The sequence below is a fragment of the Nicotiana tabacum genome, chromosome 19 (genome assembly GCF_000715075.1).
Source record: "Nicotiana tabacum cultivar K326 chromosome 19, ASM71507v2, whole genome shotgun sequence".
NCBI classification, from domain to species: Eukaryota; Viridiplantae; Streptophyta; class Magnoliopsida; order Solanales; family Solanaceae; genus Nicotiana; species Nicotiana tabacum.
Genome location: NC_134098.1, coordinates 116041546 through 116113634, shown reverse-complemented (window position 1 = coordinate 116113634; position 72089 = coordinate 116041546). Strand labels below are relative to the sequence as shown.

The window sequence follows — 72089 nt, the reverse complement described above, 5'->3', positions numbered from 1 at the left end:
AACACATCGCATATACCATGCCATCATATGAAAAATACGAGAACTTCATAGTCCACTCCGAGTCACAAGCAACTACATACTCATTTAGCCAAGGACCTTCCATTTGATTTCATCCAGGAGAAGATCACTATACACCACATGGTCCTCATGCCAGTAGGAAATATACTCCTCGAATCGTGGTAGAAATCATTGAGAACTCTTCGAAGTCCATTTGCACATAACCAAGCTATCAGAACCGAATCTCTCTAACTCAACCCAGCCACGCAGGTCGCGAAAACCCAAGAGCATTGCCACGAAACACCTGTGGAGACTAGCCACATCATAAGTACCCAAAGAACCGATTATATCCATTACTGTGTTAATCCAACCTATCCATTACTGTGCTGATCCAACAACTGCTGCAATTTCCTTCTGTTGGAAATTTCTTCTGCCAGATTCGAGCCCAGAAATCTCTCAGAATCGAGCCCAGAGTCTAGGGCCACGATCGAAGCCATGATCGAGCCTAGAGTCGAGGGCCACGATCGAAGCCATGATCGAGCCCAGGATCGAGGGTCACGGTCGAAGGCCGGGTCGAAGACATGATCGAAGGCCAGGATCGAGAGCCAGGATCGAGGACCTCGATCGAAGGCCAAGATCGAGGCAGAACCGAGGTTGTCTAGGCAGAATTATAAAAACAGGGACTTCGTCCCATTTGCTATTTTTGACAAATTGGAGCTTGAGGAAAGGCAATTTTTGATATATTTTCAAGGAAAACTTGAGGTAAGTCCCTTGTGATCATTTCTACACCATAATATTGAATTATCATCGAATAATCCGACTAGATTACATTATTTTGAGGTGTAAGTCGGAGATTGGAACATAGAAATTTGGAAATAAGATTTGTAGATTTGAGGGTCGAGTTGAGGTCGGATTTTGGTAAAATTGGTATGGGTAGACTCGTGGTTGAATGGGCTTTTGGATTTTGTAACTTTTGTCTATTCCGAGCCGTGGGCCCCATGGGCAATTTTTGAGCTAATTTTTGGATTTTTATGGAAAAATCATTATTATCTTGTGGAATTAATTCCAATGAATTTTATTGACTGAAACGAATTATTTGTGACTAGATTCGAGGCATTCAGAGGCCGATTTGCGAGGCAAAGGCATAGCAGAGTAAAAAGTTTCACGTTTTGAGGTAAGTAACGATTGTAAATCTAGTCCTGAGGGTATGTAACCCCGGATTTTGTATCATTGTACTATTTTTAGTGATGCACATGCTAGGTGAAGGGAGTGTGGGCATGCACTATTGGGGATTTGTGACTTGGTCCGCCCCGTAGCAATTGTAAAGTTGCATACTTTGTTGAAACCATTGATACTTATATGTTTTAGAAAGATTTTCTGTAAATTGGGCTGAATGCCATGTTTGGGCCTTGCTCCAATGCTGTTTGGACCCTTAGGGGATATTTCTTACCATCCTCTCACTGTTTTCAATTGAAAATCTATACTCAGTTATGTTTATACTTGTTTACCGCATAACTCAGTTTTATGACTCTATTTTGATGCATATAAATGTTTTGGGCCGAATGCCCTGTTTTACTGAAATGCCCGAGTGGCCTGATTTGTGAGGATGAGTGTGGATCGGGGCTGCCCGCCTGCAGCATACTCTATGACTGAGTGAGGCCGATGGCCTGATTTGTGAGGATGAGTGTGGATCGGGGCTACCCGCCTGCAACATACTTTATTATTATTGCACGTGAGTTGTCCGTGTAGATTATAGTGCTTGGGCTGAAGGAGTCCCTCCGGAGTCTGTACACATCCCCAGTGAGCGCAGGTACTACTGAGTGCGAGTGTCGAGTGCCGAGTGCCGAGTGCTGAGTGACTGGGAGGCAAGAGTGATTGTGAGGTATGCCCGGGTGGCAAGAGTGATTGTGACGTATGCTTGAGTGGCACAAGTGACTGTGAGGTTTGCCCGATGGGCTATTTATGAGTGATGTTTTGCCCGAGGGGCTGTTTATGATTTTATCATTTTTGCTCACCTTTGCATTGAGCCTTTATTTGAAAAACTGTTGGAAAAAAATGTCTTTAAATGATTTTTACTGGATATGGGTTTAAACGAGATGTTTGATTCAAATCCTGATTTTTTTAAGAGCATGTGGTATTTTACTGAGATTTCTTGATATAAACGTTATATGCTTTATTGCTCGTCACTACTGCTCTGTCTTTATTTATTGTTGTTACTTACTGAGTTGGCGTACTCACATTACTCCCTGCACCTTGTGTGCAGATCCAGGTGTAGCTGGACACGGTAGCGGTTATTGAGTGTTCTGGTTGCAGATTTGCTTGGAGATAGCAAGGTAGCTGTTTGGCGATCGCAGCCCCTGCTCTTCTCCCTCTTATCTTCCTCTAGTTGTATTTAGCTATTTTTCGGGCTAAGTTAGCCTTGATATTGTTAGGCAGATTGTAGTATATGCTCATGACTAGTGACACCCCGATGTCGAAATTTTCTTTTCCGCACTTCTATTTTTTTTTGATTTGAACCATTTAAATGGAGGTTTTATGTTAAATAACCTTGGAATTATCTTTAAAATGAAAATATCGATTTGTTTTGGAAATGAGTCGGCTTGCCTAGTTCCACGATAGGCGCCATCACGACAGAGGTTAGTTTGGGTCGTGACAGTTTGGTATCAGAGCCTAGGTTACATAGGTCTCACGAGTCATGAGCGGGTTTAGTAGAGTCTTGCGGATCAGTATGGAGACGTCTGTACTTATCTTCAGGAGGCTGCATAACCCTTAGGAAAATTTCACTTTCTTGTATTCTATCGTGCGAAAATGATTCAGCTTGAGACATAACTCTTTGAATTCCTTTCACGCATCTCGTATGCGCACATGAGCGCTCGGTATCTATTGTGCATCGCCAGTTTGTGATTTTATGAACGAGGTTCGAGATGTGTATTATGTGTTTTGGTGATGGGCTAGTCTGGAGGACTTGAGGCCAGGTTTAAATCGTAGTTTTGGCTCGGTAGCTTCAGTCGTAACCTATACATTTGGACTCATATGCCCGATAATGTCCCTTCGAGTATAATTGTGGATCGATGAGTAGTGGAATGGCTTTGTGGTGAGTATGGCGTAACTGCGAGAAGTGTTAAGACTATGTGAATGTGACGAGAAGTGTTTTCTTGAAATGTAAAGGAAGGCCATTGGGTGCTTGATTTTCGTTTTGATGCGACGTACCGTCTCGAGTGTGAATGTTTTGAAGGATCTTTCACGTTGTTAAATTTTGGGGCAAATTAAATTCTCATGTCTGTCAATGAGTTTGAACTCAAGAAGAGTAAGTGGTTGTGTAGTAGTGGTGGTTGCGAATGGGTATTTTGATGTTGATGGCTCGGGAAAGATAATCTTTGAAGAGACTTAGAGTCGGTAATATTTTATTGGTTCAGGTGCGACAGAAATACATTTCGATTTGATGCAGCAGTTGGGTAGCAAAGTATGAGGGAAGACATGGCGGGAAGTGTTTCGCGGTGGTTGAAGTACTAGCAGGTCAAGTAGGAGAAGTAGAGGTTTAGAAGTTTCTTAAAGGAGATGATTTAACCGAAGTAAGAGTGGCAGATTAGCATATGAATTCACTAGTAGGGTAGTCGTGTGCCTTGAGAAAGTGTAGAATGGTTTGGAATCGTGTTAATATGTGAATCAACCTGCATACTCTATTTGGAGTGATGGTTAGTGTACAATATGACTTGAGTTCGGAAGGTATTGTTGGTGTATAGTCGATGTCAATAGGGAAAGTGCAGACTTATATAAATGGTGGGCGAGCATGATCTCAGGAGAATTTACGAATTTCGTGGTCGTTGCACTCAGTGCAATGCCATTGGGAGATGTCGGTAAGGAATTCCACAGGTAGGTTATCTCATGTGTGCAGCTAGCGGTGGCGTGATGTTGATGAAGCTTTTGCGAGGAATATTACTAGCTACCCGTTAGGAGGTCGCATGTGTAATTTTTACTGGAGATTCAGAATGTTCATGAAAGGCTTAATAACAGACTTCGAGAAGTTTGGCAGGTTAACGGTGCTAGACCTTGGTAATTGAGAAGGAGAAATCCTTAGGGGTTCTAATTTTATATAATTACAGCTTAAGGCTAAGTGGGGGAGTCTGCTATCGACGAGTTGATTGTACGGTTATGGGTCGTATTAGTTTCAGTTAGGGGTATGCCGGTGAATCAGTTATGACTTGCAGAGGTCGAGATCGAGGATGACTCGGGTAAAGGAATTTCTGGATACAACTTGTATTACACTCTATGGTTATAGGAGGACCATAAAAATAATTGATTGTTTATTCACAGAGAATGTAGTGTACATGGAGCGGGAATTTGCTTGGTTGCGTAGGAGTGAGGGTTACTCTTTATTCCCTTGGGTGTTGATGTGCTAATGAGGCACATGTCGTTTCGGTACGTTTGGTCGGTTAATTCGAGAATGGTTACAATGGATTCAAGATTTATAAATATGGCTAGAAAATTGGGAGTTGCATTGAACGGTATTGAGACTCGTTGCATATCATATCATTGTGAATTATGCATTTCAGTATTAAGAAGGTGAAGGAAACAGTTTTAGGTTCCTATAAAGTCTCTTCGGAGTAAGCATGTTTGGTTGTGGAATCTTTGGAATACATAAAAAGGGTATTCGACGGCTTATAAGCCTTAGGGCGGTGTGATTCTATGCTAGAGTTTGTGGGGCAAGTTTTAGTTAAGGATAGTAGTGTTCTAATAAGGAAATAAAATAGCAATTTGAAGGCAATTTGGAAAGTACTTGGGGAAATAGGACGGTTTGGAAGTAGGTTGGGGTAGCACAGTAATGGGTATGATCGGTTATTTATGTACTTATGACGTGGCTAGTATCTACAGGTGTTTTGTGGCAATGCTCCCGGATTTGGCAACCTGTGTGGCTTGGTAAAGTTAGAGAAATTCGGTTCAGATAGCTTGATTATGTGCAAATGGATTTCAAAGTGTTCATGATGGGTTCTACCATGATTTAAACTGGATAATTTCCACCGATATATGGAGCGTGTTGTGTGTTATGATTTTCTCCTAGAAAGAAGCAAGAAAGAGGTTTCTGACTAATAAGGTATGTAATTGCTAGTGACTCAGAGTTGATAATGGAATTCTTATGCTTGTCACATGATGGCATAATAGATGTGGTGTGTTGTGCGGGAATAGGATTTACATGTACCAGGTCACAGTTTAGTTTTGAAGGGAAGGACATAAATTCTTAGGCAGCATGAACGGTTTCCGATGACTAGGTAAATGATATTAATATCTGGTATAGCTTGATGAGAGTGTACATTTCAGAAGGGGCAGTGTATTTTGATTTATAGGGTACTTCGCTGGTATTGCGGCACTCTCCTGGTTGATCGACTGTTGTTATTCAAATATTTGCCAGGTGGCACGGAAGAAGTTTCAAAGTATTTCTCGTGGGAGGATTGTGTATGAGAGAGGTGTTAGGTATTCGGGCGGTGGAGGTGGAATCAAATAGGGTGATTCATGTGTTCTATGGAATTGAAGATTGGGAGTTCTCATGAGTAGATTATTTCATGGTGGTGGACTGTGAAGTTGTGGCCGGAGCTAGCCAGATGATAGAAGGTGTTATGATTCCATCATTGTGGACTTTCGGAGGTTGTTTATCTATTGGTGGCTGACCATAGTTGATTCGGGGCCCATTGGTAGGCCCAATTAGGATGTGTATTCTACACCGAGCCGGATTGATTGGCTCCATACTGCTATTGTTGAAGGATGTTCCATTCGGTTGATATGAAGCTTATTCGTGCTCTGAAATGACCGGTGAGTTACTCTTCTATGCTACGAGGAGTTATGATTCATGGTTATATGCACATATGGTGCGGTTCTATTGTGGCCTTATAGCGGAATTTGAGCGAGAATAGTATTGGATATTGCTTGGTTGATGACGTATTGGTCGTGTTCTTTCGGGTTTTATGTGGCATGGTGTCGTTTGCTTCTCTGTGGTTATGGTAATGCTCTTTAGGTACTTGATGTTGAATTGCGCATGGTTATTGATTTTAGCAGGGTGACTTGAGGTGTTTCATATGGACCAGTATTTGGATAGGGTCGCGTATTGCAACAGAGTTATGTGGAAATATGATCCCTTGTGTAAGATTCGTATGTTATGGTTCTGTGGTGTGTGATGGGTTCTTAGCATTGCGTCGGGGTGGTACTCGTCGAGCTTGCATAATGGTTCTCTTGTTTGGGTCATTATTACGATTGGGTACATTTGGAATGTTGCTATCTGGTGCACGAATTGCACGAGATGTGGCTTTAAATTGTATTGATGTGTCATGTCACTAGAGTGGTCGTGTTGGAGGAGATGAGGTCATTGGGCCTAGAATGGATGCTATCAGATTTGATTGTGGTATAATTAGGAGGATAATATCGGAAGTTGGCTTTGAAATTGGCTATAGTTCTTATAGAAGGAACGAGAGCTCCATGGCTTGATGGTCTGATGAATGGTTATGAATTCGGTATGTTTCTTTCATCATCGACATTGTACGAAGGTTTTAGAATGAGGGTTTGTTTGATATGAGGTTTATTACTAGCACTGGATTAATTTGAGTCCATACTGTGATTTGAAATCATTGCTTCGAGCATTCGAGCTATGCGGTATTTGAATTTGAGTATTTGAGTTATGGTTACAGCTTTTGGTACAGATTGTTCAGACTTATACGGTATGTAGATGCAAACTTCTCATCTTATAGGAAATTTCGGATATTGGAAATTTGATTCGAAGGCTTGTGGGCTAGGTTGAATTGAGAAATTTCAGTTATGCTGTGCTATCAGACCTGAATGGGATAGGGTGACGTGGGATCACCCCCGAGTATGTGCATGTGAAAGCTACACAGCGATTTGATGGTTTGTGGAACAACTCTGGGCACGTTCGAGGACGAACGTATGTTTAAGTGGGGGAGGATGTAACGACCCGACCGGTCGTTTTGAACATTTGCACTTTGCTCGATTGTTGAAGGCATGAGTAGCACCATATGATGTACTTTGACTTGTGTGAATCGTTGGTTTCGGGTCGCAGGTATTTCGGAATCGAATTGGAAGAAGGAATTTCATTGTTGAAGCTTTAAATTGGGAGAGTTGACCCAAATTTGACTCTTTAGCATTCGATCTCGGATTCGAATTTTGATAATTCCAATAGCTTCGTATGGTGATTTTGGGCTTAGGAGCGTGTCCAGAATTTATTTGGAGGTCCGTAGAGGAATTAGGCTTGAAATGCCGAAAGCTTAATTTTTGAGAAGTTTGACCGGGGGGTTGACTTTTTGAGATCAGGGTCGGAATTCGATTCTGAAAATTGGAATACCTCTGTTATGTCATTTATGACTTGTGTGCAAAATTTGAGGTCAATCGGACGTGATTTGATAGGTTCCGGAGGCGTTTGTAGAAATTAGAAATTTCAAAGTATCAATAGGCTTGAATTGGGGCATAATTCATGGTTTTAGCGTTGTTTGAGGTGATTTGAGGATTCTACTAAGTTCGTATGATGTTTTAGGACTTGTAGGTATATTTGGTTGACGTCCCGAGGGCCTCGGGTGAGTTTCGGATGGTTAACAGATCAAAAATTGAACTACAACAGATGCTGCAATTTCCTTTTGTTGGAAATTTCTTCTGCCAGATTCGAGCCCAGAAATCTCTCAGAATCGAGCCCAGAGTCGAGGGCCACGATCGAAGCCATGATCGAGCCCAAGGTCGAGGGTCACGGTCGAAGGCCGGGTCAAAGACATGATCGAAGGCCAGGATCGAGAGCCAGGATCGAGGACCTCGATCGAAGGCCAAGATCGAGGCAGAACCGAGGTTGTATGGGCAGAATTATAAAAATAGGGACTTCATCCCATTTTCCATTTTTGACAAATTGGAGCTTGAGAAGAGGCAATTTTTGATATATTTTCAAGGAAAACTTGAGGTAAGTCCCTTGTGATCATTTCTACTCCATAATATTGAATTATCATCGAATAATCCGACTAGATTACATGATTTCGAGGTGTAAATCGGAGATTGGAACTTAGAAATTTGGAAATAAGATTTGTAGATTTGAGGGTCGAGTTGAAGTCAGATTTTGGTAAAATTGGTATGGGTAGACTCGTGGTTGAATGTGCTTTCGGATTTTGTAACTTTTGTCTGGTTCCGAGACGTGGGCCCCACGGGCGATATTTGAGCTAATTTTCAAACTTTTATGAAAAAATCATTATTATCATGTGGAATTAATTTCAATGAATTTTATTGACTGAAATGAATTATTTGTGACTAGATTCGAGGCATTCGGAGGCCGATTTGCGAGGCAAAGGCATAGCACAGTAAAAAGTTTCACGTTTTGAGGTAAGTAACGATTGTAAATCTAGTCCTGAGGGTATGAAACCCTGGATTTTGTATCATTCTACTATTTTTAGTGACGCACATGCTAGGTGACGGGCGTGTGGGCGAGCACTGTTGGAGATTTGTGACTTGGTCTGCCCCGTAGCAATTGTAAAGTTGCATACTTTGTTGAAACCATTGATACTTATATGTTTTAGAAAGCTTTTCTGTAAATTGGGCTGAATGCCATGTTTGGGCCTTGCGCTAATGCTGTTTAGACCCTTAGGAGATGTTTCTTACCATCATCTCACTGTTTTCGATTGGAAATCTATACTCAGTCATGTTTATACTTGTTTACCGCATAAGTCAGTTTTATGACTCTATTTTGATGTATATAAATATTTTGGGCCGAATGCCCTGTTTTACTGAAATGCCCGAGTGGCCTGATTTGTGAGGATGAGTGTGGATCGGGGCTGCCCGCCTGCAGCATACTTTATGAATGAGTGAGGCCAAGGGCCTGATTTGTGAGGATGAGTGTGGATCGGGGCTGCCCGCCTGTAGCATACTTTATTATTATCGCACGTGAGTTGTCCGTGTAGATTATAGTGCTTGGGCTGAAGGAGCCCCTTCGGAGTCTGTACATACCCTAGTGAGTGCAGGTACCTACTGAGTGCGAGTGTCGAGTGCCGAGTGCTGAGTGACTGGGAGGCAAGAGTGATTGTGAGGTATGCTCGAGTGGCAAGAGTGATTGTGAGGTATGACCGAGTGGCAAGAGTGATTGTGAGGTATGCCCGAGTGGCACGAGTGGCTGTGAGGTTTGCCCGAGGGGCTGTATATGAGTGGTGTTTTGCCCGAGGGGCTGTTTATGATTTCATCATTTTTGCTCACCTTTGCATTGAGCCTTTGTTTGAAAAACTGTTGGAAAAAAATGTCTTTAAATGATTTTTACTGGAACTGGGTTTAAATGCAATGTTTGATTCAAATCCTGATTTTTTTAAGAGCATGTGGTATTTTACTGAGATTTCCTAATATGAACGTTATATGCTTTATTGCTCGTCACTACTACTCAGTCTTTATTTATTGTTGTTACTTACTGAGTTGGCGTACTCATATTACTCCCTGCACCTTGTGTGCAGATCCAGGTGTAGGTGGACACGGTAGCGGTTATTGAGTGTTCTGGTTGCAGATTTTCTTGGAGATAGCAAGGTTGCTATTTGGCGATCGCAACCCCTATTCTTCTCCCTCTTATCTTCCTCTAGTTGTATTTAGCTATTTTTCGGGCTGAGTTAGCCTTGATATTGTTAGACAGATTGTAGTATATGCTCATGACTAGTGATACCCCGATGTCGGGCTTTTCTTTTCTGCACTTCTATTTTTCTTTGATTTGAACCTTTTAAATGGAGGTTTTATGTTAAATAACCTTGGGATTATCTTTGAAATGAAAATATCGGTTTGTTTTTGAAATGAGTCGGCTTGCCTAGTTCCATGATAGGCGCCATCACGATAGAGGTTAGTTTGGGTCGTGACAATTAATGGCCTCACTTATCAGCTACAGTTGCTCATGACCAGGGAGCGGGTTTCGGGTGCTACCTTTGATGAGGTTATTGACATTGCTCGACAGATTGAGATGGTTCGCGGTTAGGAGAGGGTTGAGCGGGAGGCCAAGAGGCCTCGTGGTCAGGGTGGATTCAGCGGTGCTCCTTTTGGGGGTCCGTTCCAGCACGGTAGAGGTCGTAATTGCAGACATGCTCAGTCAGCTCGGCCAATTCATTGGGGTGCATCATCTGGCCATGGTTCTCACAGTTCTCATCAGGGCCACTCATCACTTAATGCCCTTCCAGTTCAGAGTTCGTCCTGTGCTCCACCGGTTCAGGGCTCTTCCATGCCAGGTTCTTCTACCAGTCATCCCGGTGCTAGGGGTTCCCTTCAATTTCCGCCGCCAGTACCAGGGTGTTATTTTGAGTGTGGGGAGATTGGGCATATGTGGAGGCAGTGTCCTCGTCATCATAGAGTTCTATCTCAGCAGAGGAGTCAGCCTCCGACTACAGCACCAGCTACCTCACCATTCGCCCAGTCAGCTCGGGGTGGAGGTCAGTCAGCCAGGGGTTGCCCTAGAAGGGGAGGCAGATCAGGGGGTGGTCAGACCCGTTTCTATGCTTTCCCTGCCAGACCAGATGCTATTGCTTCAGATGCTGTGATTATAGATATTGTCTCAGTTTGTCATAGAGATGCCTCGGTATTATTTGACCCTGGTTCCACGTATTCATATGTTTCCTCGTATTTCGCTTATTTTTTGGATATGCCCCGTGAGTCCTTAGTTTCATCTGTACATGTATCTACTCCTGTGGGCGATACTATTATTGTGGATCGTGTATATCGGTCATGTGCAGTGATAATTGGGGGTCTGGAGACCCGAGTAGATCTATTGTTGCTCAGTATGGTTGACTTTGATGTGATATTGGGTATGGATTGGTTATCTCCATGTCATGCTGTTCTAGATTATCATGCTAAGACGGTGACGTTGGCAATGTCGGGAATTCCTAGGGTTGAGTGGAGCGGTTTTGTAAATTATGTACCAAGTAGGGTGATTTCATATTTGAAGGCTCAGCGCATAGTTGAGAAGGGTTGCCTATCTTATTTGGCTTTTGTGAGGGATGTTAGTGCAGAGACTCCTGTCATTTATACTGTTCCGGTGGTACGTAATTTTCCGGATGTGTTTCCTGCAGACCTACTAGTCATGTTACCTGACAGGGATATTGACTTTGGTATTGATTTGTTGCCGGGCACTCAGCCCATTTCTATTCCACCGTATCGTATGGCACCGACGGAGTTGAAGGAATTGAAATAATAGCTTCAGGAACTCCTTGATAAGGGGTTTATTCAGCCTAGTGTGTCACCTTGGGGTGCACCAGTTCTATTTGTGAAAAAGAACGATGGTTCCATGAGAATGTGTATTGATTACAGTCAGTTGAACAAGGTCACAGTAAAGAACAAGTATCCTTTGCCTCGTATTGATGATTTATTCGACCAGCTTCAGGGAGCGAGGGTGTTCTCCAAGATTGATTTGAGGTCCGGTTATCACCAGCTGAAGATTCGGGATTCAGATATTCTCAAGACAGCTTTCAGAACCCGATATGGCCATTATGAGTTCTTGGTGATGTCTTTTGGGCTGACCAATGCCCCAACAACGTTCATGCATCTGATGAACAGTGTATTCCAACCCTATTTGGACTTATTCGTCGTTGTATTCATTGACGACATCCTGGTGTACTCTCGTAGCCAGGAAGAGCACGCTCAGCATTTGAGGGTTGTATTGCAGAGATTGAGGGAGGAGAAGCTTTATGCAAAGTTCTCTAAATGTGAGTTTTGGCTCAGTTCAGTAGCATTCTTGGGACATATGGTGTCCAGTGAGGGTATTCAGGTAGATCCGAAGAAGATAGAGGCGGTGCAGAGTTGGCCCAGACCGTCCTCAGCCACGGAGATTAGGAGTTTTCTTGGTTTGGCAGGTTACTACTGTCGCTTTGTGGAGGGATTTTCATATTTTGCATTGCCCTTGACCAAATTGACCAAAAAGGGTGCTCCATTCAGGTGGTCGGATGAATGTGAGGAGAGCTTTCAGAAGCTCAATACTGCTTTGACCACAACTCCAGTGTTAGTTTTGCTATCAGCTTCAGGTTCTTACACCATGTATTGTGATGCCTCGAGGATAGGCATTGGTTGTGTTTTGATGTAGGAGGGTAGGGTGATTGCCTATGCCTTGTGCCAGTTGAAGACCCATGAGAAGAACTATCCTATCCATGATCTTGAGTTAGCAGCCATTGTTCATGCCTTGAAGATTTGGCGTCATTATTTGTATGGGGTTCATTGTGAGATCTATACTGATCACCGGAGTTTGTAGTATTTAGCTATTTTCCGGGCTGAGTTAGCCTTGATATTGTTAGACAGATTGTAGTATATGCTCATGACTAGTGACACCCCGATGTCGGACTTTTCTTTTCCGCACTTCTGGTTTTTTTTGATTTGAACCATTTAAATGGAGGTTTTATGTTAAATAACCTTGGAATTATCTTTAAAATGAAAATATCGATTTGTTTTGAAAATGAGTCGGCTTGCCTAGTTCCACGATAGGCGCCATCACGACAGAGGTTAGTTTGGGTCGTGACAGTTTGGTATCAGAGCCTAGGTTACATAGGTCTCACGAGTCATGAGTGGGTTTAGTAGAGTCTTGCGGATCGGTATGGAGACGTCTGTACTTGTCTTCAGGAGGCTGCAGAACCCTTAGGAAAATTTCACTTTCTTGTATTCTATCGTGCGAAAATGATTCAGCTTGAGACATAACTCTTTGAATTCCTTCCACGCATCTCGTATGCGCACATGAGCGCTCGATATCTGTTGTGCATCGCCGGTTTGTGATTTTATGAACGAGGTTCGAGATGTGTATTATGTGTTTTGGTGATGGGCTAGTCTGGAGGACTTGAGGCCAGGTTTAAATCGTAGTTTTGGCTCGGTAGCTTTAGTCGTAACCTATACATTTGGACTCATATGCCTGATAATGTCCCTTCGAGTATAATTGTGGATCGATGAGCAGTGGAATGGCTTTGTGGTGAGTATGGCGTAACTACGAGAAGTGTTAAGACTATGTGAATGTGACGAGAAGTGTTTTCTTGAAATGTAAAGGAAGGCCATTGGGTGCTTGATTTTCGTTTTGATGCGACGTACCGTCTCGAGTGTGAATGTTTTGAAGGATCTTTCACGTTGTTAAATTTTGGGGCAAATTAAATTCTCATGTCTGTCAATGAGTTTGAACTCAAGAAGAGTAAGTGGTTGTGTAGTAGTGGTGGTTGCGAATGGGTATTTCGATGTTGATGGCTCGGGAAAGATAATCTTTGAAGAGACTTAGAGTCGGTAACATTTTATTGGTTCAGGTGCGACATAAATACATTTCGATTTGATGCAGCAGTTGGGTAGCAAAGTATGAGGGAAGACATGGCGGGAAGTGTTTCGCGGTGGTTGAAGTACTAGCAGGTCAAGTAGGAGAAGTAGAGGTTGAGAAGTTTCTTAAAGGAGATGATTTAACCGAAGTAAGAGTGGCAGATTAGCATATGAATTCACTAGTAGGGTAGTCGTGTGCCTTGAGAAAGTGTAGAATGGTTTGGAATCGTGTTAATATGTGAATCAGCCTTCATACTCTATTTGGAGTGATGGCTAGTGTACAATATGACTTGAGCTCGAAAGGTATTGTTGGCGTATAGTCGATGTCAATAGGGAAAGTGCAGACTTATATAAATGGTGGGCGAGCATGATCTCAGGAGAATTTACGAATTTCGTGGTCATTGCACTCAGTGCAATGCCATTGCGAGATGTCGGTAAGGAATGTAGGTTATCTCATGTGTGCAGCTAGCGGTGGCATGATGTTGATGAAGCTTTTGCGAGGAATATTACTAGCTACCCGGTAGGAGGTCGCATGTGTAATTTTGACTGGAGATTCAGAATGTTCATGAAAGGCTTAATAACAGACTTCGAGAAGTTTGGCAGGTTAACGGTGCAAGACCTTGGTAATTGAGATGGAGAAATCCTTACGGGTTCTAATTTTATATAATTACAGCTTAAGGCTAAGTGGGGGAGTCTGCTATCGACGAGTTGATTATACGGTTATGGGTCGTATTAGGTTCAGTTAGGGGTATGCCGGTGAATCAGTTATGACTTGCAGAGGTCGAGATCGAGGATGACTCGGGTAAAGGAATTTCTGGACACAACTTGTATTACACTCTATGGTTATAGGAGGACCATAAAAATAATTGATTATTTATTCACAGAGAATGTACTGTACATGGAGCGGGAATTTGCTCGGTTGCGTAGGAGTGAGGGTTACTCTTTATTCCCTTGGGTGTTGATGTGCTAATGGGGCACATGTCGTTTCGGTCCGTTTGGTCGGTTAATTCGAGAATGGTTACAATGGATTCAAGATTTATAAATATGGCTAGAAAACTGGGAGTTGCATTGAACGGTGTTGAGACTCGTTGCATCTCATATCATTGTGAATTATGCATTTCAGTATCAAGAAGGTGAAGGAAACGGTTTTAGGTTCCTATAAAGTCTCTTCGGAGTAAGCATGTTTGGTTGTGGAATCTTTGGAATACATAAAAAGGGTATTCGACGGCTTATAAGCCTTAGGGCGGTGTGATTCTATGCTAGAGTTTGTGGGGCAAGTTTTAGTTAAGGATAGAAGTGTTCTAATAAGGAAATAAAATAGCAATTTGAAGGCATTTTGGAAAGTACTTGGGGAAATAGGACGGTTTGGAAGTAGGTTGGGGTAGCACAGTAATGGGTATGATCGGTTATTATGTACTTATGACGTGGCTAGTATCTACAGGTATTTCGTGGCAATGCTCCCGGATTTTGCAACCTGTGTGGCTTGGTAAAGTTAGAGGAATTTGGTTCAGATAGCTTGATTATGTGCAAATGGATTTCAAAGTGTTCATGGTGGGTTCTACCATGATTTAAACTGGATAATTTCCACCGATGTACGGAGCGTGTTGTGTGTTATGATTTTCTCCTAGAAAGAAGCAAGAAAGAGGTTTCTGACTAATAAGGTATGTAATTGCTAGTGACTCAGAGTTGATAATGGAATTCTTATGCTTGTCACATGATGGCATAATAGATGTGGTGTGTTGTGCGGGAATAGGATTTACATGTACCAGGTCACAGTTCAGTTTTGAAGGGAAGGACATAAATTCTTAGGTAGCATGAACGGCTTCCAATGACTAGGTAAATGATATTACTAACTGGTATAGCTTGATGAGAGTGTACATTTCAGAAGGGGCAATGTGTTTTGATTTATGGGTACTTCGCTGGTATTGCGGCACTCTCCTGGTTGATCGACTGTTGTTATTCAAATATTTGCCAGGTGGCACGGAAGAAGTTTCAAAGTATTTCTCGTGGGAGGATTGTGTATGAGAGAGGTGTTAGGTATTCGGGCGGTGGAGGTGGAATCAAATAGGGTGATTCATGTGTTCTATGGAATTGAAGATTGGGAGTTCTCATGAGTAGATTGTTTCATGGTGGTGGACTGTGAAGTTGTGGCCGGAGCTAGCCAGATGATAGAAGGTTTTATGATTCCATCATTGTGGACTTTCGGAGGTTGTTTATCTATTGGTGGCTGACCATAGTTGATTCGGGGCCCATTGGTAGGCCCAATTAGGATGTGTATTCTACACCGAGCTGGATTGATTCGCTCCATACTGCTATTGTTGAAGGATGTGCCATTCAGTTGATGTGAAGCTTATTCGTGCTCTGAAATGACCGGTGAGTTACTCTTCTATGCTACGAGGAGTTATGATTCATGGTTATATGCACATATGGTGCGGTTCTATTATGGCCTTATAGCGGAATTTGAGCGAGAATAGTATTGGATATTGCTTGGTTGATGACGTATTGGTCGTGTTCTTTCGGGTTTTATGTGGCATGGTGTCGTTTGCTTCTCTTTGGTTATGGTAATGCTCTTTAGGTACTTGATGTCGAATTGCGCATGGTTATTGATTTTAGCAGGGTGACTTGAGGTATTTCATATGGACCAGTATTTGGATGGGGTCGCGTATTGTAACAGAGTTATGTGGAAATATGATCCCTTATGTAAGATTCGTATGTTATGGTTCTGTGGTGTGTGATGGGTTCTTAGCATTGCGTCGGGGTGGTACTCGTCGAGCTTGCGTAACGGTTCTCCTGTTTGGGTCATTATTACGATTGGGTACATTTGGAATGTTGCTATCTGGTGCACGAATTGCACGAGTTGTGGCTTTAAATTGTATTGATGTGTCATGTCACTAGAGTGGTCGTGTTGGAGGAGACGAGGTCATTGGGCCTAGAATGGATGCTATCAGATTTGATTGTGGTATAATTAGGAGGATAATATCGGAAGTTGGCTTTGAAATTGGCTATAGTTCTTATAGAAGGAACGAGAGCTCCATGGCCTGATGGTCTGATGAATGGTTATGAATTTGGTATGTTTCTTTCATCATCGGCATTGTACGAAGGTTTTAGAATGAGGGTTTGTTTGATATGAGGTTTATTACTGGCACTGGATTAATTTGAGTCGATACTGTGATTTGAAATCATTGCTTCGAGCATTCGAGCTATGCGGTATTTGAATTTGAGTATTTGAGTTATGGTTACAGCTTTTGGTACAGATTGTTCAGACTTATACGGTATGTAGATGCAAACTTCTCTTCTTATAGGAAATTTTGGATATTGGAAATTTGATTCGAAGGCTTGTGGGCTAGGTTGAATTGAGAAATTTCAGTTATGCTGTGCTATCGGACCTGTATGGGATAGGGTGACGTGGGATCACCCCCGGGTATGTGCATGTGAAAGCTACACAGCAATTTGATGGTTTTTGGAACAACTCTGGGCACGTTCGAGGACGAACGTATGTTTAAGTGGGGGAGGATGTAACGACCCGACCGGTCGTTTTGTACATTTGCACTTCGCTCGGTTGTTGAAGGCATGAGGAGCTCCATATGATGTACTTTGACTTGTGTGAATCGTTGGTTTCGGGTCGCAGGTATTTCAGAATCGAATTGGAAGAAGGAATTTCATTGTTGAAGCTTTAAATTGGGAGAGTTGACCCAAATTTGACTCTTTAGCATTCGATCTCGGATTCAAATTCTGATAATTCCAATAGCTTCGTATGGTGATTTTGGGCTTAGGAGCGTGTCCGGAATTTATTTGGAGGTCCGTAGAGGAATTAGGCTTGAAATGCCGAAAGCTTAATTTTTGAGAAGTTTGACCGGGGGGTTGACTTTTTGAGATCAGGGTCAGAATCCGATTCTGAAAATTGGAATACCTCTGTTATGTCATTTATGACTTGTGTGCAAAATTTGAGGTCAATCAGACGTGATTTGATAGGTTCCGGAGGCATTTGTAGAAATTAGAAATTTCTAAGTACATTAGGCTTGAATTGGGGTGTAATTCATGGTTTTAGCGTTGTTTGAGGTGATTTGAGGATTCTACTAAGTTCGTATGATGCTTTAGGACTTGTAGGTATATTTGGTTGACGTCCCGAGGGCCTCGGGTGAGTTTCGGATGGTTAACAGATCAAAAATTAAACTACAACAGATGCTGCAATTTCCTTATGTTGGAAATTTCTTCTGCCAGATTCGAGCCCAGAAATCTCTCAGAATCGAGCCCAGAGTCGAGGGCCACGATCGAAGCCATGATCGAGCCCAAGGTCGAGGGTCACGGTCGAAGGCCGGGTCGAAGACATGATCGAAGGCCAGGATCGAGAGCCAGGATCGAGGACCAGGATCGAGGACCTCGATCGAAGGCCAAGATCGAGGCAGAACCGAGGTTGTATGGGCAGAATTATAAAAATAGGGACTTCATCCCATTTGCCATTTTTGACAAATTGGAGCTTGAGGAGAGGCAATTTTTGATATATTTTCAAGGAAAACTTGAGGTAAGTCCCTTGTGATCATTTCTACTCCATAATATTGAATTATCATCGAATAATCTGACTAGATTGCATGATTTCGAGGTGTAAATCGGAGATTGGAACTTAGAAATTTGGAAATAAGATTTGTAGATTTGAGGGTCGAGTTGAAGTCAGATTTTGGTAAAATTGGTATAGGTAGACTCGTGGTTGAATGTGCTTTCGGATTTTGTAACTTTTGTCTGGTTCCGAGACGTGGGCTCCACGGGCGATATTTGAGCTAATTTTCAGACTTTTATGAAAAAATCATTATTATCATGTGGAATTAATTCCAATGAATTTTATTGACTGAAATGAATTATTTGTGACTAGATTCGAGGCATTCGGAGGCCGATTTGCGAGGCAAAGGCATAGCACAGTAAAAAGTTTCACATTTTGAGGTAAGTAACGATTGTAAATCTAGTCCTGAGGGTATGAAACCCTGGATTTTGTATCATTCTACTATTTTTAGTGACACACATGCTAGGTGACGGGCGTGTGGGCGTACACTGTTGGGGATTTGTGACTTGGTCTGCCCCGTAGCAATTGTAAAGTTGCATACTTTGTTGAAACCATTGATACTTATATGTTTTAGAAAGATTTTCTGTAAATTGGGCTGAATGCCATGTTTGGGCCTTGCGCCAATGCTGTTTGGACCCTTAGGAGATGTTTCTTACCATCATCTCACTGTTTTCGATTGGAAATCTATACTCAGTCATGTTTATACTTGTTTACCGCATAAATCAATTTTATGACTCTATTTTGATGTATATAAATATTTTGGGCCGAATGCCCTGTTTTACTGAAATGCTCGAGTGGCCTGATTTGTGAGGATGAGTGTGGATCTGGGCTGCCCGCCTGCAGCATACTTTATGAATGAGTGAGGCCGAGGGCCTGATTTGTGAGGATGAGTGTGGATCGGGGCTGCCCGCCTGTAGCATACTTTATTATTATCGCACGTGAGTTGTCCGTGTAGATTATAGTGCTTGGGCTGAAGGAGCCCCTCCGGAGTCTGTACACACCCTAGTGAGCGCAGGTACCTACTGAGTGCGAGTGTCGAGTGCCGAGTGCTTAATGACTGGAAGGCAAGAGTGATTGTGAGGTATGCTCGAGTGGCAAGAGTGATTGTGAGGTATGCCAGAGTGGCAAGAGTTATTGTGAGGTATGCCCGAGTGGCACGAGTGGCTGTGAGGTTTGCCCGAGGGGCTGTATATGAGTGGTGTTTTGCCCGAGGGGCTGTTTATGATTTCATCATTTTTGCTCACCTTTGCATTGAGCCTTTGTTTGAAAAACTGTTGGAAAAAAATGTCTTTAAATGATTTTTACTGGAACTGGGTTTAAATGCAATGTTTGATTCAAATCCTGATTTTTTTAAGAGCATGTGGTATTTTACTGAGATTTCCTAATATGAATGTTATATGCTTTATTGCTCGTCACTACTACTCAGTCTTTATTTATTGTTGTTACTTACTGAGTTGGCATACTCACATTACTCCCTGCACCTTATGTGCAGATCCAGGTGTAGGTGGACACGGTAGCGGTTATTGAGTGTTCTGGTTGCAGATTTTCTTGGAGATAGCAAGGTTGCTATTTGGCGATCGCAACCCCTGTTCTTCTCCCTCTTATCTTCCTCTAGTTGTATTTAGCTATTTTTCGGGCTGAGTTAGCCTTGATATTGTTAGACAGATTGTAGTATATGCTCATGACTAGTGACACCCCGATGTCAGGCTTTTCTTTTCCGCACTTCTGTTTTTCTTTGATTTGAACTCCTTAAATGAAGGTTTATGTTAAATAACCTTGAATTTTTCTTTAAAATGAAAATATCGGGTTGTTTTGGAAATGAGTCGGCTTGCCTAGTTCCACGATAGGAGCCATCACGACAGAGGTTAGTTTGGGTCGTGATAATTGATGGCCTCACTTATCAGCTACAGTTGCTCATGACCAGGGAGCGGGTTTCGGGTGCTACCTTTGATGAGGTTGTTGACATTGCTTGGCAGATTGAGATGGTTCGCGGTTAGGAGAAGGTTGAGCGGGAGGCCAAGAGGCCTCGTGGTCAGGGTGGATTCAGCGGTGCTCCTTTTGGGGGTCAGTTCCAGCACGGTAGAGGTCGTCATTTCAGACAGGCTCAGTCAGCTCGGCCATTTCATTGGGGTGCATCATCTGGCCAGGGTTCTCACAGTTCTCATCAGGGCCACTCATCACTTAGTGCCCTTCCAGCTCATAGTTCGTCCCGTGCTCCACCTGTTCAGGGTTCTTCCATGCCAGGTTCTTCTACCAGTCTTCCCGGTGCTAGGGGTTCCCTTCAGTTTCCGCCGCCAGCACCAGGGTGTTGTTTTGAGTGTGGGGAGATTGGGCATATGTGGAGGCAGTGTCCTCGTCGTCATAGAGGTCTATCTCAGCAGAGGAGTCAGCCTCCGACTACAGCACCAGCTACCTCACCATTCGCCCAGTCAGCTCGGGGTGGAGGTCAGTCAGCCAGGGGTTGCCCTAGAAGGGGAGGCAGATCAGGGGGTGGTCAGACCCGTTTCTATGCTTTCCCTGCCAGACCAGATGCTATTGCTTCAGATGCTGTGATTATAGGTATTGTCTCAGTTTGTCACAGAGATGCCTTGGTATTATTTGACCCTGGTTCCACGTATTCATATGTTTCCTCGTATTTCGCTCATTTTCTGGATATGCCCTGTGAGTCCTTAGTTTCATCTGTACATGTATCTACTCCTGTGGGCGATACTATTATTGTGGACCGTGTATATCGGTCATGTGCAGTGATAATTGGGGGTCTGGAGACTCGAGGTGATCTATTGTTGCTCAGTATGGTTGACTTTGATGTGATATTGGGTATGGATTGGTTATGTCCATGTCATGCTGTTATAGATTATCATGCTAAGACGGTGACGTTGGCTATGCCGAGAATTCCTAGGGTTGAGTGGAGCGGTTCTGTAGATTATATACCAAGTAGGGTGATTTCATATTTGAAGGCTCAGCGCATAGTTGAGAAGGGTTGCCTATCTTATTTGGCTTTTGTGAGGGATGTTAGTGCAGAGACTCCTGTCATTTATTCTGTTCCGATGGTACATAATTTTCCGGATGTGTTTCCTGCAGACCTACCGGTCATGCTACTTGACAGGGATATTGACTTTGGTATTGATTTGTTGCCGGGCACTCAACCCATTTCTATTCCACCGTATCGTATGGCACCGGCGGAGTTGAAGGAATTGAAATAATAACTTCAGGAACTCCTTGATAAGGGGTTTATTCGGCCTAGTGTGTCACCTTGGGGTGCACCAGTTCTATTTGTGAAAAAGAAGGATGGTTCCATGAGAATGTGTATTGATTACAGTTAGTTGAACAAGGTCACAGTCAAGAACAAGTATCCTTTGCCTCGTATTGATGATTTATTCGACCAGCTTCAGGGAGCGAGGGTGTTCTCCAATATTGATTTGAGGTCCGGTTATCACCAGCTGAAGATTCGGGATTCAGATATTCTCAAGACAGCTTTCAGAACCCGATATGGCCATTATGAGTTCTTGGTGATGTCTTTTGGGCTGACCAATGCCCCAACAACGTTCATGCATCTGATGAACAATGTATTCCAACCCTATTTGGACTCATTCGTCGTTGTATTCATTGACGACATCCTGGTGTACTCTCGTAGCTAGGAAGAGCACGCTCAGCATTTGAGGGTTGTATTGCAGAGATTGAGGGAGGAGAAGCTTTATGCAAAGTTCTCCAAATGTGAGTTTTGGCTCAGTTCAGTAGCATTCTTGGGACATATGGTGTCCAGTGAGGGTATCCAGGTGGATCCGAAGAAGATAGAGGCGGTGCAGAGTTGGCCCAGACCGTCCTCAGCCACGGAGATTATGAGCTTTCTTGGTTTGGCAGGTTACTACTGTCGCTTTGTGGAGGGATTTTCATATGTTGCATCGCCCTTGACCAAATTGACCCAAAAGGGTGCTCCATTCAGGTGGTCGGATGAATGTGAGGAGAGCTTTCAGAAGCTCAATACTGCTTTGACCACAACTCCAGTGTTAGTTTTGCTATCAGCTTCAGGTTCTTACACCATGTATTGTGATGCCTCGAGGATAGGCATTGGTTGTGTTTTGATGTAGGAGGGTAGGATGATTGCCTATGCCTTGTGCCAGTTGAAGACCCATGAGAAGAACTATCCTATCCATGATCTTGAGTTAGCAGCCATTGTTCATGCCTTGAAGATTTGGCGTCATTATTTGTATGGGGTTCATTGTGAGATCTATACTGATCACCGGAGTTTGCAGTATCTGTTAAAGCAGAAGGATCTTAATTTGCGTCAGCGGATATGGTTGGAGCTTCTTAAGGACTATGATATCACTATTTTGTACCATCCGGGGAAGGCCAATGTGGTGGCCGATGCTTTGTGTCGCCGGGCAGAGAGTTTGGGGAGTTTAGCATATCTTCTAGCAGCAGAGAGACCTTTGGCATTAGATGTTCAGACCTTGGCAGGCCAGCTTGTCAGATTGGATATTTCGGAGCTGAGTCGGGTATTGGCTTGTATGGTCTCCAGGTCTTCTTTTTATGACCGTATCAGGGAGCGTCAGTATGATGACCCTCACTTGCTCGTTCTTCAGGACAGGGTTCGAAGAGGTGATGTTAGGGATGTGACTATTGGTGATGACGGGGTGCTGAGAATACAAGGCCGGATATGTGTGCCTAATATAGATGGACTTCGAGAGATGATTCTTGAGGAGGCCCACAGCTCGTGGTATTCCATCCATGCGGGTGCCGCGAAGATGTACCAGGATTTGAGGCAGCACTATTGGTGGAGGCGGATGAAGAAGGATATAGTTGGGTTTGTGGCTCGGTACTGTCAGCAGGTTAAGTATGAGTATCAGAGACCGGGTGGCTTGCTTCAGAGGTTAGAGATCCTAGAGTGGAAGTGGGAGCGGATCACAAGAGTGATTGTGAGGTATGCCCGAGTGGCAAGAGTGATTGTGAGGTATGCCCGAGTGGCAAGAGTGATTGTGAGGTATGCCAGAGTGGCACGAGTGACTGTGAGGTTTGCCTGAGGGGATGTATATGAGTGATGTTTTGCCCGAGGGGCTGTTTATGATTTCATCATTTTTTCTCACCTTTGCATTGAGCGTTTGTTTGAAAAACTGTTGGAAAAAAATGTCTATAATTGATTTTTACTGGAACTGGGTTTAAACGAGATGTTTGATTCAAATCCTGATGATTTTTAAGAGCATGTGGTATTTTACTGAGATTTCCTGATATGAACGTTATATGCTTTATTGCTCGTCACTACTGCTCAGTCTTTATTTATTGTTGTTACTTACTGAGTTGGCGTACTCACGTTACTCCCTGCACCTTGTGTGCAGATTCAGGTGTAGCTGGACACGGTAGCGGTTATTGAGTGTTCTGGTTGCAGATTTTCTTGGAGATAGCAAGGTAGCTGTTTGGCGATCGCAGCCCCTGCTCTTCTCCCTCTTATCTTCCTCTAGTTGTATTTAGCTATTTTTCGGGCTGAGTTAGCCTTGATATTGTTAGACAGATTGTAGTATATGCTCATGACTAGTGACACCCCGATGTCGGGCTTTTCTTTTCCGCACTTCTATTTTTCTTTGATTTGAACTCTTTAAATGGAGGTTTTATGTTAAATAACCTTGAAATTATCTTTGAAATAAAAATATCATTTTGTTTTGGAAATGAGTCAGCTTACCTAGTTCCACGATATGCGCCATCACGACAGGGGTTAGTTTTGGGTCGTGACAACGTCATTCCATATTGTTTTGGTATGGATCGGATGAGTTCGTCAAAGTTTGAAAGTTTAAAAGTATAAAGATGGGTTTTGATCATCGATTAATAGTTTTGATGTTGTTTGGCATGATTTGAGGCTTCGATTAAGTCCGTATCATGTTGTGGGATGTGTTGGTATGTTTGGACGGGGTCCCGGGGGCCTCGAGTGCGAATCGGATTGGAAACAGATCGAGTTTGGACTTGGCAGAAATGCTGAGGCAGTTGGGATCTGGTACAATCGCACCTGTGTGGAAAGGGCCGCAGGTGCGAGACCGCAGAAGCGGCCCTGGTGTCGCAGAAGTGGTTGGGCTTAAGGTTGGCTGGAGATGCAGGTGTGAGGAGTTTACCGCACTTACGGGTACGCAAATGGGGGGTGGGGAGGAGCACAAAAGCGGAGATGTGGGGGCAGGAGCGCAGAAGCAGAATGGGGCCTGGGATGAAGACGCACAGAAGCGGAGAAAGGTCCACAAAAGCGGACTCGCAGAGCGGAAATCTCCGCCGCAGAAGCGGCTGGCTTCGCAGATGCACAAAAGAAGACTCGCACATGTGATGGCGCAGAAGCGAACTTATTTCCATAGGTGCGAGAGTGCGACAGGGCAGGGGGCTTCGCAGATGTGACGTTGCAGATGTGCCAACTTGCCTGCAGAAGCAAAACTGGGCAGATTATTAAGGGATCAAACTTGGTCTTTTTCCTCTTTTCATTTTGGATTTTTGGAGCTCGGTTCTTGGACGATTTTGAGGAGTTTTCATCATGTAACACAAGGTAAGTAATTTCCCACTTGTCGTGATCTTAATGTAAAGTTTATATGTGGATTTAAGGATGAAATGTTAGGAAAATTGTGGGATTTTGGTCAAAAACCTAGAATACATAATTTTGAATTTTGACTGCGATTTTGGAAATGGAATTTAGAATAAATTATATATTTGAGTTAGTAATTTTATGGGTAAGGTTTATCTTCGAAAATTTTCGGAATCCGGGCACGTGGGCCCGAGGGATAACTTTATCGACTTTTCGAGCGGAGTTGGAAATTGTTTAAGTTAATTAATTATGGGCGTTAGAGTATATTTTGATTGTCTTGCACCTTGTTTGACTAGCTTTGGATCGACGAGCATCGGTTTGAGGTGTTGAGAGGCTTTGGAGCCAGTTATGGAACTTCAAAGCGAGGTAAGTCTCCTGTCTAACTCTGTGAGAGGGAAACTACCTCTAGGTGATGTGTTTGTTATGTGCTACTTGTTGCGGGGGCTACATACGCACAATGTGATGAGAGTCCGTACGTAGCTAGATTCATGTTATGTCCGGGTAGACTTAGGTTCCCGCCATGCTATAATTGTACTATTTGAGTTGTCTTTTGCCTATTAAATTCCTTTATTTTACGTTGCGACTTGAGACTAGACTTGTGTAGAGTGATAGACTTGCTATTGTAGAGATTCGACGGGCTTCATGATTAGCCGTGAAATAATTGTACTTCTTTTACGAATTTTTCATTCTTATAGAAAGGTTTCCCTTAAAATTTATAACTCACACGTCTATTCGTGAGTGGGGTCAAGGACCCGTCAAAGCTTCTTATTTTAATGGGATCAGGCCGTTCACCTCGGCAGGATAGATACATCTATGGTTCGTGCCGTTCGACCCTTGGCAGTGCGTACATTATGATGGATTGGACCGTACGCCATGACAGGATTATGTACCACACTCTCATGGGAGCGGGCCATTTGCCTCGACAATAAAATAGATATATCTATGGTTCGAAAATGTTACGATGGATCAGGCCGTACGCCTCGACATTTCTATAAATTACTCTTATGAAATCGTGCGTAATAATTGGCAAGAAGCCATCATATCTATGAGCTTTTCCTGATTGAACTGTGAAGACCTATATGGTAAGGTCCATTATATATATATACTCTCCGATTGAGGAGATAATAACTAGTTGAGAGTTTGAGTTATTGCTGAGAGGAGGATTGTACCACGTATTATACTTGTTATTTCGCTTATTTACTCTGGCTCACACCTGTTTACTTCTACTGTATCTGTTTTATTGGACCACTAGTAAGTGTTGATGTTGATACCTCGTCACTACTTCTCTGAGGTTAGGCTAGATACTTACTGGGTACGCGTTGATTTACGTACTCATGCTACACTTGCTGCTCTTTTTGTGCAGGTACAGATATGTTTGATGGTGTTTTGGGCGCAACGACACGACTATTGCGGGGACTTTACCGTGAGCTGCATTCCATATTATGCTCCGCAGCCTACAGAGACTCCATCAGAGTTATTTATATTTTCCTATCTAATTTGTATTCTAGACAGATGTTGTATTTTATTATATTTCCCAGTTGATGCTCATGCACTTGTGACACTGGGTTTTGGGGTTCCTACTTTTGTTTATCATTGTAGATCGCGTAGTTATTAATATTGTACCCCTGTATATTCCATTTTATACTATTTAAGTAGTGGAAATTATGATTTCAAAGTAATAAAATGAGTAATTAAATTGATCAATCACTATTGGCTTGCTTGACGGCGGTGTTAGGCGCCATCACGACCTATCGTGGATTTTGGGTCGTGACAATTTGGTATCAGAGCGTTAGGTTCACTTAGGTCTTACAAGTCATGTGCAAGTCTAGCAGAGTCTTGCGGATCGGTACAGAGACGTATGTACTTATCTTCGTGAGGCTACAGGGCTGTTAGGAGCACTCCCCTTCTTGATTTCCTCATCGTGCGGTTTGATTCCATTGAGGCTTGTGCCTTTATTTCCTTCCTACTCAATATTATACGACGTGAAGCGCTTGTTATCAATTGGGCATCGAGGAGTTGTAGCGTTACTGCAGACGTTATGTAGGATATTTTTCTTGCGTGTTCGGGCATCGTCGCCTTGCGGAAGGATGTTCTTTTGTTCCAGCTTAGTATCTATATTTTCTATGATTTCAAAACTGTGCACCGATTGCTATGATATTCATGCGTTGTTATCGCACAGTGTTGGTGTAATGGTAGGGTGCTCGTTTATGTGTTGAGGTAGTGAATGACTTGGAGAAAGGATTTTTCAGTGCATGATTAAGGGGTTCAACATTTAATTCCAGCAGAAAAAAGGCAATCAGACTATGGATGTTCAGGTTTTGGTTGATGGAGTAACGAGACTTGGTATTTTCGAGCGTGGTGGAATTTTCATTGTGATGCAGTGTCGTCGTCCTTGTCTGAACGCATTAAGGTTCGCCGGTGGTATGGTCTTCTTGATTTTTGCCTTCGGGGCAGGGTGTTGTGAAATGGTTCCTGAGGGGTGGTTGTCAGAGATAGTGGTGTGCAGCGGTTTAGAATTGAATTGGTATTTCTAATGTTGATGGCTCGAGAAAGACGATCTTCTAGGAGGTTTAGAGTTGGTGGTTCATTAGCTCCAGTGCTACAGATAGGGAGTTGGTGTAAGGCAGAAGCGAATCTGCCTAACAAATGGTGATGCTGGTGACCCCATGCTAATCCCACAAAATTTGATTTATTATATAGATAATTCACTTAATATCTATAAAAGTACTTGCTAGTCCCCATGGTAAAAAATGGGTCAAAGGTGCATTAGTTGGGCCTTTTCTTTGTTTCCTTGCGGTCAACTGGTCATGAGTCTCAATTTGTATACTCGGTTATTTTTTCTCCTCTTTTTTATTTGTTTTACACGTTGGCAGTAGTGTATTATTTCTTTTTAGTTTTTTAATCCCAAATATCCAATATTCCTCCCAAATCCCAATCCCAATTCACGCCAAAACCCAAATGTCAATTGCGTCTCCCCTCCCCCCCTCTCTCTCTCTCTCTCTCTCTCTCTCTCTTGTTCTAAACTCGAAATCAGTGTATCCCTCTGTCTTCTCTCGATTCACATCGCTATAATCTTGCAATTCCAGAATGGTATTTTAGAACCTCTATTACCAGCGATTCTTCAATCCTTATTTGCTCACTTTCTCAAGGATCTTCCAAGTTTTTTGTACTCCTTAAGCATGTATATTTTTTATTTCTTATTTCATTGTTAATTTCAGTTATTTTGTTTGCTTTCATCTTTATAATTCTTTTTCTATTTTCCTCATTTGTTTGGTTCATTATTTATTTAATTTTTGGAATCCTATTAACCAGTGTAATCCTTTTTTTTTGGTGTCATTTGGCATATTACATTGTGAAACTCGCTTCCAAAGTCCGAAACTTGTGCAGAGTCACAGAGACATTCAGTTGATTAAGATAAACTATTACATATTTTGCGGATGAATTGGTATATTTGTATTTTATTTTATTAAGTTGGAAGGGGTGTGATTCCCCTACTATATTATGAATTTGCAAGTGTTCGTGATTCGTGATTCTCTTATATTTGAATGTGAAAGGCCGAAAGGGGTATATATGTGTGATTCCCTTATTGAATAATGAATTCTAAAGGGGTGTGATTCCCCTTTTTGTGAATTCTTTATGATGATTAAGATTGATTTGAATTTATAAAATGGATATGGTCTAAGATTGAATAAATGAGAGTATTTGATTTTGTAGGAATAATTTTTCCGAACATAAAAATCGATAGATACTTGATCAAGTTAAACAATGGCCAACCAAGTTCTAGTTCGTGTCAACCATTTGCTAATTCATAAATAGTTCCAGAAGTTCAAAGAGAAGCAATTTCTTCCCCTCCTTCAAATGTTAATAGTGATCTTAGGTTGGGATCTCTTGAAACCGATCCTCAAGAAAGAGTACCCATTTCTTAGTATAGTCCTAACATTCGAGATGAAGTGAGAAGATATTTTATTCAAAGAGAGCTTGTCAACCGATTGGTCATGACTTCCCTAAAACTAAGTTTGGGAAAAAATGCGTCAATTCAATCCCGATTGGTTTAAAGGTTCATATTCTCAATGGTTGGAGTATAGCATAAAAGAAGATGCTACATTTTTTTGTGTTGTTATTTATTCAAGAATGAACTTGAAAGTCGTGGACATATCGGGATGCTTTTACAAAAGATGGTTTTAGGGGTTGGAACAAGAGTTCAAAAAGATATAGAGCACATATCGGTGAAGTAAATAGTATTCATCATAAATGTTTCAATAGAATGCAAGATTTGGCGAATCAACGCCAATCAATTCAATCGTATTTTGACAGACAAAGCGAGAAACTAAAAAGTGAACATCGAATGCGCTTAAATGCCTCAATTGATATAGTGAGGTTTCTCTTAAGAAATGGATTGCCATTTCGTGGTCATGATGAGAGTGAAGATTCCGAATACAAAGGTATTTTTCTTGAACTTTTGGAATTTCATGGAGATAAGCATCCGGATGTGGGAAAAGTGATATTACGTCATGCTCCAAAAAATGATATGATGATTTGTCCGACCATTCAAAAGGAGATTGTGGATGCTTGTGCTAAAGAAACTACTAAAGCTATTATCAAAGATTTAGATGATGATTATTTTTGAATATTGATTGATGAATCAAAGGAAATCTCACATAAGGAGAAAATGACCCTAGTTCTACGATATGTTAACAAAAATGGGGAGGTGATAGAGAGATTTTTGGGCATTGTCCATGTGAAAGATACATATGCACAATCACTGAAGGATGTAATTTATTCTTTACTTTTGGATAACTCATTAAGTTCATCCAAGATACATGGACAAGGTTATGATGGAGCAAGTAATATGCAGGGAAAAATAAATGGCCTAAAGACTTTAATTTTGCAAGATGCTCCATCTACACATTATATTCACTACTTTGCTCATCAATTGCAATTGACACTTGTAGCTTTGTCTAAAAAGTATTCGGATACGAATAATTTCTTTGATGTTTTCACTAAGTTGTTGAATACTATTGGAGCATCTTTTAAACGCAGGGAATTACTTTGACAATACCAAGTAGATAAGTTGGAAGAATTACTTAAAAATGGAGAAGTTTATACTGGGCAAGGATTGAATCAAGAACGTGACCTCCAACGACTGGGTGATACTCGTTGGGGGTCTTATTTTAAGACCTTGGAAAATTTGGTGATTATATTTGCTTCAATTATTAATGTGCTGAAAGATATGCAACATGGTTGTCTACTTTCTCTTGGTAGATTTGCAGCACTGAATAATATTCAAGAATTTGAATTTGTGTTTATGTTGCACTTGATATTCAAGATGTTGCTTCTTATAAATGAATAGAATAAAGCTCTACAAAAAAAGATCAAGATATTGTCAATGCTATGAGGTTACTTGACCTTGCAAAGACAAGATTGCAAACAATGAGAGAAAGTGAATTGGAGTCTTTGATGGATGAGGTTTTCTCATTTTGTGGTAAACACGGTATTTTAATTCCCAAAATGGATGAAAACTATCCAAGGTCAAAGCGTAAGAGGTCAGATGTTTCATATTCACGTCACTTTCGTGTGGAAGTACTTTATGCTATTATTGATTTCCAACTTCTAGAGCTCAATTATCGTTTTGATATAGTGACTAGTGACTTACTCCTTGGTATGGATAGTTTGAATCCGCTTGATTCATTTGCTAATTTTGACAAAGATAGAATAATGAAGTTGGCCGAGTATTATCCAAGTGAGTTTGGTGATAGGGAGCTTCGGGATCTCAGTTACCAGCTTGATAGTTTCATTGTCTATGCTTGAAAGTGTGATAGCGCGTTTCTCAATTTGAAAGGAATTAAGGATCTTGCTATAGTGATGGCCAAAAAAAATTGAATCAAACTTGATGTCTTGTTTATTTACTTGTGAAGCTAACGTTGATTTTATTTGTTGCTACGGCAAGCGTGGAAAGAGCATTCTCCTCAATGAAGCTCATAAAGAATGATCTACGTAATAGCATTGGTGATGAATTTTTGAATAGTTGTTTAGTTTGCAATATAGAGCGTAAGGTATTTGCAATTGTAAGTAATGATGCTATTATGGATCACTTTCAAAATATGAAAGCACGTCGAGTACAAATGTAAATTGATGATGTATTTTTGAGATAATGAAATTGGATAATTTTTGCTAGCCAAGTTGTTATTTTTATAAAATTTTATATCGTGAAACTGAATGTTTATCTTTGAAGCATGTTTGTCTTTGAAGTAGTGGTGCACTCATCTTCTCGAATTCCTGAATTCGCTTCTGGTGTAAGACAACAATTGGGCAGAAAAGTATGAGGGAGGACATGGCGGGAAGTGCCTCGCAGTAGTTGAATTTCTAGCAGGTCAAGTATGAACAACAGAGACCGGTAAGTTGCTTAAAAGAGATGGTTTGTCCGAAGTAGGAGTGTTAGAGTAGCATATGGATTCTATGGTAGGACAGCCACGTACCTTGAGAAAGTGTAGAACGGTTTGGGAGTCGTGATGGAAGGTGGTTTGGTCTACGAATTTTATTTGGAATGATGGTTACTGTATGAGGAAAGATTGAATATGGTAGAAAGGGGTTGCTTGAAATGAAGAGCGTTTCTGATGCAGTATGATTTGAGTTTGGAAGGTATTGTTGAACTTTCAGTTGATGTCAATAGGGAAGTAAAAGACTTATATAGCTAGTGGGTGAGCATGTGCTCAGGAGAATTTATTGATTATGTGGTAGTTGTAACCAATGCAACGTCGTTGGAAGATATCGGTAAGGACTTCCACAAGTGGGTTATCTCCTGTGAGCAGGTTAGCGGTTGCGTGATATTGACGAAACTTCTACGAAAAATACTACTTGCTACCCGGTAAGAGGTCAAATATGTGATTGTGATTGATGATTCAGAATATTCATGAAAATCTTACCAAAAGACTTCGAGAAATTTGGCGGGTTAACGGTATGGGGTCATGGAAAAATGAGAAGGAGGAATCATTGTGGTTGTCAGCTTGTGTAACTTCTGGTTATCGGTGCATTGGTGGATTATTTGTGACTAAAAAAAGGAAACATCAGGGGTAATTCAAGTAGAGAAATTGATAAATATGTGCTATATTCTGCCTTATTGATTGAGGTGCAGAATTTAGGAAGACTCCGTGTTTATGCTTCTTGTGGATGTAATGTACAAGGAAAAGAATCCAACTGGTTGCTTCTTTGAGAGTGTGTTCATGTGCTAGCAGAGCATTGAAGTTGGTGATATTCGGGATCAGGTCAGAGTGGGTGACTTTCAACAACGGTCCTAGTGGGTTCAAGAATCTAAGTGTAGTGCCTAGGGAATTCGGGTCCATTGTGTGGTTAGGGATCGATTTTTTACAGTGGATTAAGAATGTGACTTGGAATGTTCTGTGTTATCATCGGGTATGCAGTGCAGCATTGGAGGAAAGGAAGAAACAACTTTGGATTCGCGGAAGGTCTTTCATAATAGGTGTACCAGTCGGAGATGCTACTGTACGCATAATGAGAGTATGAGATGGTTCAAGAGTATTGAGACGATGTGGTCTTGTAATGCGGGTCACTCGGGATAAGTGCGAATTTGGTTCGTAGGTCCTAGTGGGTTCAAGAATCTAAGTGTAGTGCCTAGGGAATTCGGGTCCATTGTGTGGTTAGGGATCAATTTTTTACAGTGGATTAAGAATGTGACTTGGAATGTTCTGTGTTATCATCGGGTATGCAGTGCAGCATTGGAGGAAAGGAAGAAACAACTTTGGATTCGCGGAAGGTCTTTCATAATAGGTGTACCAGTCGGAGATGCTACTATACGCATAATGAGAGTATGAGATGGTTCAAGAGTATTGAGACGATGTGGTCTTGTAATGCGGGTCACTCGGGATAAGTGCGAATTTGGATCGGGTGGCTTGCCGCCACGGGTACGCTATCTGGATCGGGTTGCACGCCGCAATGGTATCATGTTTGGATCGGGTTATACGCTGCAACAATGATATGTTGAGTACGGTTCCCTATATCTATTCCTGCGTATTTTATTTCTTATTCTCTAAGGAGGGTTTATAGCGTCTGTTTGACCGTCTTACTCATTACGCGGGCCAGATAGTTCCTTTTTTTCCAGAGTTCGTTTTTCCTTATGCAGCGCATTTGAGTTTGTAGCTTGCTGGCGCATTATTGGCATCATATGAGATTTTTTGTAGTGTTTGAGATGGCTTATTACCTGAGCAACTGGTACTGGGTGAGACGAGGTTATTGGATCTGTGATCAGTGCGATCGGAGTTATGAAGGGTATATTCTTGCAAATATCGTTATTCAGTTTAGAATGAGGTAAGGGTCCTTGTCAGGAGGGGAGACTCCATGAATTGTTGATTCGACAAGCAGTTTTTTGCTTCTACACGTCTCTTTCATCGTGACCGTATTTCAAGATTTGGAACAGGACTTATATGTTTTATGAGGTGTGTTGTGGGCATCAAATTCATGAAATTCCAGCTATTTTGATCGGAGGATATTATTATGGGCAACTGACTTATATGGTGCATGGTGTGATTTCAGCATAGATGTATGATCATGTTTTGGTACAGCGTGTGGTGATTGGTACGATGTTCGTAGGTTAGAATCATGCCTTGTAGAAAAATTCGGAGGTTGGAATTTAGTTCTAAGGCTTATTGACTAAATAAACCGGAGGATCTCTAATCTGGCTCGAGCTAATGTGTTCGACTGAATTGTGGTGGCACAGGTAGGTGCTCGAGGTGTTAAACAGTTATTCTGGACAACTCCAGAATAGTCCCTAGCACGTTCGAGGATGAATCTATGCTTAAGTAGGGGAGAATGTAACGAACCGATCGGTTATTTCGAGCTCTAGCGCATCGTTCGGCGGTTTGATGCCTTGAGTAGCTTTACTTCAGGTATTATGACTTGTACGTGTGGTCGAAATTGAACTTCGGGAAGTTCGGAGTTGATTTTGGAAGAATTAGCTAAGGTTTGACTTTTGAGTAAACGACCTCGGAATCGGGATTTGAAGGTTCCAATAGGTTTGTATGATTATTTCGGACTTGGACGAATGTTCGGGTTGAGTATCGGATCACCCAGGAGCATTTCGGAGTTTATTATGGAAAGTTAACATTTTCGAAGGTTTAAGAATTTCATAAGTTAGGCTTGAAGTGGACTTTGGTGTTATCGATGTCCGTTTGAATTTTCGAGCCTTGGAATAGGTTCATATTGTGATTTATGACTTGTATGCAAAGTTTGGCGTCATTCCGGAATGTTTTGGTATGGATCAGACACGTTCATTGAAGTTTGAAAGTTTAAAGATGTGTTTTGATTGTCGATTCATAGTTTCGATATTGTTTGGTATGATTTGAGGCTTCGACTAAGTCCGTATCGTATTGTGGGATGTGTTGGTATGTTTGGACGGGGTACCGGGGGTCTCGGGTGCGAATCGGATTGGAAACGGATCAAATTTGGACTTGGGAGAAATGCTGAGGCAGCTGGGATCTGGTGCAATCAGATCTGCGTGGAAAGGGCCGTAGGTGCGAGACCGCAGAAGCGGCCCTGGTGTCGCAAAAGCAGTTGTGCTTAAAGTTGGATGGAGACGCAGGTGCGAGGAGTTTACCGCACCTGCAAGTGCGTAGATGCGGGCGCAGGAGCGCAAAAGAGGAATGGGGCCTGGGACGAAGACGCGCAGAAGTGGAGAAAGGTCCGCAGAAGCGGACTCGCAGAAGCGGAATCTCCAGCGTAGAAGCGGTTGGCTTCGTAGATGCGCAAATGAGACTCACACCTGTGATGGCGCAGAAGCGAAATTATTTCCGCAGGTGCGAGAGTGTGACTAAGCAGGGGGCTTCGCAGAAGCGATGATGGTGTCGCAGAAGCGACGTCGCAAATGCGCCAACTTGCCCGCATAAGCGAAACTGGGCAGATTATGAAGGGATCGAACTTGGTCTTTTTCCTCATTTCGTTTTGGATTTTTGGAGCTCGGTTCTTGGGCGATTTTGAGGAGTTTTCATCATGTAACACAAGGTAAGTAATTTCCCACTTGTTGTGAGCTTAATGTAAGGTTTATATGTGGATTTAAGGAGGAAAATTTAGGAAAATTGTAGGATTTTGGTGGAAAACCTAGAATTGATAATTTTGGATTTTGACCGCGATTTTGCAAATAGAATTAAGAATAAATTATACATTTGAGTTAGTAATGTTATGGTTAAGGTTTATCTTCGAAAATTTTTGGAATCCGGGCACGTGGGCCCGAGGGACGACTTTATCGACATTTCAAGTGGAGTTGGGAATTGTTTAAATTGATTAATTATGAGCGTTAGAGTATATTTTGATTGGTTTGCACCTAGTTTGACTAGCTTTGGATCGACGGGCATCTGTTTGAGGTGTTTGGAGAGGCTTTGGAGCCGGTTTGGAACTTCAGAGTGAAGTAAGTCTCTTGTCAAACTCTGTGAGAGGGAAACTACCCCTAGGTGATGCATATGCTACTTGTTGCGGGGGCTACGTACACACAAGGTGACGAGAGTCCGTATGTAGCTAGATTCATGTTATGTCCGGGTAGACTTAGGTTCCCGCCATGCTATAATTGTACTATTTGAGTTGTCTTTTGCCTACTAAATTCCTTTATTTTACGTTGCGACTTGAGACTAGACTTGTGTAGAGTGATAGACTTGCTATTGTAGAGATTCGATGGGCCTCATGATTAGCCGCAAAATAATTGTACTTCTCTTATGAATTTCTCTCGCGTTATGCGTTCTTATCGAAAGGTTTCCCTTAAAATTTAAAACTCACACGTCTATTTGTGAGCGGGGTCAAGGACTCGTCAAAGCTTCTTATTCTAATGGGATTAGGCCGTTCGCCTCTGCAGGATAGATACATCTATGGTTCGTACCGTTCGACCCTCGGCAGTGCGCACATTATGATGGATCAGGCCGTACGCCACGACATGATTATGTACCATACCTCATTGGAGCAAGCCGTTCACCTCGACAATAAAATAGATGTATCTATGGTTCAGAAATGTTACGATGGATCGGGTTGTACGCCTCGACATTTCTATAAAAAACTTTTATGAAGTCGTGCATAATAATTGGCAAGAAGCCAGCATATCTGTGAGCTTTTCCTGATTGAACTGTGACGACCTATCTAGTAAGGTCCATTATATATATATTCCGATTGAGGAAGTAGCTACTACCTGAGAGTTTGAGTTAGGAGGTAGCTACTAGCTGAAAGTTTGAGTTATTGCTGAGAGGAGGATTGTACCACGTATTATACTTGTTATTTTGCTTATTTACTCTGACTCACACTTGTTTACTTCTATTGTATGTGTTTTATTGGACCACTAGTAAGTGCTGATGTCGACCCCTCGTCACTACATCTCTGGGTTTAGGCTAGATACTTACTGGGAACGCGTTGATTTACGTACTCATGCTACACTTGCTGCACTCTTTGTGCAGGTACAGATATATCTGATGGTCTTTTGGGCACAACGGCACGGCTATTATGGGGACTTTACCATGAGCTGCATTCCATGTTACGCTCCGCAACCTACAGAATCTCTATCCGAGTTATTTATATTTTTCTGTCTAATTTGTATTCTAGACAGATGTTGTATTTTATTGTATTTCCCAATTGATACTCATGCACTTGTGACACCGGGTTTTGGAGGTTCCTACTGTTGTTTGCCATTGTAGATCGCGTATTTATTAACATTTTACCCCTATATATTCCATTTTGAACTGAATGACTACTACATTGACTGAATATTGGTCTGCCATGGATACGTGAATACTGAACTAACATGGATATATGAATATTGAATTGGCACGAATATTTGAGTACTGAACTGACATCAATATTTTAGTACTAAGCTGGTAAGAATGTCTGAGTATTGGACTGACCTGAATATCTGAGTATTGAACATACATGAGTATCTGTGGGGGACGAAGTAGGGCTTTAATAATGAACCCTGGTGGTAACTCTAACTCATAAGTTACTTGTACGACCCTTCGTAGGATCCTATACGGGCCCGATATTTCTGGGACTGAGCTTTCCTTTCTTCCCAAATCTTATAACACCTTTCATAGGCGAAATGTCACGACCCCAAACCCAAATCTATCGTGATGGCGCTTATCGATGATACTAGGCAAGCCGAGTTTTCAAAATACTTCAATTGTTTCACAAAAATAAACCAAAAGCTTGATATGGCAGAGTTTTCATAAAGACAGGAGTTAAACTCAAAACACAACGCGAAAAAATAGCCCCAAACATCGGGGTGTCACCAAGTCAGCATCTAAACAACCAGTCTAAGAAATAGTGTCCACAAGAGTCTGTGTCTAAATGCCAATACAGAAAAGAAGGATAACAAGAAAGGAGAGACAATGATTGCGAACATCGGCATCTACCTCGTGAATCTCCGATACTCAACGACGCACGAGATTAACGTCCTCCGTAACTGGATACACCTGGATCTACACATGAAGTGCAGGGTGTAGCGTGAGTACAACCAACTCAGTAAGTAACAAAAATAAATTAGGAGCTGAGAAGTAGTGACGAGCTATACAATTACCATTCACTTCAGAAATTTTAGTAATGAAAGTAGACATGATTCAATTCCGGCAAATATAAGTTCAGTCAGTTGTACATTTACTAAGTTCAGATAAACCGGATACAATATTTTCCAGAAGTTCAGAACAATGACATAATTCAGCTAAGTGCAGCAACAAGGAAAACAAATGCAACCTCTCAGGGTAACAATCACTCAAACTCTCAATAGCTCAACACTCGGCTCTCGGCCCTCAATAATCACACTCAATAGGTACATGCGCTCACTGGGGGTGTACAAAATTCGGAGGGGCTCCTTCAGCCCAAGCGCTATATCGCTGCGGCGTGCAACCCGATCCAATCATATAAGTAGCCATAAGGCTCGTTGCGGCATGCAACCCGATCCACAATCCATAAATAGCCATAAGGCTCATTGCAGCGTGCAACCCGATCCATATACATTCATCCCTCAGGCTCAGTTCGGCGTGCAACCCAATCCATATACCTCACATAGCTCACAGCTCGGCACTCGGGCCCTATCTCAGTCACTAACCTCTCTAGCCTCTCGGGCTCTCAAAAATCATACAAATCAACCCAAAAGAGATAATAACAAATATCAACAAGAAAACAAGAGGAAACAGAGATATGGCACGCAAGTAAAACTGTGACTGAGTACAAGACATCAAATAGCAGCTAATTCAACAAGTACCCGACCGCTGCGGGTCCCAACAATGATATCATATGGCCTAAGCATGATTTCTAACATGAATGCCAGTCAAATTTCTAGAAGACAGAGGGAACATGTAATTAACAATAAGCTATTCGACTTTACAGTCTCACGGGATAGACCAAGTCACAATCCCCCACGGTGCACGCCCACACGCCTGTCACCTAGCATGTGCGTCACCTCCAAAATAATCACATCATACCAAAATCCGGGATTTCATACCCTCAGGACCAGATTTAAGACTATTACTTACCTCAATCCGAGCAAAACTCTACTCTAATATGCCTTTGCCTCGAGAATCGGCCTCCGAACGTCTCGAATCTAGCCACAAGCAGTACAATACAATCAATACGGATTAAAGGAATCAATTCCACAAGAAAAATACAAAATTACAAGCCAAAATCCGAAATTGGTCAAAAGCCGGCCCCGGGCCCATGTCTCAAAATCCGACAAAAGTCACAAAACCCGAAAGTCCATTCAATCACGAGTTCACTCGTACCAAAATTATCCAAATTTGATATCAAAATCTCAATCAAAACCCAAAATCTTAGTTGAAGAACTTCTTCCCATTTTCCCTAAATTTTCCACCTAAATATGAAATTAAAAGATGAAATTAGTGATAGATTAGTGGGATATAACCAAAATCAAGTGAAGAATCATTACCCAATTGATGTCTCTGAAAATCCCTCAAAATCTCACCCAAATCCGAGCTCTCAAACTCAAGTTTTGATAAAAATTGCTAAACCCTCGTTTTTAAAATCTTATATTCTGCCCAGGCAAAACCTTCTTCGCGAACGCGGCCACAACCTTGCGTTCGCGTATAACAAAATCCCACCGACCAAAATTCCTCCTTAGCGAATGTGAGGGACCTCTCACGAATGCATACCTTTCACTTCCTGATGCTTCGCGAACGCGACACCCGCTACGCGAACGCGTAGAACAAATCCTTGGTGTTCCCAGCTGCTCCACCTCATCTACGCGAACGCGGTGTCCTTCTCGCGTTCGCAATGCACTAATCCTCAAACCTTCACGAACGCGTTCTCATCTTCGCGAATGCGAAGAACAACTCCACCTGGCCTCTCAAATGCCTTACGCGATCACGAGACCTCTCTCGCGAACGCGATGAAGAAAAGTCTGCAACAAAAATACCAGAAAATCTGCTATCTCTCCTAAGTCTGAAATGATCCGTTAACCACCCAAAATAAACCCGAGGCCTCCGGAACCTCAACCAAACATACCTACAAGTCCCAAAACACCATATTAACTTAGTCGAGCCTCCAAATTACATCAAACAATGCTAAATACACGAATCGCCCTCCAATTCAAACTTATTGAACTTTGAAATTTCAAACTTCTACAACCGATGATGAAACATATCAAACCATGTCCGATTGACCTCAAATTTTGCACACAAGTCATATTAAACATTACGGACCTACTCCAACTTCCGGAATCAGAATCCGACCCCCATATCAAAAATTCCACTTCCGGTCAAAATCTCCAAAAATTTGACTTTTGCCATTTCAAGCCTAATTCTACTACGGACCTCCAAATCACATTCCAGACGCGCTCCTAAGTCCAAAATCACCCAACGGAGCTAACAGAAGCGACGGAACTCCATTCTGGAGTCATCTTCACATAGTTCCGGCTACGATCAAAATCCTATAACTTAAGCTTCCATTTTAGGGGCTAAGTGTCCCAAATCACTCCGAAACCACAACAAAACCTCCCAGCAAGTCTCATAAGCAGAAAAAGATACGGGGGAAGCAATAAATTGTGGATCGGGGATACAATTATCGAGACGACCGGCTAGGTTGTCACATCCTCCCCCTCTTAAACAAACGTTCGTCCTCAAACGATTATAGTGACATACCTGAAGTGGTGAAAAGATGAGGATAACTGCTGTACATATCAAGTTCGGTCTCCCAAGTCGCCTCCTCGACCGGCTGACCCCTCCACTGAACCTTCACAGAAGCAATATTCTTCGACCTCAGCTTTCGAACCTACCAATCTAAGATCTCCACTGACTCCTCAACATAAGATAAGTCCTTGTCCAGCTGGACTGAGCTGAAATCCAACATGTGAGACAGATCACCGTGATTCTTCCGGAGCATAGAAACATGGAATACTGGATGAACTCCTACTAGACTGGCAGGCAAGGCAACCTCATAAGCAACCTTCCCAACACGCTGCAACACTTCAAATGGGCCGATAAACCTCGGGTTCAGCTTTCCCTTCTTTCTGAACCTCATAACACCCTTCATGGGTGACACTCGGAGCAGTACCCGCTCTCCAACCATGAATGCAACATCGCGAACCTTCTGATCCGCATAACTCTTCTGTTTGGCCTGGCCTGTGCGTAGTCTATTTTGAATCACCTTAACCTTTTCCAGAGCATCCTGAACCAAGTATGTACCCAATAATCTAGCCTCGCCTGGCTCGAACCAACCCACTGGAGACCTACATCGCCTACCGTACAGAGCCTCATACAGTGCCATCTGGATGCTCGACTGATAACTGTTGTTGTAAGCAAACTCCGATAGAGGCAAGAACTGATCCCACGATCCCCCAAACTCCATCACACACGCACAGAGCATGTCCTCTAATATCTGAATAGTGTGCTCAGATTGTCCGTCTATCTGAGGATGAAATGCTGTGCTCAACTCCATTCGAGTACCCAACTCATGATGTACGACCCTCCAGAACTGTGATGTAAACTGCGTACCCCGGTCAGAGATGATAGATACCAGTATGCCATGAAGCATGACGATCTCACAGATATACACTCCAGCCAGCTGCTTGGAAGAATAGGTAGTCATCACATGAATGAAATGAGCTGACTTGGTCAGTCTGTCCACAATCACCCAAACTGCATCAAACTTCCGCTGAGTCCGTGGAAGCCCAACAAGTAAATCCATAGTGATCCTCTCTCATTTCCACTCCGGAATATCTAACTTCTGAAGCAACCCACTTGGCCGCTGATGCTCATACTTCTCCTGCTGGCAATTTAGACACCGAGCCACATACTCCACTATATCTTCGCGGCACCCGGATGAATAGAATACCGTAAACTGTGAGCCTCCTGGAGAATCAGCTCACATAAACCATCTACATTGGGCACACATAGCCTTCCCTGCATCCTCAATGCACCATCATCCCCAATAGTGACATTCTTAGCATCACCGTGCTGGACCGTGTCCTTGAGGACAAGTAGATGAGGGTCATCATACTGGATCTCCCTGATACGCTCATAAAGAGAAGACCGAGAGACCACACAAGCAAAAACTCGACTCGGCTCAGAAATATCCAATATAACAAACTGGCTGGCTAAGGCCTGAACATCCAATGCCAATGGCCTCTCTATTGCTGGAAGATATTCTAAGCTCCCCAAACTCTCCGCCCGGTGACTCAAGGTATCAGCCACCACATTGGCCTTCCCAGGATGGTACAAAATAGTGATATCATAGTCCTTAAGAAGCTCCAACCACCTCCACTGATGCAAGTTAAGATCCTTCTATTTGAACAGATTCTGCAAACTCCGATGACCAGTGTAAATCTCACAATGCACCCCGTACAAATAGTGCTGCCAAATCTTCAAGGCGTGAACAATAACTGCTAAATCAAGGTCATGGACAGTATAGTTCTTCTCATGGGGCTTCAACTGGCGCGAAGCATAAGCAATCACTCTAACCTCCTACATCAGGACACTCCCAATACCGGCCCGCGGGGCATCACAATACACTATGTAAGAACCAGAAGATGATGGTAGAACTAGAACTGGAGCCGTGGTCAAAGCAGTCTTGAGCTTCTGAAAGCTCTCCTCGTACTCATCCGACCACCTAAAAGGAGCACCCCTTTTGGGTCAATTTAGTCAAGGGCGATGCAATAGATGAGAAACCCTTCACAAAACGACGGTAATAACCAGCCAAACTGAGAAACCTCCAAATCTCCATGGATGAGGACGGTCTGGGCCAACTCTGAACCGCATCTATCTTCTTCGGATCCACTCATTGAACACCACATGCCCCAAGAACGCCACTGAACTGAGCAAAAACTCACACTTGGAGAACTTTGCATAAAGCTTCTCCTCCTTCAACCGCTGCAACATGATCCTCCAATGCTGGGCATGCTCCTCCTGGCTACGAGAGTACACCACGATATCATCAATGAATACAAAAATGAACGAGTCAAGTTAAGGCTGAAACACACTATTCATCATATGCATGAATGCTGCTGGGGCGTTAGTCAGCCCAAAAGACATCAGAAGGAACTCATAATGGCCATATCGGGTCCTGAAAGCTGTCTTAAGAATATCTATGTCTCGAATCTTCAGCTGTCGATACCCTGACCTCAAATCGATCTTGGAGAACGCCTTCGCTCCCTGAAGCTGGTCAAATAGATCATCAATACATGGAAAAGGATACTTGTTCTTGATTGTTACCTTGTTCAACTGCCTGTAATCAATGCACATTCTCCTAGTACCATCCTTCTTCTTTACAAATAGATGCACCCCAAGGTGACACACTAGGCCGGATAAACCCCTTATCAAGGAGTTTCTGAAGCTGTTCCTTCAATTCTTTCAACTCTGCCGGTGCCATACGATACGGTGGAATAGAAATGGGCTAAGTGCCCAACACCAAATCAATACCGAAATCAATATCCTTATCAAGCGGCATGCCTGGCAGGTCTATAGGAAACACATCCGCGAAATCTCGCACCACTGGAATAGAATCAATAGCAGGGGTCTCTGTACTAACATCCCTCACAAAGGCCAGATAAGATAAACAACCCTTCTCTACTATCCGCTGAGCCTTCAAGTATGAAGTCACTTTACTGGGAACATAGTCTATAGAGCCGCTCCACTCAACCCTCGGCAACCCTGGCATCACCAAAGTCACAGTCTTAGCGTGATAATCTAGAACAGCATGACATAGATACAACCAATCCATACCCAAAATCACATCATAATCGACCATACTAAGCAACAAGAGATCTACCCTGGTCTCCAGAATCCCAATAGTCACCACACATGACCGATATACATGGTCCACAATAATAGTATCACCCACTAGAGTGGATACATGAACAGATGAAACTAGAGACTCACGGGGCATATCCAGATATGAGCGAAATACGAGGACACATATGAATAAGTGGAACCAGGGTCAAATAATACAGAGGCATCTCTATGGCAAACTGAGGCAATACTTGTAATCATAACATCCGAAGCAATAGCATCTAGTCTGGCAAGGAGGGCATAGAAACAGGCCTGGCCGCCCCCTGACCGGCCTCCCCATCTCGAGCGGCCCCTAGCTGACTGAGCTCCACTTCGAGCTGGCTGAGCGGGTGGTGAAGAAACTGGTGCTGATGTCATAGACTGGCTCCTCTGCTGAGCTGGACATCCCACTAGGCGGGGACACTACCTCCTCATGTGACCAAACTCTCCACACTCATAGCAACTCCCCGGTACTGGTGCTGGGGACTGAAGGGAGCCCCGAGCACTGTGATAACTGGTAGAAGGACTTGGCATAGACGAGCCTTGATTCGATGGAGCGTGGGACAAACTTTGAGCTGGGAGAGCACTGAGAGATGAATGGCCCTGCTGATAACTATATGAACCAACCTCTACCATGGTGGAACTGACCCCCAGAAGGAACACCGCTAAATCCACCCGGTCCACGAGGCCTCTTGGCCTCCCTCTCAACCCGCTCCTGGCTGCGAACCATCTCAATCTGACGAGAAATGTCGATAACCTCATCAAAAGTATCACCAGACACTCTCTCTCTGGTCATAAGCAATCGCAGCTGAAAAGTGAGGCCATCTATGAACCTCCTGATCCTCTCCTTGTCTGTGGGAACCAACCAGATAGCATGACGGTCCAACTCAGAATATCTCATCTCATACTGCGTCACGGACATATCACCTTGACAAAGATGTTCGAACTGCCTACGCATCTCAACTCTGCGGGACTGAGGCACAAACTTCTCCAGGAATAGACTAGAGAACTGCTGCCAGGTAAGGGGTGCTGCACTGACCGGCCTATGCATCTCGTAAGCCTCCCACCAATTGAAGCCAGCCCTATAGAACTGAAAAGTAGTAAACGAGACCCCACTGGTCTCTAGAATACCTGCTGTATGGAGTATCCTCTGACACCTTTCCAAGAAACCCTATGCATTCTCTCCCTCGATACCACTGAAAGATGGAGGCTGGAGTCTCCCAAACCTCTCCAATCGACGCTGCTCATCATCGGGCATGACAGGAACCACATAGTCCTGAGCAGCTGCAACCGGCTGGGCTGGTGGTGCCCCCGGTGTCTGGAGTCCCTGTACCACCTGCTTTGGTGTGTGGGTGGCAGGAGTTTGAGCACCTTCTCCGGCCTTAGAAGTGGTTGCTGCGGCCGGAACAAAGACCGCCTGAGCAAGACTAGTGCACATGGTCAGAATCTGAGCTAAGGCTTCCTGAAGGCCTGGAATCACAATGGGCACAGGTGGTGCCTGAGCTGGTCCCATAGGCTCATCCACAACTGGAGCCTGCTTTTGAATTGGGGCAACTGGTGGATCTACAGGTGCTGCCCTAGCTGTGGTGCGAGCTACACCTCTACCCCTACTGCAGCCTCTACCGCGACCTCGGCCTCTCGCGACCTTGACTGGTGGTACTAGTGGCTGTCCATCCTACCCCATAGCACGCGTCCTCACCATCTCTGAGAGAATAGAACAACAAAAATTTAGTTACCAGAATCAAACGATTCGCACGACAATAATTCAAGAATGTGAAATATCCTAAGGGTTTGGAAGCCTCTCGAAGATAAGTACAAACGTCTCCGTACCGATCTGCAAGACTCTACTAAACTTGCTCATGACTCATGAGACCTATGTAACATAGGCTCTGATACCAACTTGTCACGACCCAAACCCTAACCTGTCGTGATGGCATTTATCGATGGTACTAGGCAAGATGAGTTTTCAAAATACTTTAATTTTTTCACAAAAATAAACCAAAAGCTTGATATGACAGAGTTTTCATAAAGACAGGAGTTAAACTCAAAACACAACGTGGAAAAATAGCCCCAAACATCAGGGTGTCATCAAGTCATGAGCATCTAAACAACCAGTCTAAGAAATAGTGTCCACAAGAGTCTGTGTCTAAATGCCAATACATAAAAGAAGGATAACAAGAAAGGAGAGACAAGGACTGCGAATCTCCGATACTCAACCACGCACGAGATCAACGTCCTCCGTAACCGGATACACCTAGATCTGCACATGAAGTGCAGGGTGTAGCGTGAGTACAACCAACTCAGTAAGTAACAAAAATATATAAGGAGCTGAGAAGTAGTGACGAGCTATACAATTACCAGTCACTTCAGAAATTTCAGCAATGAAAGTAGACATGATTCAATTCTGGCAAATATAAGTTCAGTCAGTTGTACATTTACTAAGTTCAGATAAACCGGATACAATATTTTCCAGAAGTTCAGAACAATGACATAATTCAACTAAGTGCAGCAACAAGGAAAACAAATGCAACCTCTCAGGATAACAATCATTCAAGCTCTTAATATCTCAACACTCGGCTCTCGGCCCTCAATAATCACACTCAATAGGTACATGCACTCACTGGGGGTGTACAGACTTCGGAGGGGCTCCTTCAGGCCAAGCGCTATATCGCTGCGGCATGCAGCCCGATCCAATCATATAAGTAGCCATAAGGCTCATTGCAGCGTGCAACCCGATCCACAATCCATAAATAACCATAAGGCTCGTTGCGGCGTGCAACCCAATATATATATACATTCAGCCCTTAGGCTCGTTGCGGCATGCAACCCGATCCATATACCTCACATAGCTCACTGCTCGGCACTCAGGCCCTATCTCACTCACTAAACTCTCCAGCCTCTCGGGCTCTCAGAAATCATACAAATCAACCCAAAATAGATGATAACAAGTATCAACAAGAAAACAAGAGGAAACGGAGATTTGATACACAAGTAAAACTGTGACTGAGTACAAGACAGCAAATAGCAGCTAATTCAACAAGTACCCGACCGATGCGGGTCCCAACAGTGATATCATATGGCCTAAGCATGGTTTCTAACATGAAAGTCAAATTTCTAGAAGACAGAGGGAACATGTAATTAACAATAAGGTATTCGACTTTACAGTCTCACGGGACATACCAAGTCACAATCCCCCATGGTGCACGCCCACACGCCTGTCACCTAGTATGTTCGTCACCTCCAAAATAATCACATCATACCAAAATTCGGGGTTTCATACCCTCATGACCAGATTTAAGACTGTTACTTACCTCAATCAGAGCAAAACTCTACTCCAATATGCCTTTTCCTCACGAATCGCCCTCCGAACGTCTCGAATTTAGCCACAAATAGTACAATACAATAAATACAGACTAAAGGAATAAATTCCACAAGAAAAATACGAAATTACAAGCTAAAATCCGAAATTGGTCAAAAGCTGGCCCTGGGCCCATGTCTCGAAATCCGACGAAAGTCACAAAACCCGAAAGCCCATTCACTCACGAGTTCACTCGTACCAAAATTATCCAAATCCAAATCCGATATCAAAATCTCAATAAAAACCCAAAATCTTAGTTGAAGAACTTCTTCCCATTTTTCCAAATTTTCCACCCAAATGCGAAATTAAAAGATGAAATTAGTGATAGATTACTGGGATATAACCAAAATCAAGTGAATAATCGTTACCCAATTGATGTGTCTGACAATCTCTCAAAATCTCTCCCAAATCCGAGCTTTCAAACTCATGTTTTGATAAAAATGGCCAAACCCTCATTTTTGAAATCTTATATTCTGCCCAGGCAAAACCTTCTTCGCGAACGCGGCCACAACCTTGCGTTCGCGTATAACAAAATCCCAATGACCAAAATTCCTCTTTAGCGAACGCGATGGACCTCTCGCGAACGTGTACCTTTCACTTACTGATGCTTCGCGAATGTGACACCCGCTACGCGAACGCATAGAACAAATCCTTGGGGTTCCCAGCTGCTACACTTCCTTTACGCGAACGCGATGTCCTTCTCGCGTTCGCAATGCACTGATCCTCAAACCTTCGCGAACGTGTCCCCATCTTCGTGAACATTTAGAAAAGCTCCAGCTGGCCTCTCAAATTAATTACACGATCGCGAGACCTCTCTCGCAAATGTGATGAATAAAAGTCTACAACAAAAATACTAGAAAATCTGCTATCTCTCCTAAGTCCGAAATGATCCGTTAACCACGTGAAATCAACCCGAGGCCCCGGAAACCTCAACCAAACATACCTATAAGTCTCAAAACACCATCGAACTTAGTCGAGTCTTCAAATCATATCAAACAACGCTAAATACATGAATCACCCTCCAATTCAAACTTAATGAACTTTGAAACTTCAAACTTCTACAACCGATGCCGAAACATATCAAACCACGTCCGATTGACCTAAAATTTTGCACACAAGTCATATTCAACATTACAGACCTACTCCAACTTCCGGAATCGAAATCCAACCCCGATATCAAAAAGTCCATTTCCGGTCAAAATCTCCAAAAATTTGACTTTCGCCATTTCAAGCTTAATTCTACTACGGACCTCCAACACACATTCCGGACGTGCTCCTAAGTCCAAAATCACCTAACTGAGCTAACAGAACCGACAAAAATCCATTCTGGAGTCACACAGTTCTGGCTACGGTCAAAATCCTAAGACTTAAGCTTCCGTTTTAGGGACTAAGTGTCCCAAATCACTCTGAAACCACAACAAAACCTCCCGGAAAGTCTCATAAGCAGAAAAAGATACGGGGGAAGCAGTAAATAGGGGATCGGGGCAACAATTCTTGAGACAACCGGCCGGGTCGTCACACGAAACCTTTTGAAACACCAATCATCAAGTTGGAACTCTAACATCTTCAAACGCTCTAGAATCAACTTGACTTTATCCATAGTCTGATAGGCCAAATTTGGTCCCAACAACTTTACTTCACCAACTTTGAACCAACCAATTGGCGATCTACACCTTCGCCCATATAGAGTCTCGCACGGTGCCATCTTGATACTAGAATGGTAGGTGTTATTATTAGCAAACTCAATGAGAGGTATGTGATCATCCCAATTAATTTTAACATCAAGTGACATATCCTCAAGTGTCTGAATAATACGCTCTGCCTGGCCATCTTTCTGAGGATGAAAAACTTGTGCCTAATCCTTTTTGAATGAACTTCAAAAAGTTCATTTTAAACTGAGCACCACGGTCCGAAATGATGGACAACAGAGTCCCATGCAATCAGACGATTTCCTGGATGTACAACTTGGCATAATCTTTTGTTGAATCTGTAGTCTTTACTGGCAAGAAGTGTGCTGACTTGGTAAGTCGATTTACAATCACCCAATCAAATCATGCTTTCAAAATGAGCAAGATAATCCTGTTATAAATTCCATATTTACCATTTCCACTCAAAAATATGTGTATTCTATGGTAAATCACTGGACTTTCTATTGCTTGGATTTCACTTGCTGATAATTTGGACACTTGGACACAAAGTATGTGATGTTCTTTTTCATGTCGTTCCACCAATAAATCTCTTTAAGGGCATGATACATCTTTGTGGAACCTAAATAAATAGAATATCTGAAATTGTGGGATCCTGACATAATTCGCTCTTTGAGCCCATCTACGTCTGGAACACACAGTCTGTCTTGGTACCTTAAAGTACCATCATCTCCCCCTTGTTCAAAAGCCACCATCTTATGCTTGTGTATCCCTTATTTTAGCTACAACAAGTAGGGTCATCAAACTGTTTCTTCTTCACTTTAGCTACTAAGAAGGAACAAGTCCCTTTCTGGAAAACAACTCCACTATTTTCGGTGTCTGAAAGCCGAACTCCTAGCTTGGCTAAGCAGTGAATTTCTTTCACTATAGATCTATTGTTTATCTCAATCATGAGCTGTACTTCCCATACTTGGTTATCTTTTTAAGATACTTCGTGAAAACACTTATAGAATTGTTGTGATCTAAGTCTTTGACCAGTAATCCAAAGATTAAAGTCTCGTGCAATGGCACTACACTCATGACACATAACTGTACATGATTTTATAGTTTTTATATCCCATGCTAACTATGCGGGTTTCAAATCTCCAACTGGACTTACTGACGATTTTCGCATCTCCCCCTTAGACCAAAGGTTAAGGTCTTGTACTTGCGGATCCTTCTCTTTTGTTGGGATACGAACAACTTGCCTTATGTTCTGCAATTCTTGCACTTTATATCAATGATGACTCATCTTCCGACTTTCTTCTGAGAAATCTTTCTTACTAGAAAAAACTAAATTACTTACACAAACGGAAAGCTAATGTATTCATAACTATCATATACAATCTTAATGATTTAACTCTACTCACGCTGTCAATCTTGGGAAAACCCCTTTTTGATAACTCTTAAAGGCTATTCTTATGTAGTTTGCTCTCTTACTGCCTAGCTGCCCCTTTTTTTTCTTCCATTGTCATTGTACTTCGGGCTTAACTTAAAATCTTTGGGTTATAACACGCATTCGGTGTTTCAAACTGTCACCTACTCACTAGTGTTAACCTGGCTAAGTGAATCAAATCTTACCTCTACTAGCTCTGCTGAAATTTCTAATTCACTAAATCTACTCAAAACTTACTTTACTATTCTTTTACTAACCACCTACTAGCATCATGTTTTCTTGTTCTGCTTTGAATAACTAAAGTTAAGCATAAGGTTATTCCTAACTTCCATCACCGTCTGACCATATTCTACGGCCGCATACTATCTTTTTTTTTGAACTGTGTACATGAATCACACTTAGGAAAATTTTATTTGGATTAAACAAAATTGGAATATCTAACCCCCAAATTTTCTATACACTTCAAAATCATACCAGACTAAAAACATCTGTGGTAATTACTTAGTCACATAACCTAAGAGGGAACTGTCATATATTTTATCTCATAATATTAGCTACTTTTTATAGTAACTTACTAACGTGGTACTTTCTAGTTCTGATTTGAATAAATTCGAACAACTTACAATCAACCCCTAAAATTCAATACCGGTTGCTCTTGGTTCTCATTTCGTACATCATATCTTCTTAGCTATATTTCCCTTAGGCTCTTTTCTGTCCAAAACAATAGTGATCAATTCTATGCCTGTTACGGTTGAATTATTAACCTGTTACACCATGGGGTATGACATACGGATACACTGCCAAACACAAACTTGTCTTTCAGAGTATACTATCATCTGATAAATCACTTCCTGCATCATCCGGTGAGTCTTGGGTCTCAATCAAGACCTAAAATATGCGAAGATTTCGCCATAATCACTGTTACTTGCAATTTCTTTTAGAACCCATATGCATCACTATATACTCACAAGTCACCAGAATTTGGACACACTAAAAATTGGAGATTTGGTAACTAAAAAACTGAATACTGGCGTACTGAATAATCATAAACCTGCTAACTGAAAGACTGTATAACTGGTAACTGAGGTAAACTGATAACCATAGAACATAATAATTGCTTTTGTACTCTTTGATAAAGTTATGCTCTAATATGTACTACTACCCATTGCATTCCATTTTTAACATCCTCTCAAGTCTCATTTGTTATCAACATGTACTCCATAATTATACTCCAATAGGCAATCATCCTCTCTAGGACCTTGAGTTTTTCCTGCCCATCGCTTAGGCATTCGATACGTCTGGAATTCGATAGGAAGAGAAGGTTACCTATTTTTCGAAGCTTCATGGCACAATCTAGAGTAGAAAGAAATGAGACATTCCTGAATGTCTTGGTAGTTAACCATTTATATGAGTGGCCGACGCACACATATAAAGGAAACTCCACTAGACACGGCTTTATAGACTCCCTAGGATTCTTGAACCTAGTGCTCTGATACTAAGCTTTGTCACGCCCCGAACCTGGGCCTGGACGTAACACAGCACCCGGTACCTGACTACATGCGACCGAGCGAACCAACTGGCTAGCTGAATTAACACGTGATATCATAACATACTGAATGTGGAAGATAAACTAACACATGATGATATACTGAAAGTATGGATGATATAAATCAAAGTGCAAAAATACTAATACAATTCTGAAACATATTTGTAGCCAACATAGCTTAACATGAAAAGCCTACGAACTATTACTCTAGTCTATGAAGCCTCTAATGAAGTACTGAAATACCGACTATCTGTAAATACTGAAAGACTTTAAAGTAATAAGAACTAGGGATCACCAAATAGCTAGTACGAGAATCCTAGCGCTCTGAATCGTCAACCTGTAAATCATTACCTACATCGTGAGATGCAGGCCGCGGGAAAAAGAGATGTTAGTACATTTGTATTGCACTGGTATGTAAAGTAACTGAAAGAAAGAAGTGAAAATGCTGAAACTGACCTGATAATAGAGAACTGATAACTGAAATGATAACTCCTGAAACTGAAATTGCATTGATAACTGATAACTAATAACTAATAATTGAAATGATAACTTATAACTGATAACTGAAACAAAGGAAGTAAGGATATGGATACTCCCTCTTCTGAATGATGAACAACCTGTTTATCTGAAAACTATGGCCTCGGGTCCAATATATATGTGCACAAGCTACGGCCTCAGACCCAAGTATACGTTTGCATAACTATGGCCTTAGGCCCAAAAAGTCATAAAGCATAAACTATGGCCTCATGCCCAAACATGCATAAAGCATAAACTACGGCCTCAGGCCCAAGTATGCATAAAGCATATAAACTATGGCCTCAGGCCCAATACAAGTGTTCAACATTCAGGAATTTATATTCAGGAACTGAGAATCATACTGCAATATGTGATGCTGAAATACTGAATCATATTGAGTTACATGATACTAGAATACTGAATAGGACTAGACTAAGACATGTATTCTTGAATTGATTACGAAAACTGAAACTTCAATTGTTTATGACATGCTGAGAAATCTGGACTGAGACACATGGGCATCAAACCCAAGTCTATATTGATAACGCACTGAGTTCACAACGTTCGAAATGAAAGTCATGAACGGATTACGAAGCTAAAGAATAGAAGTTCTGCAACTATTCAAGGAACTAAGCTTAACTATATTTCTGTGGCAATTAGTAACGTCGTCAAATATAGTAGTGTAGGGGGAATCATTAACATTCCCAAACATACAGAGTTAGCCTCACACACCTTGACTTCCTGCTCTTGAGCGTAATACAACATTTGCCAACCCTTTCAACTTTAATCTATAGTAATACAAGTCAAAGGGATTCCACATTAGCAATAATACTCATGTTTTGGTCACTTAGGTATTTTATCAAACGCTTGGGGGGTATAAAGATTCATAACCCTTATTAATGGTGTTTCTACACCTAACAACCCATTCTCTTACTCCTAGATAAATTCTAAAATCTCAAATGGTTATAATCAACATCATTCTTCATCACCCATAAGATAAAAAATACCCTTAACCAATAATCAATAATCAACAACCCAAACCTATAACCGTTCATGCTTTTCTGTCAAACCCATCAACTCATATCTCATAAACTAGGGTCTATAATCATTAATCCAATACTATAATCAAGTAGAGGGTGAAGATATTAATGTTTTGAAGTTCAATCCTCTTGAATTCGAGTTCTAGGGTTTCTTCTTTCAATAATGATGCACCAATCGAATATCTAATGATTTGAAGGGTTTACCCATGATAATAAGGTGTTGAGGAATTGAAATCAACTTAGAATCATCATTAGAACTCACCTTGGATGGTGGAGGGACCTTTGAGGAGTTAGGTTCTTGAGAGCTTCCCTTTCTAGAGCAAATTTTTGTGTATTGGGTGTGGGGGATGAAGTAGGGCTTTAAAAATAACCCCCGGGTGCGCTCCCATGCACCTGGATGCACAGCAGGGCAGTAGCACTTCCACAAGTGCACAGCCGCGCACGGGACCATCTGGGCATGCACCTGGGCACGCATACTGTGCATTGTCCATTTAAACGCACCTAACTATTTACTCAGAAATACGTTCGGGCTACACAATATTTCGTTGGAAAGATAATTAAATGGGCTACAACTTTTATGTTTTATGCTTTCCCAAATTCCCAACAGATTCTTCACAAAATCCTGCTAGAATACAGGCTTTCCGTAAATTTAGTCGATTTTATCGAATCTTATACGCCCCACTCCCCGTCTTGATTCCAAAACAACTATTTCCACCCATACTCATCCCGATAGGACTTCATATGTCTAAGATATCATATTAATACCCATTTTACATGTTCACACCTAGTCCGAATTTGCGGAGTGTTACAGTATACCTGAAAATGGAGTCTTCCAAATAAATGTCTTGCCAGTTCCTCCATAACCATATAAAAAGAACAATCCACCTTTGGCCTCGTCCACTGCTGCCAATTATTAATTACATACAAAAGAATATCAATTAATAACTTTTATTAATGTTATATAAATAGAATCCAACAAATTGATTCTACAAAAGTGCCAAGTGGCTTCTTTTTAGCTTGCCCCTTGGTTTAACCACATTGAAAACTATCCAACTTATACATATCCAACTTGTTTCCCGTGTCAATAAGTAAATAATTTTTAAAAAATCACACAAGTAGTTATCTTATAAAATGACGAGGCCAATGTGTATTGGAATTTCCTGCTCGTACTCTGTCAAATTCTAGTATAGTTTAAGATATCGTCCCAGAGAGACTGGATAATCTATTCTACAGACTTGTAATATTTTAACTACTATTTGAGAGAATCAAATTGATGAAAAGTGAGTGAGGTTTAAAACTTGTTAATTACTTAAACAAAACAAATAACTTTTGAAAGATATATAATTTTTAAAAAAGAGTTGGGAATCATTGAATTCACTTGATAATATTACTATAAAAAATGTCAATTTCTACATTTATTTCTTTAAAGAATAATTGCTTATTTCTAATACAATTATATTTTGCTTACTAAGAAATAACCAATTAATAACACACCATGAGAATTATGTTAATTAATCAACTTAAGACTAGTGACGTTTAAATCGAAATATATTTCTTGCTTGAATTGTGCTAAATGAAAGTAAAAACTTCATGAGAATAGTTTTACTAAGGATCAATAATCTTGCCTACAACAATTCCTCCATGAGAATTAAAACTGAGGCAAGCAAGATTACTGACTTAAAATAATAGTTTACTGAAAAATTACTTTCACTCTACTATTTTATTCATCAGTTATTATATATTAATTTTGCTCCGCGAGAATTATAAAATTAATATATGAATAACTTAGTGATAAAATATATAGAAGTGATAATAGAGTAATTAAAAACCATCATTTAATCACAGTATGAAATGTAAATAAAAAGTTTCAAGCCAAGAATATATAAAAATTGAGATAGTATTATAAAATATATCAAGCTTCATCAACTATCCCAACGAAAAGAGATTACTCCATTATAGAGTAAGAAAAGCTAAAAAAGCTATTTAAAAGACTAAAAATATTTAAAAGACTAAGAAAATATTTTTACTATAAAGAAAGAAGACCAAGACTAGTTTTTGTCTTGCAAAATATTTCATATCCTTATACAAAGAGAGATTGTTATTTATAGGAAAAGATGAGTAGTTTTGTCATGTTTCACTTTTGCGAATGTGAAATCCATGTATGCGAAGTGACCTTTGTGTACGTAGATTCCATATATGCAACTATGGGCTTCACTCTTGACTTCATGAGTTAGTCTTGCAAATGTATGTTCCATTTATGCGAATATGACCTTTGCAAATATAGATTCCACACATGCATCTATGACTCTTTTGCTTCCCTTCTTGACTTCATGAGTTAGACTTGCAAATGTAGGTTCTATGTATGCAAACGTGACCTTTGCGTATATAGATTCCACATATGCATCTATAGCTCTTTTGCTTCCATTCTTGACTTCATGGGTTAGACTTGCAAATGTAGGTTCCATGTATGCGAATGTGACCTTGCGTATATAGATTTCACATATGCAACTATGCTCCTTTTCATCTCTATTTATCTCTTTCCATAAGCCCATATGTATATTCCACATTTGTGAATATGAAGATGATGTGTGCAACTGTGCTTTGCTTCATTCTCTTGTCTTTTAGCCTTTTTTCTTCTTTTTCATAATTTCTTCTTCCTACAAGATTTGTTAGAAAATATGCGAGGATAAGATATCATTATTCATATTTTATTTTAAAAACTTATTTTTTTACATATGAAATTACATGAATAGTTTATATCCATCAAATACCCCCATACTTGAACGTTTGCTCATCCTCGAGGAAAAAGAATACTTTAAAATATATATCCATGACTATTGTAGGATAGAAAATTTATACAAAATAAAAATCCTCCAATATGGTCAATTCAATTAACCTTTTTAAATTCACCGAATCTTTTACCTTATTTCTGAATTGTGCTTTGATCAACAAGAACTTGCAATCTTCTTCCCTTAAATCTTTCAGAATTGATAGATTTATGATCACTTATTCAGTTAGTATCATACTCTTGTCCATATGCTTGCTCCTTATGTTTTTCTCCACTAATATAGATTCAACGCTGATTTTTAGAATCTTTCTAGGAATTTTCTTGGCTTGTAATGTCAGGCTTCAGGCTAGTAGGATAAGGATATTTTTAGAGTGACTATTGTTTTTCTAGCTTGGAGCAAACATTTCTTAGTGCTTGATATTTCCTCCCTTTGATAACACTTTTTTTTGTAATTACACACACACACACACACACACACACACACACACACACACACACACACACACACACACACACACACACATATATATATATATATATATATATATATATATATATATATATATATATATATATATATATATATATATATATTGGTTAGAAATAAGAAGGCTAAAAATGGTGAATCAAAGAAGGCCTAATTTCATTTTTCAAAAATCAGTATCACCCATTATTTCGCCTTGAGAAACATTTAGAGCAAGTTCTAGCCAAGTTTACTGATTCTACCTGTTTTGCGATCATAATTATTATCAATTCCAATGATTTCCTGAGATACAGACGCTTGCTCCTGCCTTCACAAAATCAAAATCATAGATATTGTATTTATATGGTGAAGATGAAAAGAATTAATCATTGGACATATAGTAAAGAATTTATTTTTGTCACGACCCGAAATTTTCCACTGACGGGATCGTGATGGCGCCTAATATTTTACTTGCTAGGCAAGACAACGTTAGAAAAATCGTTAAACCAATTCCTTATTTCCATTCATTAAATAACAATAATTAACTAAGATGAAATATAATAAGTGCGGAATATCATAAAACTATCTTAATTAGTACCACCCGGATCTGGAGTCACAATTCACGAGCATTCTAGAATTTACTACAAGTATTAGTCTGAAAGAAATACAACTGTCTGAATGAAAGAAAATAGTAGGACATAAAAGATAGACGGGGACTTCAAGGTCTGTGAACGCCGACAGATCTATCTTTAGTCTCCGGACAGCAGACAAGTAGCAAATCTCGATCAACCTGAGCCGATATCAAAATCTGCACAGAAAGTGTAGAGTGCAACATCATGACAACCGACCCCATGTACTGGTAAGTGTCGAGCCTAACCTCGGCGAAGTAGTGACGAGGCTAGGACAAGACACCCACATATAACCTGAACAGTATAATCATGCTAGTGGCAACAACAGTAAATAAAGCAATAACGCAGAAATAATGGGAAGGGGACATACAGTGGGGGAATACAACATAAAGAGTGAGAATAATGAAAAGACAGAATTAAACAGAAAATCCTTAAACGAATTGAGCAATTAAAACAGCAAAGGAAAACTGCACGACATCACCCTTCGTGCTTTTACTCTCAACCTCACCAAATAAATAAATAGAACGGCACAACATCACCCTTCGTAGTTTTACTCTCAACCTCACCAAATAAATAAATAGAACGGCACGGCATCACCCTTCGTGCTTTTCACTCTTCCTCACAATATAAATAATGCATGCCCGGCATCACCCTTCATGCTTTACACTCTTTCTCACCATATAAATAATGTATGTACGGCATCACCCTTCGTGCTTTACACTCCTTCTCACCAATCACAAAATCAATAACAATGGATAGATAAGAGTATCACAAGGAAACCAGTATTTTACCCATATTCCATAGCACAATGTAATCTCAACCTTGAATCAATATTCGAAAGTTACCAAATCTCAGTGAAACCAGATATGAGTCACCCATCATTTCAAATAACCCGATAAGCATGGATAGTAGAATTTAAGGCTACAAAATAGACAAGAATAGAATTTCACTCGCATGCTATGACTCGACAATGATGCATAGATGCTCGTCACCTCACCTATACATCGTATTTAACAACCAAACACGTAGAAAATGAACACATAATACCTATTCCCTCAAGCCAAAGTTAGACACGACACTTACCTCGCTCAGAAGGCCACTTAATTCTCAATCATAGCTTTTCCTTTGGAATTCACCTCCAAACCGCTCGTATCTATTAAAAAATGACTCAATAATATCAAATATTGCTAAAGGAGTCAATTATTTTTCATAAATTAAATTTCCCAAATTTTCCACCAAAAAGTCAAAAAATCGACCCCGGGCCCACTTGGTCAAAATCCGAGGTTCGGACCAAAATCGTTTTACCCATTCACCCCCGAGCCCGAATATTTAATTAGTTTTGGAATCCGACCTCAAATTGAGGTCTAAATCCCCAAATTCCTGAAATCCTTAGTTTCTACCCTAACCCCTAATTCTACCATAAAAAATCTAGATTTTACGTTGAAAATTCAAGAAATGTAATGGGTAATTGAAAGAAAATGGTTTGGAATCACTTACCAACAATTTGGGGAAGAAATGGTTCTTGAAAAATTGCCTCTCACCGTTTGGTTTTTGAGAAAAATGAATTTTTGGCTAAAATCCCGTTTTTGGATTCTGTTAAGTGCTGGGCGACAGTGTTCATCGCGTTCGCGAGAGCACTGTCGTGTTCGCGACGGGTACTGGTTGCCAAGCCTACGCGTTCATGAGACCCAGCTCGCATTCGCGATAGTTACTCCCCCCTGGCCTTCGCGTTCGCGAGGCATTGCTCGCGTTCGTGATGAAGGAATGGCTGACTCCCCCTCCCCAATACCTAACACTACACGTTCGCGATGGGCTTGTCGCTTTCGCGAAGGGTAACGCCCCCATCGCTTCGCGTTCGCGACCAAGTGTTCGCGTTTGCGAAGAAGAAATCTTCAGCTGCCTAGTTTACTCTTCGCGTTCGCGAGAGTACCTTCGCGAACGCGAAGAAGGACATGCCAGAACACCTGCTGCAGCAAAATACCAGATTCCCAAAGTCCAAAACATCCCGTGGCCTATCCGAAACTCACCCGAGCTCTCGGGGCTCCAAACCAAACATGCACACAAGTCTAAAAACATCATACGAACTTTCTCGCGCGATCAAATCGCCAAAATAACACTTAGAACTACGAATTTAGCACCAAATCAAATGAAATTCTCAAGAACACTTTAAAATTTCTATTTTCTCAACTGGACGTCCGAATCACGTCAAATCAACTCCATTTCTCACCAAATTTCACAGACAAGTTTTAAATATCATAATAAACCTGTACCGTGCTCCGAAACCAGAATACGGACCCGACAATAATAATGCCAAACATAATCAATTCTTAAAAACAATTAATTTTCAGACTTTTAATTTTGATCAAAAATTCATAACTTGAGTTAGGGACCTCCGAATTCGATTCCGGGCATACGCCCAGGTCCCATAATTCGATACGGACCCACCGAGACCGTCAAAATATGGATCCGGGGCTGTTTATCAAAAATGTTGACCGAAATCAACTAAAATCAACTTTTAAGGCATAAATTCTTATTTTCATCAATTTTCAACATAAAAGCTCTCCGGAAACCTGTCCGGACTACGCACACAAATCGAGGAGGGTAAAAATGATATTTTTAAGGCTTAAGAGCGTAAATTCGAGTTCTTAAACATAAGATGACCTTTTAGGTCAGCACATTCTCCACCTCTAAAACAACCGTTCGTCCTCGAACGGACATAGAAAAGTATCTGGGCTGGTGAAAAGGTGGGGATATCTACTCCTCATATCGGAATCGGACTCCCAAGTAGCTGCCTCAATAGGCTAACCTCTCCACTGCACTCTAGCTGAAAGGTAACTCTTTGATCTCAACTGACGAACTTGCCGGGCTTGAATTGCCATCGGCTCCTCCTCGTAAGTCAAATCCTTGTCCAACTAGACAGAGCTGAAATCTAACACATGGGATGGAGCGCCGTGATACTTTTGAAGCATGGACATATGAAATACCGGATGAACAGCTGCTAAACTAGGTGGCAACGCAAGCCTGTAAGCCACCTCTCCCACTCTCTCCAGAATCTCAAAAGGTCCGATATACCTAAGGCTCAACTTGCCCTTCTTTCCGAATCTCATTACACCTTTCATGGGTGATACATAAAGTAGCACTCTCTCTCCGACCATGAATGCAATATCACGAACTCTACGGTTGGCATAAATATTCTGCTTGGACTGAGTTGTGCGAAGTCGATCCTGAATAATCTTGACCTTATCCAAGGCATCCTGTACTAAGTCTGTGCCCAACAACCGAGCCTCTCCCGGCTCGAACCACCCAACTGGCGACCGACACCGCCTACCATATAATGCCTCATAGGGAGCCATCTGAATGCTCGACTGGTAGCTGTTGTTATAGGCGAACTCTGCAAGGGGCAAAGAACTGATCCCACGATCCTCCGAAGTCTATAACACAAGCGTGGAGCATATCCTCCAAGATCTGAATGGTACGCTCGGATTGTCCGTCCGTTTGAGGATGAAATGTTGTGCTCAACTCAACCCGTGTACCCAACTCACACTGAACTTCCCTCCAAAAGTGCGAGGTAAACTACACACCTCGATCAGAAATGATAGACACGGGCACACCGTGAAGACGGACGACCTCACAAATGTAAATCTCTGCCAACCGCTCTGAGGAATATGTAACTGCCACAGGAATGAAATGCGATGACTTAGTCAGCCTATCTACAATGACCCAAACTGCATCGAACTTCCTCTGAGTCCAACAACAAAATCCATAGTGATACGCTCCCACTTCCACTTAGGAATTTCTAACCTCTGAAGTAAACCACCAGGTCTCTGATGCTCACACTTTACCTGCTGGAAATTTAGGCACCGAGCTACTTAGGAAACTATGTCCTTCTTCATTCGCCTCCACCAATAATGCTCCCTCAAGTCCTGATACATCTTGGCGGCGCCCGGATGAATAGAATACCGGGAACTGTGGGATTCTTCAAGGATCAACTCACGAAGTCCATCCACATTAGGCACAAAAATATGACCCTGCATCCTCAAAACTCCGTCATCTTCAACAGTAACCTGCTTGGCACCACCATGCCACACTGTGTCTCCAAGGACAAGTAAATGCGGATCGTCATCTTGCCGATATCTGATGCACTCAAACAATGAAGACCAAGCGACCGTACAAGCTAGAACACGGCTGGGTTCAGAAACATCTAACCTCATGAACTGGTTGGCCAAGGCCTGAACATCCAATGCAAGCGGTCTCTCACCAATTGGAATATATGCAAGGCTACCCATAATGACTGACTTTCTACTCAAAGCGTCGGCCACCACATTGGCCTTCCCGGGATGATACAATATAGTGATATCATAGTCTTTCAATAGCTCCAGCCACCTCCTCTGCCTCAAATTGAGTTCCTTCTGCTTGAACAAATACTGCAAGCTCTGATGATCAGTGAATACCTCACATGGCACGCCGTAAAGATAGTGCCTCCAAATCTTCAGCGCATGAACAATGGCTACAGTTCTAGATCAAGAACATGGTAATTCTTCTCGTGAACCTTCAGCTGCCATGAAGCATATGCAATAACCTTGCCACCCCGCATCAATACCGCACCCAGACCAATACATGATGCGTCATAGTATACTGTATAAGATCCTGAACCTGTGGGTAACACCAGTACCTGTGTCATAGTCAAAGCAGTCTTGAGCTTCTGAAAGCTCATTTCACACTCGTCTGACCACCTGAATGGGGCACCCTTCTGGGTCAATCTGGTCAACGGGGCTGCTATGGATGAAAACCCCTCCACAAATCGACGGTAATAGCCCGCCAAACCCAGGAAACTACGGATCTCTGTAGCTGATGTGGGTCTAGGCCAGTTCTGGACTGCCTCAATCTTCTTAGGATCCACCTAAATCCCTCTGCTGATACAACGTGACCCAAGAAAGCAACTGAACTCAACCAAAACTCGCATTTTGAGAACTTAGCATATAACTGGCTGTCTTTCAGAGTCTGAAGAACGATCCGAAGGTGCTGCTCATGCTCCTCTCGACTATGAGAGTAGATCAAGATATCATCAATAAACACAACCACAAAGGAATCCAAGTAGGGTTTGAACACCCGGTTCATCAAATCCATGAACGTTGCTGGGGCATTTGTCAGCCCAAATGACATCACTAGAAACTCATAATGCCCATACCGAGTCTGAAAAGCTGTCTTAGGAACATCAGATGCCCTAATCCTCAACTGATGGTAGCCATATCTCAAATCAATCTTTGAAAACACCTTGGCACCCTAAAGCTGATCAAATAAATAATCAATCCTCGGCAATGGATACTTGTTCTTGATGGTGACTTTGTTTAACTGCCGATAATCTATACACATCCTCATCGATCCATCTTTCTTCTTCACAAACAACACAAGTGCAACCTAGGGCGAGACACTAGGTCTAATGAAGCCCTTATCAAGCAAATCTTGCAACTGCTCCTTTAGTTCTTTCAACTCTGGCAGGGCCATGCGATATGGAGGAATGGAAATAGGCTGAGTGCCCGGAGCCAAATCAATGCAGAAATCAATATCCCTGTCGGGTGGCATCCCTGGTAGGTCTGCAGGAAACACCTCCGGAAACTCACAAACAACCGGCACCGAATCTATGGAAGGAACCTCCGCACTAGAATCACGGACATAAGCCAAATAAGCTAGATACCCCTTCTCGACCATATGCCGAGCCTTCACATAAGAGATAACCCTGCTGGCAGAATGGCCAAGATTCCCTCTTCACTCTAATCGAGGCAACCCTCATAAGGCTAAGGTTACCGTCTTGGCGTGATAATCTAGTATAGCATGATAAGGTGACAGCCAATCCATACCCAGTATGACATCAAAATCAACCATGTCGAGAAGTAGAAGATCTACACGAGTCTCAAGACTCCCAAGGGTGACCACACACTAACGATAAACATGATCTACAACAATAGAATCTCCCACTGATGTGGACACATACTCCGGAGCACACAAAGAATCACGGGGCACAACCAAATAGGAAGCAAAATAGGATGACACATAGGAGTAAGTAGATCCCGGATCAAATAGAACTGAAGCATCTCTACTGCAAAATGAAACAATACCTGTGATAACAACGTAAGATGACTCAGCCTCAGGCCTGGCTGGGAAAGCATAACACCTAGACTGGGCCCCACCACCCTAAACTACGTCCCTGGGATGGCCTCTAACTGGCTGGTCTCCACCTCTAACGGCCTGACCTCTACCTCTAACAGTCTGGCCTCTACCTCTGGCTGCCTGACCCTTGCCTCTGGCTAGCTGAGCAGGTGGTGCAGCAACTGGTGCCGGAACCATGGCACGAGAACTCTAATGCTGTGAGCTGCCCGTTGCCCGAGGGCAAAATCTAGTAATGTGTCTCAGATCACCACAAGTATAACATAACTTCGGCTGCTGTGACTGCTGACCCTGAAACTGACCCTGTCAACCTGAATAACCACCCCGATGACTCTGGAGTAGAGGTGCACTAATAAGAGCTGGTGGTGTACTGTAGTCTAGCTGGTCGGAATAATGCATCTGAGGGCCACGACCACCTGAGGCACCGTGGGATGCCTGGAGTGCTGAATGAAACAGCCTAGGAGGATGGCCTCTACCAAAAGTAATCCTGCCTCTAGGTGAGGCACCGCTGAACTCACCGGAATGACAAGGTCTCTTATCACAGTCCTGACCTCCCTGAGTAAGAACCAGTTTGACTCGTCTGGCGACATTAGCAGCCGCCTGAAAAGAAATCTAACTCCCAGTCTCCTTAGCCATCTGCAATCTGATAGGCTGAGCAATTCCATCAATAAACCTTCTCACCCTCTCTCTCTCAGTGGGAAGCAGAAGAATAGCATGACGGGCCAAATCCACAAAACGGGTCTCATACTAAGTAACAGTCATACTGCCCTGCTGGAGACGCTCAAACTGACGGTGACGCTCCTCTCTTAATGTGATAGGCAGAGACCTCTCTCAATATGTCAAGATACTCATGGGGATCCTCTGAATGAGCACCACTGAAGTGAACAGGAAAGAGCTTGATAAACCTGTCCAATATCCATAAAGCCTCGAAAGACATAGTTGGCCCATCTCCGACCTGTGCTGCAATAACCGGCTGAACTAATCTGAATAGATGAGCTGCTGGAGCCTGATACTGGGGAGCTATCTGCTCTAGAGCAGTAGTGGTGGGAGTCTGGGCCCCTCCTCCAGCCTGAGCAACTGCTGGTGCCATGGGAAATGTGCCAGTCTGGGCCACACTCTCCATAAGGCCCACCAAACGGACCAAAGCGTCCTGAAGTACTGGGGTAGCAATGAACCCCTCCGGAACCTGAGCTAGTCCAGCAAGAACAGTCTGGGTTGGAATCTCGTCGTCAAGCTCTATCTGAGGCTCCACTGCTGGGGCTGCTGCTCGGGCTCTAGGCTGAGCCCTTCCTCGGCCTCTGGCACGGCCTCGGCCTCGATCTCTGCCTCGTGTAGGAGCTACCACTGGAGGCTATGGCTGATGCTCAACTGAGGAAGCGGTACATTTTCTCTCCATCTGCGAGAGAATAAGAGTAGAAGAGTTCAATCAGTATTGAGAAAGCAAAATCGCACGACAGAGAAGAATAGAAGTGAAACTTGTTCCTAAACTTCATAGCCTCTGGAAGATAAGCACAGACGTCTCCGTGCCGATCCTCCATACTCTACTAAGCTTGCTCGTGATTCGTGAGACCTAAGCAACCTAGGGCTCTGATACCAATTGTCACGACCCAAAATTTTCCACCGACGGGACCGTGATGGCGCCTAACATTTCACTTGCTAGGCAAGCCAACGTTAGAAAAATCGTTAAACCAATTCCTTATTTCCATTCATTAAATAACAATAATTAACTAAGATGAAATATAATAAGTGGGGAATATCATAAAACTATATTAATTACTACCACCTGGATCTGGAGTCACAATTCACGAGCATTCTAGAATTTACTACAAGTATTAGTCTGAAAGAAATACAACTGTCTGAATGAAAGAAAACAGTAGGACATAAAAGATAGACGGGGACTTCAAGGTCTGTGAACGCCGACAGATCTACCTTGAGTCTCCGGACAGCGGACCAGTAACAAATCTTGATCAACCTGAGCCGGTATCAAAATCTGCATAGAAAGTGCAGAGTGCAACATCAGTACAACTGACCCTATGTACTGGTAAGTGTCGAGCCTAACCTCGGCGAAGTAGTGATGAGGTTAGGACAAGACACCCACATATAACCTGAACAGTATAATCATGCTAGAGGCAACAACAGTAAATAAAGCAATAACGCAGAAATAATGGGAAGGGGACATACAGTGGGGGAATACGACATAAAGAGTGAGAATAATGAAAAGACAGAATTAAACAGAAAATCCTTAAACGAATTGAGCAATTAAAACAACGAAGGAAAACTGCATGGCATCACCCTTCGTGCTTTTACTCTCAACCTCACCAAATAAATAAATTGAACGGCACAGCATCACCCTTCGTGCTTTTACTCTCAACCTCACTAAATAAATAAATAGAACGGCACGGCATCACCCTTCGTGCTTTTCACTCTTCCTCACAATATAAATAATGCATGCACAGCATCACCCTTCGTGCTTTACACTCTTCCTCACAATATAAATAATGTATGCACGGCATCACCCTTCGTGCTTTACACTCCTTCTCACCAATCACAAAATCAATAACAATGGATAGATTAGAGTATCACAAGGAAACCAGTATTTTACCCATATTCCATAGCACAAAGTAATCTCAACCTTGAATCAATATTCGAAAGTTACCAAATCTAAGTGAAACCAGATATGAGTCACCCATCATTTCAAATAACCCGATAAGCATGGATAGTAGAATTTAAGGCTACAAAATAGATAAGAATAGAATTTTACTCGCATGCTATGACTCGATAACGACGCATAGATGCTCGTAACCTCACCTATACATCGTATTTAACAACCAAACACGTAGCAAATGAACACATAATACCTATTCCCTCAAGCCAAAGTTAGACACGACACTTACCTCGCTCCGAAGGCCACTTAATTCTCAATCATAGCTTTTCCTTTGGAATTCACCTCCAAACCACTCGTATCTATTCAAAAATGACTCAATAATATCAAATATTACTAAAGGAATCAATTATTTTTCATAAATTAAATTTCTCAAATTTTCCTCCAAAAAGTCAAAAAATCGACCCCAGACCTTCTTGGTCAAAACCCGAGGTTAGGACCAAAATCCTTTTACCCATTCACCCCTGAGCCCGAATATGTAATTAGTTTTGGAATCTGACCTCAAATTGAGGTCTAAATCCCCAAATTCCCGAAATCCCTAGATTCTATCCTAACCCCTAATTCTATCATGAAAACTCTAGATTTTATGTTGAAAATTCAAGAACTGTAATGGGTAATTGAAAGAAAATGGTTTAGAATCACTTACCAGCAATTTGGGGAAGAAATGGCTCTTGAAAAATCGCCTCTCACCGTTTGATTTTTGAGAAAAATGAATTTTTGGCTAAAATCCCATTTTTGGATTCTGTTAAGTGCTGGGCGACAGTGTTCATCGCGTTCGCGAGAGCACTATCACGTTCGCGAAGGGTACTGGCTGCCAAGCCTACGTGTTCGCGAGACCCAGCTCGCGTTCACGATGGTTACTCCCCCCTAGCCTTCATGTTCACGAGGCATTGCTCGCGTTCGCGATGAAGGAATGGCTGACTCCTCTTCCCTAATACCTAACATTACGCGTTTACGATGGGCTTGTCGCGTTCGCAAAGGGTAACTCCCCCATCGCTTCGCGTTCGCGACCAAGTGTTCGTGTTCGCGAAGAAAAAATCTTCAGCTGCCCAGTTTACTCTTTGCGTTCGCGAGAGTACCTTCGCGAACGCGAAGAAGGACATGTTAGAACACCTGCTGCAGCAAAATACCAGATTCTCAAAGTCCAAAATATCCCATGGCCTATCCGAAACTCACCCGAGCCCTCGGGGCTCCAAACCAAACATGCACACAAGTCTAAAAATATCATACGAACTTGGTCGCGTGATCAAATCGCCAAAATAACACCTAGAACTACGAATTTAGCACCAAATCAAATGAAATTCTCAAGAACACTTTAGAATTTCTATTTTCTCAACTAGACGTCCGAATCACATCAAATCAACTCCGTTTCTCACCAAATTTCACAGACAAGTCTTAAATATGATAATGAACATGTACCGGGCTCCGAAACTAGAATATGGACTCGACACTAACAATGCCAAACATCAATCAATTCTTAAAAATAATTAATTTTCAGACTTTTAATTTGCATCAAAAGTTCATAACATGAGTTAGGGACCTCCGAATTTGATTCCGGGCATACGCCCAGGTCCCATAATTCGATACGGACCCACCGGGACCGTCAAAACACGGATTCGGGCATGTTTACCAAAAATGTTGATCGAAGTCAACTAAAATCAACTTTTAAGGCATAAATTCTTATTTTCATCAATTTTTAACATAAAAGCTTTTCGAAAACCTGCCCGGAATGCGCACGCAAATCGAGGAGGGTAAAAATGAGATTTTTATGACTTAAGAGCGCATATTCGAGTTCTAAAATATAAGATGACCTTTTGGGTCATCACAATTTTGTTAATTAAAAACCTACAAATAGGATAGAGGAGAGACAAATAATTATATATAAAGATATAAGAAAATAGAAATTTACATAAATATATATATATCCATTAACTAGATACATATATAACATATATTAGAAATGCATCAGAATTTACCCCCTCCACACGTGAACCGTTTCATCCTCCTAATAAAACGTGTGATGAGAGATATACATATATAAGTATTAATTTAAGGAAAAGAAAAAATTAATACTAATGTATATAAAAAAAAATCTTTTTGGCTTTCAAATTTACAATCACAGAAGAACGCTTGAAAGCAACTGTGACCACACATTCTATGTGATAATAGACTAGCTAATTTAAGACCTTATCAGTCATTTGGTCCTAGTTTAAATATAAACCAAAAATTACGTGAGCTAGCATTCGACTTGAATCATTAAATGGTTAACAACCAGTTACTTAGGCATACCGATCACCATGGAGTTGCTCCTGTGTAGGTGACTCTGTTTTTGTAGAGGCCTTCATGAGATGCTCTGGTTGTACAATAACCTGGATATTGACCAGATTAATTGGTTAAGCATTTAATTACCAAATCTATGTTGGACTTATAAGACTCTATTGCTTCACCCTCAAAGGCTACGGGTATGTCACTATAGTTCTGAGTTTAACATCGTCAACTCGACTTATTACTTGTGAAATTCATCAGTCTATCAAAGTGACCGATGAATGTTGCTCAAAATGTCCTCCAAAGTACAATTTGTCTTTGACCATTTACCTTAAACTTGTCACCTCCATTGTTCTGTTGGATTTCAATTTCTCCATATGGAGTAACATTTGTTACATTATAAGGACTTGTCCATGTCACGACCAAAAATCCACTAGAGGTCGTGATGGCGCCTAACATCGCCGTCAGGCAAGCCAACGGTGAATGTTTAACTTAATTACCCATTTTAGTATTTTTGAAATCATAATTTTCATCATATAAGTAGTAAGAAATGGAATTTTACAGGGTAACTGATAATATGTTTACAACTGCAATAAAGGACAACCCATAAGTACCCCAAAACCCGGTGTCACAAGTGCATAAGCATCAACTAGGAAATAAAATAAAATGCAACATTTGTCTGTGATGCAAAGTAGACAGGAGAAATACAAATAACTCTGATGGTGACTCTGCAGGTTGCGGGTCATAACATGGAATGTAGCTCACGGTAAGTCCCCACAATAGCCATGCTTCTGCGCCCAAAAGATCACCAGAAATATATATACCTCCACAAAAATGTGCAGCAAATGTAGTATGAGTACGTAAATCAACGCGTACCCAGTAAGTATCTAGCCTAACCTCAGAGAAGTAGTGACGAGGGGTCGACATCGACACTTACTAGTGGTCCGATAAGATAAATACAATAAGAAGTAAACAGATATGGGGCAAAGTAAGTAAACGAATTAAACAAGTATAAATATGTGGTACAATCCTTCTCTCAACAATAAGCTAAACTCTCGATTAGCAGTCACCTCCTCCACCAGAGTGTGTATATATATAATGGACCTCACCAGAGGGGTCGTCATAATTCAAATAAGGAATATTTCCAGATATACTAGCCTTTTGACAAATAATACGCACTATTCCATAGAAGTATTTTACAGAAATGACGAGGCGTACGGCCCGATCCCATCATAATCTGGTATATAACCATAGATACATCTATTGTATACATTGCCGAGGAGAACGACCCGCTCCCATGAGAGTGTGGTACATAATCGTGCCGAGGCGAACGACCCGATCCCATAAAGTGTGCGCACTGCCGAGGGTCGAACGACACGAACCATAGATGTATCTATCCTGCCGAGGCGAACGGCCCGCTCCCATTCGAATAAGAAAGCTTTGACGGGTCCTTGACCCTACTCACGAAGGGACATGTGAGTTTTAGAAAGATTTGGGTAAAGCCCTTCGATGAGAACGTGTAACGCGGGGGAAATTCATAAGAGGAGTACAATTATTCTGTGGCAAGTCATAAAGTTCATCCGATCTCTACAATAACGAGTCTACCTCTCACACAAGTCTAGTCTCAAATTTTAACATGTAATAAAGGAATCTAATAGGCAAGAGACTAGTCAAATAGTACAGTTATAGCATGGCATGAACCTGAGTCTACCCGGACAATAACATGAATATAGCTATGTACGGACTCTCGTAACCTCATACGTACGTAGCCCCCACAACAAGTAGCAAATATCAATTACAACACCTAGGGGGTAGTTTCCCTCTCACAGAGTTAGACATGAGACTTACCTCTCTCCGAAGTTCCATAATCCGGCTCCAACGCTACTCTAACACCCCAAACCGATGCCCGTCTCTTCAAAACTAGTCAAATAATGTACAAACCCATAAAATTATACTATAATACTCATAACGAATAAATTTAAACAAATTCCCAGCTCCGCTAGAAAAGTCGATAAAGAAACCCTCGAGCCCACGTGCCCGGATTCCGAAAATATTCGAAGATAACCATCACCCGTAATATTACGAACTCAAATATATAATTTATTCTCAATTCCACGCCCTATTTCGTGGTCAAAAATCCAAAAATGCTAATTTCTAGGTTTTCTACCAAAATCCCAAATTTCTACTAATTTCCATGCTTAAATCCGTATATAAATCATGTATTTAACTCACAATGTGAAGAAAGCACTTACCTCATTATAGTTGATGAAGATGACACTCCAAAAGTGTTCCAAAATTGGCTCCCATGGACGAAATGAAGTGAAATTGAGTCAAACCCTCGTTTTAAAGAAGCACGCTGCCCATCCCAATTTTCGCACCTGCGGTCCAATAGCCGCTTCTGCGGCTCCGCACCTGCGGAAATTCCATCGCAGGTGCGGATCCAGCTCTGCCTAACAATCCCCGTATCTGCACCCCATGTAGCGCATCTGCGCTTCCGCTTCTACAGTCCTCAAGAGCTTCTACGCTCGCGTACCTGCGTGTTTATGCCTGCTTCTGCGGCCCAGGCCTTTTGGCCAACCTCCTCCTCTGCGTTGCCCCATTCTGCAGGTGCCGTCCCGCTTCTGTGGTCCTAGCACTGCCCAGCCAGGGTCTGCTCATGCGCTTGCCTTGCCGCTTTTGTGGCGTCGCACCAAAGGCCCTTTTTCCGCAGGTGCGATTGCACCTGAACTCAGGCACTTCAGCAATATAACAAAGCTCCAAATTGTTCCGTTGACCATCCGAAACCACCCCGAGGCCCCCCGGACCACAACCAAACCTACCAACAAGTCTTAAAACACAATATGAACTTAGCCGTACCTTCAAATCACATCAAACAACGCCAAAACCATGAATCGCATCCCAATTCAAGCTTAATGAACTTTAGAACTTCAAACTTCTACATTCGATGCCGAGACCTATCAAATCAAGTCCGACTGACCTAAAATTTTGCACGCAAGTCACATTTGACATTACGGACCTACTCCAACTTCTGGAATCAGAATCTAAACCCAATATAAAAAAGTCCACTCCGGGTCAAACTTTCCAAAAACCTTCAACTTTCCAACTTTCGCCAAATGACTCCGAAATGACCTACGGACCTCCAAATCCACATCCGTACGCGCTCCTAAGACTAGAATCACCATACAGAGCTATTCCCAGGCTCGGAATTCCAAACGGACATCAATAGCATTAAAAATATACTTCAACTCAAATTTATGAAATCCTTCCAAAATGCCAACTTCCCACAATTGACGGCGAAACGCTCCCGGGTCATCCAAAACCTGATTCAGACATACGCCCAAGTCCAAAATTAGCATACGAACCTGTCAGAACCTTCAAATTCCGATTCCGAGGTCATTTACTCAGAATTCAAATCTCAGTCAATCCCTCCAACTTAAAGCTTCCGAAATTAGAATTTTCTTCCCAAACTAACTCCAAACTTCACGACATTCAATTCCGACCATACGTGCAAGTCATAATACCCGAAGTGAAGCTACTCATGGGCTCAAACCAACGAATGACGTGCATTTAAACATATGTTCGTCCTCGAACGTGCTAAGAATTGCTCCGAAGTTGTCTGAAATCACTATTTAACACCTCGTGCACCTACCCGTGCTACCACAACCCAATTGAGCACATTAGCTTGAGCCAATCTGAAGATCCTCCCTTTTTATTTAAACAAGCAAGCCTTAGAGTCAAATTCTAACATCCGAAATTCTCTACCAAGCCTGTTTTCAACATACGAACACCGTATCACTCACTACATACTGTACCAAACATGATTGTATACCCTTACTGAATTCACACCATGCACCGCATAGTTCACATGACCATAATAACACCCTCTGGACATAATACCTGAAATCCCACGAATTCGATGCCCACAACACACCTCATGACGCATATAAGTCCTGTTTCAACTCTTGCAATACTGCCACTACGGAAAAGATGTGTAGAAACTTATAACCACCCGCCGAATCACAATTTATGGAGTCTCTCCTCTCGACAAGAGCCATTATCCCATTTTGTACTGAATACCAATATTTACCCTTTAATATGCCTTATATAAATCTGATTGCACTAATCCCAGGTCCAACAATCTCGTCTCACCCAGTACAAGTTGCTTCGGCAATAAGCCACCTCAGACACTGCCAAAAGTCTCATATGATGCCAAAATGTGCCAACAAGCTACAACTCAAATGTGATACATGAGGAAAAATCAACTCTGGAAACTCAACCCACGTAACTAATAAAACAACCATAAACATGTTATGATCCTTCCTCAGAAAATGAGAAACAAAACACATAAGAATAGATATCGGGAAACTGTACTCAACATCACACTATTGCGGTGTGCAACCCGATCCACACATGATACCATTGTGGCATGCAACCCGATCCAACCATGATACTCGTGGAGGCATGCCACCCGACACAAACAACATACCCGTGGCAGCGTGCCACCCGATCCAACCAATGTACCCGTAGAGGCGTGCCACCCGATACGCACATAATAATCTATAAGGAGATACTTACCGAGCTACAATGCTCATACCTATAAAATGCCGGAATGTCGACCACAAGTACGCCAAGTGCAAAATACCATCCCTGGGGAGACAGATAGCGCCATACGCTATGAAACTCAAGCACGACTAAGGTGCAATAAATGACCTGCATCTCGAGAGCCATCCTGCTCATATAGCACTGCAAGCTACACGGGGCCACAACACATGTGCGAAAAATCAAGCCGTCTCACAACCCACTTGGCAGAATAAAGTATTACATGGAATAGTTGACAACAGAAATAACATCCAAAGCCCGAAGACTCCTTCGCAAGCAATGCTATGCTGAAATGAAGATATCCGGCCTTATATAGAGCACACATTCACATTTAGGTCCATCCCACGGACCTAAAGCCGAT

General features: G+C 41.9%; 2 protein-coding genes across 2 annotated transcripts; both read left to right on the top strand.

Moving 5' to 3' along the window:
• Positions 1-28629: 28629 nt before the first annotated feature.
• Positions 28630-28992, top strand: LOC107792150 (uncharacterized). Its single transcript, XM_075239294.1, has one exon. It carries the CDS (start codon positions 28630-28632, stop codon positions 28990-28992), a length of 363 nt encoding a protein of 120 aa, XP_075095395.1.
• Positions 28993-29756: 764 nt separating this feature from the next.
• Positions 29757-30173, top strand: LOC142173675 (uncharacterized). The gene has a single exon (XM_075239293.1). It carries the CDS (start codon positions 29757-29759, stop codon positions 30171-30173), a length of 417 nt encoding a protein of 138 aa, XP_075095394.1.
• The last annotated feature ends 41916 nt before the right edge of the window (positions 30174-72089 follow it).

Coding starts and splice junctions, on each gene's coding strand:
- LOC107792150 (XM_075239294.1), top strand. CDS start 28,630: ATGCAAGATTTGGCGAATCAACGCCAATCAATTCAATCGTATTTTGAC.
- LOC142173675 (XM_075239293.1), top strand. CDS start 29,757: ATGAGGTTACTTGACCTTGCAAAGACAAGATTGCAAACAATGAGAGAA.